This window comes from Mus musculus, chromosome 7, assembly GCF_000001635.26.
Source record: "Mus musculus strain C57BL/6J chromosome 7, GRCm38.p6 C57BL/6J".
NCBI lineage: Eukaryota > Metazoa > Chordata > Mammalia > Rodentia > Muridae > Mus > Mus musculus.
The window spans coordinates 26,061,060-26,133,148 of NC_000073.6; the positions used below are offsets into that span (position 1 = coordinate 26,061,060).

General features: G+C 41.3%; 1 protein-coding gene and 2 pseudogenes across 5 annotated transcripts; 2 read left to right on the top strand and 1 right to left on the bottom strand.

Annotated features, from left to right (window-relative positions):
* Positions 1–328: 328 nt before the first annotated feature.
* Positions 329–35,138, top strand: Cyp2b13 (cytochrome P450, family 2, subfamily b, polypeptide 13). 5 transcript variants are annotated; one of them, XM_006539509.4, is made up of 12 exons: positions 329–631; positions 9,998–10,094; positions 10,186–10,233; positions 19,539–19,701; positions 19,831–19,980; positions 20,590–20,750; positions 24,794–24,970; positions 25,423–25,564; positions 27,186–27,373; positions 27,542–27,683; positions 34,581–34,780; positions 34,893–35,138. In XM_006539509.4, the coding sequence occupies exons 1-11, from the start codon at positions 528–530 to the stop codon at positions 34,760–34,762; spliced, it is 1,554 nt and encodes a 517-aa protein (XP_006539572.1). In that variant the 5' UTR covers positions 329–527; the 3' UTR covers positions 34,763–34,780; positions 34,893–35,138. The 5 variants fall into 5 exon arrangements, with proteins under 5 accessions (XP_006539572.1, XP_006539571.1, XP_006539573.1 ...); XM_006539508.4 differs by having other exon boundaries at positions 34,581–35,138; XM_006539510.4 differs by lacking the exon at positions 24,794–24,970 and having other exon boundaries at positions 330–631; positions 34,581–35,138.
* Positions 10,738–14,697, top strand: Rnf170-ps (ring finger protein 170, pseudogene; annotated as a pseudogene).
* Positions 35,139–38,501: 3,363 nt separating the features above from the next.
* On the bottom strand, positions 38,502–50,010 carry Gm29920 (annotated as a pseudogene).
* Positions 50,011–72,089: the final 22,079 nt, after the last annotated feature.

Consider the following 72,089-nt stretch of genomic DNA (forward strand, 5'->3'; position numbering starts at 1 on the left):
ACACACACACACAGACACACAGACACACACACACACAGACACACACACTCACATATACCTACATTTAGCAGAACACAGAGGAACACACAATCTTATTCATATAAGAAATGTCCTTCACAAAGGCAGCATACACACACAGATCCATGCTTCAGTAAATAAATAGATAAAATTGACCTGAAAAGTGCACCCCCACCTCCCAGATATCAACAGGCTTCTCTTCAAATGCCCTATTCTCGCATGTATCTGCCCATGTCCTTGCCAAAGTCTAGGGTGGTTGTAATGGAATAGTGAATGAGCAGGTCACCAGCAGCCCAGGTAGGAACTATGGTGCTCACATTCCTGGACAGTGTGAGACAGGAGGTGGGAACAGTTGGAGTTGTATAACCTAGTGGGGAGGTGGCTTAAGCATCAAAAGTCCTGCTGGACTGTGCACTGAAGCAGACTCTTGTTAGACCGGACCATGGATCCTAGTGTCCTGCTCCTCCTTGCTGTCCTTCTGAGCTTATTTCTACTCCTGGTCAGGGGCCATGCAAAGATCCATGGTCATCTTCCACCAGGACCCCGTCCTCTACCCCTCTTGGGGAACCTCTTGCAGATGGATAGAGGAGGCCTTCTTAAGTGTTTCATTCATGTAAGAACTATACGGAGTCTTAGTATGGGTTTTCCCCTGCTTTTGTTTTGGAGGTCAATCATTGGAAGGAGCTGTTGGTTCAGGTGGGAAGATTGCTAAAGGGAGGGTGAAATACTGACTAGTAATGGATGCTGACTCCTTTTTGAGTTGACAGGTGAGTTTTGTTTTATTGGAATTCTGTGGGGGTACTTTGTTTGGAGGTATAGAAGTACTGAGATGTAGACATGCAGAGATTTAAGCATGTAGAATTTTATTCCTTGGGGCTTTTTTTTCTTTTTTGTCCATTCCAGACAAAGACAAATATCAGAGGCATCACCATTAAGGTTTGCTTTTGCTCACAAAAGAGATTAGCCTGAAGTGTTCCAGAACAAAGAGGACAAGAGGCAGGGCAGTAGGTAAGGTCTGTGGTTAGGTAGGTGGTTAAGGATAATCAGTTATAAACACCATGCAACAGCCAAGCATTTGATTGTGGTACAATCTTTACCAGCCTTTACAAGTGGGATTCCATATTTAATTGCAACTTTTCATTAAAAATCAGTTAACATTCATGGTTCTAGTTCCTGTTAAGATAGCTAATAGAGTGTCAATTATCCCAACTTGGGATTTAAATTTTTTTTGCAGTTACTTTTCTTCTATTTATTTATTTATTTATTTATTTATTTATTTATATATATATATTTATATATTTATTTATTTATTTATTTATTTATTTATTTATTTATTTATTTTACATTCCAATATCATCCCCAGTCTACTCCTAGTATCCCCTCACATAGACCCTCCCTTATCCCTCCCTTCTCTTATCCTTGAGAGGAAGAATCCTCCTCTAGGTATCACCTACCTCCTGTAGCCACCCCTTACGCATCTTGTCACCGCATCATGAGGCATATTCTCTCCAAGTAAGGGCAGAAAAGGCATCTCAGTTAGGGGACCAGGATCTACAGGCAGGCAATAAACTCAGGGTGATCCCTTGCTTGTGTTGTTAGAGACCAAACTGCTCATTTGGTAAGTATGTGCCAGGGGGCCTAAGTCCAGCCCATGCTTGCTCTTTGTTTGATGATTCAGTCACTCAGAGCTCCCATGGGTCCAGTTTAGTTAAATGTGTTCGTCTTCCTGTGGACTACCTGTCCTCTTCTGGTCCCTAAATCATTCTCCCAACTCTTTGATAAGACTCCCAGATTTTCATCTAATGTTTAGCTTTGGATCTCTGCATATGTTTCCATGAGACTTGGGCTCTCAGTGGTAGGTTATGCTAGGTTTTTGTCTGCAGTCATAACATTGTATTATTAGTAGTGTTGGGAACTGGTTCTTCCCCATGGGATACGTCTCAATTTGGGGCAGTCATTCTACGTATTTCCTCCTGTGAGTATTTTGTTCCCTTCCTAAGAAGCTCTGAAGAATTCACACTTTGGTCTTTGTTCTTTTCAGGCTTCATGTGGTCTGTCAATTGAATCTTGGGCATTCCGAACTTTTGGACTAATATCCACTTATCGATGTGTGCACTCCATGTGTATTTTTTTTTTTTTTTGTGACTGGGTTACCTCAGTCAGTATGATATTTTCAAGTTCCATCCATTTGCCTATGAATTTCATGAAGTCATTGTTTTTAATAGCTGAGTATTACTCCATTGTGTAAATGTACCACATTTTCTGTATCCATTCTTCTGTTGAGGGACATCTGGGTCCTTTCTAGCTTCTGGCTACTATAAATAAGGCTGCTATAAACATAGTGGTGCATGTGTTCTTATAACATGTTGGAGCATCTTCTGGGTGTATGCCCAGGAGTTGTATAGCTGGGTCTTCAGGTAGTACTATGTCCAAATTTCTGAGGAACCACCAGACTGATTTCCAGAATAACCATCAGCAATGGTGGAGTGTTCTTCTTTTTCCACATCCTCGCCAGTATCTGTTGTTATCTGAATTTTTGATCTTAGCCTTTCTGACTGGTGTGAGGTGGAATCTCAGGGTTGTTTTGACTTTTGTTTCCTTCATGACTAAGCATGTTGAACATTTCTTTAGGTGCTTCTTGGCCATTTGAGTTCCCTCAGTTGAGAATTTTCTGTTCAGCTCTGTTCTCCTTTTTAAATAGGGATACTTGGTTCTCTGGAGTCAACCTTCTTGAGTTGTTTGTATATATTGGAAATTAACCCTCTATAGGATATAGAGTTGGTAAACATCTTTTCCCAATCTCTTAGTTTCCATTTTGTCCTATTGACAGTGTCCTTTGTCTTACATAAGCTTGCAATTCTTTTCTTTTTATTATTTGATATTTTCTTTATTTACATTTCAAATGCTATCCCCTTTCCTAATTTTCCCTCTGAGAATCCCCTATCCCTCCCCCCTGCCCCTGCTCCAAAACCCATCCACTCCCATTCCTGGTTCTGGCACTCCCCTATACTGGGGCATAGAACCTTCACAAGACCAAGGGCCTCTCCTTCCATTGATGACTGACTAAACCATCCTCTGCTACATATATAGCTAGAGTCACAAGTTCCACCATCTGTTTTCTTTGATTTGTGGTATAGTTCCAAGAAGCTCTTGGGTACTGGTTAGTTTATATTGATGTTCCTCCTATGAGGCTTCAGTCCCCATCAACTCCCTGGGTATTTCTCTGGCTCCTTCATTGGTGACCTTGTGCTCTGTCTAATGGATGATGGTGAGCATCTACTTCTGTATTTACAAGCACTGGCAGAGCCTTTGCAGGAGACATCTATATCAGGTTCCTGTCAGCAGGGTCTGGATGGCATTTGCCTAGTGACTGGGTTTGGTGGTTGCTTATGGTTGTGGATCTCCAAGTGGGGCAGTCTCTGTATGGTCGATCCTTAAGGCTCTGCTTCAAACTTTGTCTCTGTAACTCCTTCCATGGGTATTTTGTTCCCCATTTTAAGAAGGAATGAAGTATCCACACGTTGGTCTTCCTTCTTCTTGAGTTTCAAGTGTTTTGAAAATTGTATCTTGGATATTCTAAGTTTCTGGCCTAATGCTACTTATCTGTGAGTTGCATATCATGTGTTTTTTTTTTTTTTTTGTGATGGGGTTACCTCACTCAGGAAGATATCCTCCAGATCCATCCTTTTGCCTAAGAATTTCATAAATTCATTGTTTTTAATTGCTGAGTAGTATTCCATTGTGTAAATGTATCAGATTATCTGTATCCATTCCTTTGTTGAGGGACATCTGGTTTCTTTCCAGCTTCTGGCTATTATAAATAAGGCTGTGATGTGCATTGTGGAGTATGTGTCCTTATTGCAAGTTAGAACATATTCTGGGCATATGCCCAGGAGAGGTATTGCCAGATCTTCTGGTAGTACTATATCCAGTGTTCTGAGGAACCACCAAACTGATTTCCAGAGTGGTTTTACAAACTTGCAATTCCAACAGCAATGGAGGAGTGTTCCTCTTTCTCCACATCCTTGCCAGCATCTGCTGTCACCTGAATTTTTGATTTTAGCCATTCTGATGTTTGTGAGGTAGAATCTCAGGATTGTTTTAATTTGAATCTCACTGATGATTAACGTCATTGAATAGTTTTTCAGGTGCTTCTCAGCCAATTGGGTTTCCTCAGTTGAGAATTCTTTGTTTAGCTCTGTACCCCATTTTAAAAATAGGGTTATTTCATTGTAAAAATGGCTATCTTGCCAAAAGCAATCTACAGATTCAATGCAATCCCCATCAAAATTCCAACTCAATTCTTCAACGAATTAGAAAGAGCAATCGGCAGATTCATCTGGAATAACAAAAAACCTAGGATAGCAAAAACTCTTCTCAAGAATAAAAGAACCTCTGGTGGAATCACCATGCCTGACCTAAAGCTTTACTACAGAGCAATTGTGATAAAAACTGCATGGTACTGGTATAGAGACAGACAAGTAGACCAATGGAATAGAATTGAAGACCCAGAAATGAACCCACACACCTATGGTCACTTGATCTTCCACAAGGGAGCTAAAACCATCCAGTGGAAGAAAGACAGCATTTTCAACAATTGGTGCCGGCACAACTGGTTGTTATCATGTAGAAGAATGCGAATTGATCCATACTTATCTCCTTGTACTAAGGTCAAATCTAAGTGGATCAAGGAACTTCACATAAAACCAGAGACACTGAAACTTATAGAGGAGAAAGTGGGAAAAGCCTTGAAGATATGGGCACAGGGGAAAAATTCCTGAACAGAACAGTAATGGCTTGTGCTGTAAGATCGAGAATTGATAAATGGGACCTAATGAAACTCCAAAGTTTCTGCAAGGCAAAAGACACCGTCAATAAGACAAAAAGACCACCAACAGATTGGGAAAGGATCTTTACCTATCCTAAATCAGATAGGGGACTAATATCCAACATATATAAAGAACTCAAGAAGGTGGACTTCAGAAAATCAAATAACCCCATTAAAAAATGGGGCTCAGAACTGAACAAAGAATTCTCACCTGAGGAATACCGAATGGCAGAGAAGCACCTGAAAAAATGTTCAACATCCTTAATCATCAGGGAAATGCAAATCAAAACAACCCTGAGATTCCACCTCACACCAGTCAGAATGGCTAAGATCAAAAATTCAGATGACAGAAGATGCTGGCGTGGATGTGGAGAAAGAGGAACACTCCTCCATTGTTGGTGGGATTGCAGGCTTGTACAACCACTCTGGAAATCAGTCTGGCGGTTCCTCAGAAAATTGGACATAGTACTACCGGAGGATCCAGCAATACCTCTCCTGGGCATATATCCAGAAGATGCCCCAACTGGTAGGAAGGACACATGCTCCACTATGTTCATAGCAGCCTTATTTATAATAGCCAGAAGCTGGAAAGAACCGAGATGCCCCTCAACAGAAGAATGGATACAGAAAATGTGGTACATCTACACAATGGAGTACTACTCAGCTATTAAAAAGAATGAGTTTATGAAATTCCTAGCCGAATGGATGGACCTGGAGGGCATCATCCTGAGTGAGGTAACACATTCACAAAGGAACTCACACAATATGTACTCACTGATAAGTGGATATTAGCCCAAAACCTAGGATACCCAAGATATAAGATACAATTTCCTGAACACATGAAACTCAAGAAAAATGAAGACTGAAGTGTGGACACCATGCCCCTCCTAGAAGTGGGAACAAAACACCCTTGGAAGGAGTTACAGAGACAAAGTTTGGAGCTGAGATGAAAGGATGGACCATGTAGAGACTGCCTTATCCAGGGATCCACCCCATAATCAGCATCCAAACGCTGACTCCATTGCATACACTAGCAATATTTTATGGAAAGGACCCAGATGTAGCTGTCTCTTGTGAGACTATGCCAGGGCCTAGCAAACAGAGAAGTGGATGCTCACAGTCAGCTAATGGATGGATCACAGGGCTCCCAATGGAGGAGCTAGAGAAAGTACCCAAGGAGCTAAAGGGATCTGCAACCCTATAGGTGGAACAACATTATGAACTAACCAGTACCCCGGAGCTCTTGACTCTAGCTGCATATGTATCAAAAGATGGCCTAGTCGGCCATCACTGGAAAGAGAGGCCCATTGGACCCGCAAACTTTATATGCCCCAGTACAGGGGAACGCCAGGGCCAAAAAGGGGGAGTGGGTGGGTAGTGGAGTGGGGGGTGGGTGGCTATGGGGGACTTTTGGTATAGCATTGGAAATGTAAATGAGCTAAATACCTAATAAAAAATGGAAAAGAAAAGAAAAAAAATAGGGTTATTTGATTTTCTGAAATCCAGCTTCTTGAGTTCTTTGTTTTTATTGGAAAGAAATACAAAGTCCCCTATCAGGTTTAGGATTGATAAAGATTCTTTCCCAATCTGTTGGTGGCCTTTTTGTCTTATTGACAGTGTCTTTTGCATTACAGAAGCTTTGCAATTTTATGAAGTCTCATTTGTGGATTCATGATCTTACAGCACAAGCCATTGCTATTATGTTCAGGATTTTTTTTTCCCCTGTGCCTATACCTTTGAGGCTTTTCCTAACTTTCTCCTCTATAAGTTGCAGTGCCTCTGGTTTTATGTGGAGTTCCTTGATCCACTTACACTTGAGGTTTGTACAAGGAGATGCAAATGGATCAATTCACATTCTTCTACATGATAACTGCCACTTGTACCACCACCATTTGTTGAAAATGCTGTCTTTTTTCCACTGGATGGTTTTAGCTCCTTTGTCAAAGATTAAGTGACCATAAGTGTGTTGGTTCATTTCTGGGTCTTCAAATCTATTCCATTGATCTACCTGTCTTTCGCTGCCCATTATTATGCAGTTTTTATCACAATTACTCTGTAGTATAGCTTGAGATAAGGCATGGTGATTTCACCGGAGGTTCTTTCATTGTTGAGAATGGTTTTTGCTATTCTAGGATTTTTGTTATTCCAGGTGAATTTGTAAATTGCTTTTTTTTTAAAAACTCTTTGAAGAATTGAGTTGAAATTTTGATGTATTGAATCTGTAGTTTGCTTTCAGCAGCATAGCCCCTTTTCAATAATAATCATGCCAATTCTTGAGCACGGGATATCTTTCCACCTTCTGAGATCTTCAATTTCTTACTTCAGAGACTTGAAGTTCTTATCATACAGATCTTTCACTTCCTTAGTTAGAGTCACATCAAGGTATTTTACATTATTTGTGAGTATTGTGAAGGATGTTATTTCCCTAACTACTTTCTCAACAAGCTTGCCATTCTCTCAGGTCCCATTTGTTTATTCTTGATCTTAGTGCAATAGCTATTGGTGTTCTGTTTAGGAACTTCTCTGTGCCCATGTATTTGAGGCTTTCCCCTACTTTCTCTTCTATTAGATTCAGTGTATCTGCTTTTAAGTGGAGGTCCATAATCCACTTGAACTTGAGCTTTGTACAGGGAGAGAATAATGGATAAATTTGTATTCTTCTACATGTTGACTTCCAGTTGCACCAGCATCATTTTTTGAAAATGCTCTCTTTTTTTCCCACAGGATGATTTTAGCTCCTTTGTCAAAGATCCAGTTACCATAGCCTTGCAGGTTCATTTCTGGGTCTTCAATTCTACTCCATTGACCTACCTGATTGTCATTGTACCAATACTATGCAGTTTTTAAAATCACTATTGCTGTGTAGTACTACTTGAGTTCAGGGATGGTGATTCTCTCAGAGTGCTTTTATTGTTGAAAATAGTTTTGGCTAACCTGTTTTTTTTTTCTTCTTCCAAATGAATTTGAGCATTGCTCTTTCTAGCTCAATGAAGAATTGAAGTGGAATTTTGATGGGGGATTGCATTGAACATCTAGATTGCTTTCAGGAACATGGCCATTTTTATTATATTAATCCTGCCAATCCACTCATCAGATATCTTTCCACCTTATGTCTTCTTCAATTTCTTTCTTCAGAGCCTTGAGCTTCTTGTCACAGAGATCTTTCACTTGCTTAGTTAGAGTCACACCAAGACATTTGTGACTATTATGAAGGATGTTGTTTCCCTATTCTCTTTCTCTGCCCACTTCTCCTTTGAGTAGAGGAAGAATACTGATTTGCTAGAGTTAATTTTATATCCAGCCACTTTGCTGAAGTTGTTTATTAGTTGTAGGAGCTTTCTGGTAGAATTTTTTGGGTGGCTTATGTATACTATCATATTATCTTCAAATAGTGATATTTTTACTTCCTCCTTCCCATTTTGTATCCCTTCAATACCTTTTGTCTCTCAAGTTGCTCTGGCTAGATCTTTGAGTACTATATTGAATAGATAGGAAGGAATGGACAGCCTTTTCTTGTCCTTGATTTTAATGGGATTGCTTTGAGTTGCTTTCCATTTAGTTTGATGTTGACTATTGGTTTGCTGTCTCTTGCTTTTATTATATTTAGGTACAAACATTGAGTTCCCGATCTCTCCAATACTTGTAACATAAATGAGTGTTGTGATTTGTCAAAGCCTTTACAGCATCCAATGAGATTATCATGTGTTTTTTCTGTTTTGAGTTTGTTTAGATAGTGTATTAAACCGATCGATTTCCATATATTGAAATATCCCTGCATTTCTGGGTTGAAGCCTATTTGATCATGGTCAATGATCATTTTGATGAGTTCTTGGATTCAGTTTGACAGAATTTAATTGAGTATTTTTCACTGATCTTCATGATAGAAATTGGTCTGAAGTTCTCATTCTTTGTTGGGTCTTTTTATGGGTTAGGTATCAGTGTAACTATGGCTTCATAGAAAGAATTTGATAGCATCTCTTTTTTTCTAATAGTTTGAGAAGTATTGGCATTAGGACTTCTTTGAAGGTCTGATAGAATTTTGTACTAAAACCATCGGGCCCTGACCTTTTTTGGTTGGGAGACTTCTAATGACTGCTTCTATAGCCTTAGAGGTTATGGTGTTGTTTAGATGATTTATCTGATCCTGATTTATTTTTAGTACCTGGCATCTGTCTAGAAAGTAATATATTTCATCTAGACTTTCCAGTTTTGTTGAATGTAGACTTTTGTAGTAGGATCTGATTTTTTTTTAAAATTTTTCTCCATTTCTGTTATGTCTCCCTTTTCATTTTGATTTTGTTTGGTTTTATACTGTCTCTGTGCCCTCTAGAAATGTTAGCTAAGAGGTTTTACAATCTTGTTGATTTTCACAAAGAACCAAGTCTTAGTTTTGTGGCAGAACTTTCCCCTAATGAATAAAATTTTCAGGGTACCAATAACTGGGCAAGGAGTAGGTGAAACTTCTGGGTCAGGGACAAGAATAGTGGAGGCAGGAGAGAGATACAGGCTTTTTGGTCAGGGACAGCTTGGAGGACAATATGTAGGTAAAAAGTAGCCCCTGGTTTATATGGCAAATCTGCCAGGATTTGCCATTGGAGGATTTACATTTAATGTGGCTTACAAGATTAGGATGCTTGTTGTTGTGTCTTGAGATTGAGTTACCCGTTGATTCCGAACTACGTTTGTGTGGTGTTTTCCTTCATTCAGCAACTCAACTGGGTTCTAGAGAGAAAAGGTATGTTGGCAAGGCACACTAGCCAGCTGCAGGAATTTGGAAGTGAAAGGCTGGCGTGGCAGCCACCTGAACTGCCAATGGGAACTTAGTGACCCAGGTGGGGAGATTTCAGAGGTCCAAATCAGAAACTCTCCACAGGATGAGAACATGCCAGTGCCTTGCCTGTGATAGCACTGGCTGCAGAGTTTTTGCCCAAGGCAAACCAGCAAAGACTGGAAGGAACCCAAGTTACTGTTTAGGTGGGGTTCCTGTGTTCCTGGATACTGATGGTCCCAGTTTCTCCTGGTTGTGTTGGAACAGATGTTGTGTCCTACTCACCCCGATCCTAAGATCCTCAGTGTGCTAGAGTACTTGGGAGTGTAGCCTCCTCTGGGCACTGTCTGATTTATTGATTGTGTTCTTATGCTGTCATTTAGGCATCTGGTTTTCCCTGGTGTTGGTTGGATTATCCTGATGATAGCAGGACTTCTCAGAAAGGTGTACGGAGCTGTGGAGCAGACAATGGATGTCAGGGTACCTGACTCTGATGTTTGTCCCTACTGGCAAGGATTGTTGGGGCCATATTCCCAGGTGGTAGTTCTTGTGTTCTTTGTATGCCTCACAGGGGAAGCAGAATGCTCTTGTGATCCAGCATGCCCCTCTGGACCAAAGGGTAAGCACACACCTGCACAATGGCATACAGGGCACCATGCACAAATCAGCTCTCTTCTGACTTCTAGGAAGACCTCTGTGGTTAGTCTTGTGGCCCAGAAGACTTCCACAGGGAAGTAGGACTCTCTTGGGGGTCTCACATGGCTCCTCTGGCCTGATGAGTGAGCCCAGAGCCAGAGAATGGAGTTCAGGTGACCATAAACAACTTGCTCTGCGTAATGTGTCCTGGTAAGACCCAACTGGCAATAATCTCAACTACCTGCTACCCCTTGGTTTGTATAGGACCACCTGTATCAATGTTGTATTCACTTTTATGTTTTTAAAATTAGGTTTTGGAACAATGTCACCCTATATACAGGCTAATGATCCACCTGACAAAATGTTTCATGGGCTGGAATGACAGTATGTGTGGTACAGTTGTCCCTAAGTGTTTTAAAAAATGTGCTTCCCACATTTTGTAAATGTCAAGTTGACATCTTTTTTAATTTGTTATTTTAAAAAATTCTCGAAGGCCCGCGGGCGCGCGCCCCGGCCGGGCCCTGCGGTGGCGGCCGGTCTGTGTGTCTCTCCAGTCCGCTCACCCTCGCTGGGGCTCCGCACTGCGCGTGCGCTGACGCCGGCTCTCTGGCTTAAGAAGCCGCCTGTAGTTTGCACTGGAGGAGTAGCTAGGTAGTCCCAGGAAATGAGCTCTATGCCGACCCGCCGACTGGCCCGGTAGTTCCTGGGCCGCGACGAGCTTAGGGCGTCTAAGAATAATGCTATAATAAACATTCGACCTTAATGCAAAGATATTGGCGTTTCCAAGACAACAAGATACAAGATATATGCTTTGGAGTCCTAGGAGAATCTTGGATTCAAAGACCTGTAATGGCCAGGTACTACAGTGAAGGTCAGAGTTTGCAGCAGGATGACTCATTTATAGAAGGAGTGAGCGACCAAGTCCTTGTGGCTGTGGTGGTCAGCTTCGCGTTGATCGCTACTCTCCTGTATGCACTTCTCAGAAATGTACAGCAGAACATCCATCCAGAAAACCAGGAGCTAGTCAGAGTGCTTCGAGAACAATTCCAAACAGAACAGGATGTCCCTGCTCCTGCCCGACAGCAGTTCTACACTGAAATGTACTGTCCAATCTGCTTACATCAAGCCTCCTTTCCTGTTGAAACAAACTGTGGACATCTCTTTTGTGGTTCCTGCATAATTGCATACTGGCGATACGGGTCCTGGCTTGGTGCAATCAGTTGTCCTATCTGTAGACAAACGGTAACTCTCCTCCTAACAGTATTTGGTGAAGATGATCAATCTCAGGATGTTATAAGATTGCGTCAAGATGTTAATGATTATAACCGGAGATTCTCAGGGCAGCCTAGATCTATTATGGAAAGGATCATGGACCTCCCCACCTTGCTGAGACATGCGTTCAGGGAAGTGTTTTCAGTTGGGGGCCTCTTCTGGATGTTCCGCATTAGGATAATGCTTTGTTTGATGGGAGCTTTTTTCTATTTAATATCACCTCTAGATTTTGTACCTGAAGCCTTGTTTGGAATTCTGGGCTTTCTAGATGATTTCTTTGTTATCTTTTTGTTGCTTATTTACATCTCCATTATGTATCGAGAAGTGATAACCCAAAGACTAACTAGGTGAAAAAAAATTAGTTTACTAGAATATCCGAGCTTATATATAAAATTAAACAAAAGGATCCATGGCAGTATCATTCACCCAAATATTATTTTACACGCTTAAAACATTTGGTTATCATTTGACAAATGCCTAAGAATATACAACTGGAACATTTACATACTACAGCTTCTAATGTTAACATCAGATGTATAGTGATCTACAGGTTTATCTCAATTCTGTGTTGTCTGTAAAAAAGTATGAAGCCAATTGAAAAGGGATACTTTGTTGTTTTCTTCTTCTGCAGATTACTTACTTAGATATGCAGTTCAATATTGACGCATTACAATTCATCATCCTCAGTGGGTACTCATACAAGAATAGAGAACTTTGAAACTTGCCTAAATATTTTTGTTAAAGTAAAATATTTTATGATAGTAGGGAAAGGTCAGAGTCTCGGTGTGTGCTAAGCTCTATGGACTTGGAGCAACTCTGCTTTTTCATTTTTGTATAATTCTTTGTGATCAACTGAAAATGAAAGAAACTTGAACTTCCTGATTTGACCTCATTTTCAGTCTCTAGACCACTTTAATCAATAGGAGGATTAACAAGTGAAAACTACGCATCTCCTGGAGGCACTTTTGATATTCAGTTATGACATTCAACTAAGAGTTTGGACTTTTTATAGAAACATATACAAAAGTAACTTGTAGCCAGCTGTGGCAGCTTTACACTTGTACTTTCTGCATTCAAGAAGCTGAGGTAGAAGATTGTTGCAAGTTCAGGGTCTGCCTAGACTATGTAATGAGTTCCCAGAAGCTTGAGCTAAAGAGTGAGATCCTACCCAAACCAAAAGCAGGGCAGTGGGGAAAGGTGCTTGCTCCCAAGCCTGACAACCTGGGTCTCACATCATGGAAGTATAGAACGGATTCTGTGAGCTGTCCTCTGACCTTCACATGAGTGTACACACACACACACACACACACACACACACACACACACACACACCCCACAATCACACACCACAAACACAAAGTAAATAAAATGCAATGGAAAGGAAAATAGAGTAGCTTGTAAAGGGAAATGATTTTGTCCCAGGAACATAAGTAACCTTGGAAACAAGTAGTAATGGGTACGATTTTGAGGAAACAGGCTGTTCATTTCTATTGGCATGGGTCAGGGCCTTTAGGAAGGTACTAAGGACAGTATTTAGATTTTACAAATAATGAGTTAACCCTTGCAGCAAAATGAAGATATTTGATTAGTTGTCTATTGTTCTGAAAATGTAAAACTATTATCTTGTAGATGGCATTATTTGGCTCAGATTCATCGTGCCTTGGGCAGAATGAGGAAATGTGTATAAGACGCCTAACTACTGAGGTTCATACTGCTTTGGTTGTCTTTGATGGCTGTGACATGGGGATGTGAGGTCTGTAGTTCTGTTTGAATGGACTGAGTACTGTAACTGAGCCCCTAACTGGAGAGCAGCTGGATGGGGTGTGAGGTGATGCCCAGGCCCTGCCTTCTCATTGCTAGTACCATTGACTTCTTAGCCTCAGTGTGTGTGTTTAGGGACAGAAAGCTAAAATCTGTCACATTCCAAAAAAAAAAAAAAACCAATCAGATTAGCTGCCAAGTAATGAGATTCTGAACGAAACGTCAATTTCTTTCCTAATCTAGGCTTAAAATGAAGGTGTTGTCTGCCATTAAAAAAAACAACATAAAACAAAACCAGTCCTTATATATAGAACATGATCAATGCAATCTCTCATAATTTTTCTTTTATCCTTAGAAAATGTTGTAAGGAAGGAAGAGCAGCATCAGCTTCCTGTTGCAGAGGTGAAACCTTCATCCTATGGATGAAAGACTTTGTTTTCCTAACATAATGGAACTAGTGATATTTAGGTAGGCATGAAAGCTAGTCTGAGGAGAAGCGGGAGGAGTGGAATTCTCTGGAGTCAGGTTTTCATAACACAGTTTTCCTTCCCTGGAACAGTTTCGGTGCTTCTAAGCTAAAGCTCCAGGAAGAACACTCGTCACAGCCTTTATCAATCTCGAGGGTATACTTGCAAATGAAGTAAGAGTGACATGCACCATAGAAAACTGTGGCCACTCATCACCAACTTGGGAAGCTATTGAGTAGGGGAGCTCGTTGCCAGCCTGGGAAAACATTTTCCACCTTTTAAAAATGCAATGTGGACTATAGCTATGGTTTACTGAAATGATTTTATTTTCTGTGCATGTGTTCTGCTGCAAATGTCATACTTCTGTAATATTTGGACTTACTCTAATATCTGAGAAGAGGTGTACTGTACAAAATTTTGTAACATACAAAACCACTGTATGGTTAAAGTCTTACTGAGCCAAAAAGGGAACACAGCGGTGTCTCCGAATTTTACACCTGCTGTTCCCTCATCTTTACGGATCATTAATGACGAATGCAGCAGCAATTTGAGAAAGTCTTCAAAGCAAGTAGAGTCTATCAGTGCTTTAAACATCATAGAAAGACTTTGTATTCCGAGGTCATATAAATCAAAGCAACAAGCTTTTTAAACAAAACAGAGTAACTGTCACAAAAGCAATGGTACAAGCCCAGGAACAAACAATACTTTGAGTGGCTCTGTGGGGAATGAGAAGGGAACTGTTCCATTAACCACTCACTAGAGTAGGGTTTCTCCAGCTCCATTCTCAGTTGTGAAGGGCAGCAGAGTTCCTGGGCCCCATGGCTGTACAGACGCCTACCTCACAGAGTCTGTGCACAGGAGAGAGCAGAGGCGTCTCACAAGCTTTGTGATCTGGAGAGTTTGTTCAGCATTTATTCTTTGGAATAAAAATAGTTTATCTAAAAGTTAAAAAAAATTCTCTGATAATCTAATTTCTTCCTTTCTCATTCTCATGTCTATGTTTTCCTCTGAAGCTCCTTACTACTTGGAAGAAATTATGGCTGCTTTAATCAGTATGGATGCATGTACTGTTCATTGGAACACGAGCAACTTATAAGTGCCTGCACCACTGAAGAAAGTTGAACCCTCCCCAAGTACTTTAACTGTGCACAGACTCACAGAGAGGGCTGATAATACTCTGTTACTATAGTGTGACTTGTTGCATCTTTTCCCTGTAGGGAGTTTGACATTCTAAGTTCAGACAGTACATTTTTTCCAGACTCTGGTGAGGGTCCCTCTATATGTCACAAAACATAAGAGAAAATTAAAATCTGTCACATACAGAAGATGCTAATTGTTGTACCTCTGTTGGGATGTCTGGATGCAGCTTGCATGCTGGCCCAGAGTACACATAGAAAAGGATGGAACAGAGAGTCCACTGTCTGTTGCTTTTTGAGTCCTAGGATATCTCTATACACCAGACCAGAACGGGAACAGTGGGCTCTCAGACAAATGTTGTGGTTCCTAATCTCCTCTCTGGTTATCCAGGTGCCACCAGTAAAGTTCCTGGAGAAAACCAGGAACAGGGGCCCATGGTCTATGTTTATCCTTGGTGCATCTGCATGGCAGCAGGAAAGTAGAATCTGAGACTAAGTTGAACAGGTTGTGGTCTAAATGGGAGTGATTGCTGAGCATCCAAGGGCTGGGAAAAGAGAAATTTCTTCTTTAGTAGTCTTACTCATGGCTCTTTAGGTAATATTTAATGAAGTAGCTGTCTGAGATGATCATTGCTTGTTGATATTGCTTTATTGGGGGCAGAATGTGAATACATACACTCTACTGGGATGAAACGGAATTTATATATCTGTTGGGGGAATGGCATGACAATAACCAAGAAGTATTGGCTTCAAGTATTTGCTGAATTTGAGGCTATCTAGATCCCTTCTTACCATGGAGAAGAGCTCCAGATTTTATTCTTATAGGACTGAGTGCCTGTGGTTCTTTTGGATGTGTGTCCTAGTTACCTTTTCCAGAGCAGGTACAGAGACAAGTAGGAAGCAACTTTACTTCTGTTTTTCTCATATGTCTGAGATTCCTGGGGTTTGAACTCACTGAACCTTACAAGTTCTAATGCCTGTCAGGTAGCATGGTCCTGCATGCCCTGCAGATCATCATGTTGGATGACTTTCATTTATAATAAAGTATCCCACAAATCCAGGCTTCTCCTCTTGACCTATATAGATCTATTCTGTGGATCTGCCTTGGGGAACCAATTCCTCTCATTAGGCTCTAGTACTTGAGAGCTGGACCACCTCGAAATACAACCATTTGCAGACCAAGCTTCTAGCATGTGAACCCATGGAGGACACCATGTTGAAGGCATAGTACATAGACCAGGCAAGAAAAAAAGGGCAGCTGGTCCAGACAGAATTTTCAGGATGCTAAGTTTCCAGGTTGCTGACAGCCATGAAGAATAACAGGATCTGTGAGCAACATGGGGCTTGTACAAATGAGAAACAATGAGAAATGGAGCAGCAGGAGAATTGATTGTCTCAAGTCAAGTCAGGTACTGTGGCAACTAAACGGTGCTTGAGAAAGAGCAGAAAGGGAGGATAGCTCACGTCCAGCCAGAGTTCCTCCTATGCTTTGGGCAGGAAGATGTGGGAGGGCTGCTAGATGCTTTCTACTCGGCCCCAGGTGGGCATATAAGCCACTGATCCCACTTGACAGGGGATGGACAAGGGACAGCCCCTGACCAGGGGCCCTGGGCAAAATCCTATTGCCCTTTGGTTATGAGAGAGAGGGCAGAGGGGTGTGGGGAAAGAGGGGGAGGGAAGTTGCCCAGGTCCAGCCAGAGCTCCTGTGCTCTGGGCAGGCAGATATGGGAGGGCTGCTGGATGCTTTACTCTTGGCCTCAGATGGGCATCTAAGCCACTGACCACACCCCATGGGGGATGGACAAGAGGTAGTCCCCAAATCCAGGGGCCCCATGGTGGCACCCTGTGCTGCAGGGTTATGGGAGTGAGATCCGAGGGAGAGAGGTTCCCACGCAGGTGAGAGTAAGCGCAGTGGGCCTTTATGAACATAGACAGTCTATGGTTTTAGAGCTTTATTGTAGAAAGGCAGGGGAAAAGAGAGAAGGGAGAGAGAGAGGGAGAGAGAGAAAGAGAGGGAGAGAAGGAGAGAGAGAAGGAAAGAGAGAGGGACAGAGAGAGAGAGAGAGAGAGAGGAGAAAGGAGGAGAGGAGAGAGGAGAGTAAGGGGAGTAAGAGGAGTAAGACAGTGAGGTGGGGCCAAGCAGCCCCTGTTATGGTATTCTGTTGTCTTTACTATGGCTAGGTAACTAGGGAGGAGTCTAGCCTGAAGGTCAGAAGCTTGGGACATTGCCTATGTGACTACTAGCCATGCTTCTCCGGTAGGGGCTGTCTGTGGGGGTAACTTTGACAGGAGCCTTGAGTCCAGGAGATATGAGAGAACTCCTTCTGTCCCATGTAGGTGAATTATCACCACCTGTTCCCAGGGTTCACCTCTCAACTCGAATGGAGACTAGGCTCTCTGTGCATAGCCCGATGCCTCACAAGGTACTGCTGTGCAGACCATGGTATTCTTTGATCTTAGTTTTGTAAACATGCATATACCACAGAGCTTGAGGAAGGGAATCAGTATAAATAATATGGGTTTCAGTGAATAATCTGACTTGGTTCATGGTAAAACTGTTCTTACAGATGTTAGAAGAGAAGTAGGGAAAACAGCAAGGGGCTTGGAGAGGAAGTGTATACCATTTTAAGGTAACCTTAACTATAACTTCTAAAACATGCTTATTCATGAGTATTATGTATGTATGTGTATATGTATGTGTGCATATATGTGTGAATATATTTCAAATTGTGTGCACACACCTATTCATGTGACAGAGGATAGAGGAGGGACTCATGTGTTCTTTTCTGTCACTCTACCTAGTCCTTGGAAGCAGGGTTCCTCCATGAATCTGGGTCATGAACTCAGCAAGTCTCAGAAATCTTCTATGTTCACCCTCCAATACTATATCTGTGGTCAGAGGAGCATATGAACCCCATGACTTGTTATATAGGTGCTGAGATCCAAAATCTGGTCATCATGACCGTGCAGCAAGTGCTCTTAGCTGCTAGCCCCAAGCATTCTCTCTCTCTCTCTCTCTCTCTCTCTCTCTCTCTCTCTCTCTCTCTCTCTGTCTGTCTCTCTCTCTCTCATATTGCTAAACTGCCTATGTGTCAATAACATATCTATCATCTATCTACCTTCTATCATCTATTATCTCTCCATTTTTGTCATCTATTTATTTATCCATTCATTAATCTGTCATTTATCTATTTATTTATGTATGTATCTACATCTCTGTCAAGTATTTTAATTTCTCTGTCTATCATCTATGTATTTATCCACTCATCTATCTGTCATCTCTCCCTTTCTCCCACTTCTCTCATCTCACATCATAATTGTGTGTTTGTGTATAAGTACACACATTCACACCTGGTTTCTGCAAAAGCCAAAAGAGAACCTTAAATCCCATGAAGCTGGCATTACAGGCATTCATTTGCAATGTGACATTGGAGAAAGTCTAAGTTCAGGAGTTCTGCAATGCCACAAGTACCCCTAGCCAGAGAGCCATCTCTCCAGCTCCAGTTATAATTTTGAGGGAAGACATTGTTGCAGTGGGTCATCATCTAAAAAGAACAGCTCCGTGAATCTTCAGAATAAACACAAGCTTATCATTCAGGGGCATATCAGTTAACATGAAGACCAGTTCCTGTTTTATACTTTTGTATTCACTACCTTCCCACCATTTCGACAAGTGCAGTGACTGTACCTGTGTATGAACATCACTGAGATGCAGCAGATGTAAACAAAATTGACTTCCATGTTAACATTTAGTCAGCAAGTTTCATTCTTATCATTATTCTAAGGTAGGACTGTTAGTTCATTGTTGCATAAGATTCGATGGGGTGACCCCATCTGAAACCATAAGTACAGCTAATCCAAACATGTATAGAGGTTGTTTTGTTTTTTTCAGAGAATTAATCCCTAAACAACACAGGTGCTGACTATTTCCACAGTTTCTAATTTTTCTTAGCTGCATGGAAATCTAAACTGAGCTACAGGTCACAAGAGGACGAGGGTGGGTTATTTGCAAACATGCACCATTCTATTCAACAGCTTTCTGCACTGGATGGTTTTGATATTCCAGGCAACAATTCCCTGGAAATGCCCAGAGATGGTTGTATTGCCATAGAGTTTCCCAATGATCTGTACTACAGATATGACTGACATTCAGGAGACCCCAGGGGTCATTCATTTCCTGTCCCAAGTACTCAGCAAATGGATCAGGTTTGTTTTTTGTATATATTGTAAGGGGTATTGATAAGGTTGTAGCTGGGTCACAGGAAGAATGGTTCTTAGATGAGATGCCAGTAAGTATCTGGTCAGATGGAGGAGCATAGGCATGGAGAGGCGTGCATGTGTTTTGAGAGGGCCTTAGGTAGCCAGGCTGGCCTCCAGCTGGATATGTTGCCAAGGATGTTTACTGGTTCTCTGGTCTCTCCTTCCCAAGTGCCAGGATTATAAGAATGTGCTGCCCTTGCTCCCCTACTCTACAGCACTGGTACACTGGTTAGGACATCTTATCAATCATTACAGAGTCAGTGATACAAGAACTCTTTAATTTTTATGTCCTCTGATGTGTAAGAGTGGCCAGGGTAGGAGGGGGCAATTTGCCAATCTGTTACTAAGTATTTTAACAGTTTAACAAGAACTTTTACACTTATGCTTGGCAGCTTCAAGAAAAACATGGAGATGTGTTCACAGTGCACTTGGGACCGAGGCCCGTGGTTGTGTTGTGTGGGACACAGACGATAAGGGAGGCTCTGGTGAACAACGCTGAGGCTTTTTCTGGCCGGGGGACCATTGCTGCAGCTCAGCTAGTTATGCAGGACTATGGTGAGATATTGGAGAGGGTAGAGTGGATGATGTGAGCTTGAAAGGTGAGGCCCAAGCTCTGGGGAATGACTGAGGATTCCCTGAACTTCCAATGTAACCTACCCACCTATGCTCCTCCTTCCTTCTTAGGCATATTTTTTTCTAGTGGGGAACGCTGGAAGACCCTTCGGCGATTCTCTCTGGCCACCATGAAAGAGTTTGGAATGGGAAAGCGGAGTGTGGAGGAGAGGATAAAGGAGGAGGCCCAATGTTTGGTGGAGGAACTGAAGAAATACCAGGGTGAGTTCCAGAGCAAGGGTCCAATTCTGTTTGAGCAATGGCAGCCCTCCAACTACCAGGGTCTATTACTCTATCTGGAATAGAAAGGCAGCCAGAAGCAGGTCCTGATGGCTTCTGGAACACCAGAGCCTAGAAGTCTGAGAAGTGATGGAGGAAGATTGGCAGATAGGAGTGGACTGTGAAGGGCTTGTGAATCCACACAGGCAATCCCTGAACCTTCCTCTGTCCTTTCCTGACACTAGGAGTTAACTTTAAGCTCAGACTCAGAATGGTGACCAGGGAGAAGGTGCAGTATGGAGACTACACACACTCTACCTCTGAGTCCCAGAATTCTCATCCCAGTTGTGATTAGTTTAATTCCACTATTGAAGTTAGCCTCCCAGCTTGTGTGTATAAATATCATCACATCTATTTTATACCACCAAGGGAAATGAAATAAAATGGTACATGCATCACTTAGCTTAGGGGCTGGCCCATCATAGGTGCCCATGTGGTAGCAAGTGTTTCTATTCTTTGAGTAGTGAAAGGGGTAGCCTTTCAGGTGAGGCTGATGCCAAATCTTCTCCATGTCTTTGACCCCATGTCTTCTTCTGCCTCCTCATCTTCTAGGAGCCCCCCTGGATCCAACCTTTTTCTTCCAGTGTGTTACAGCCAATATCATCTGCTCCATTGTCTTTGGAGAGCGCTTTGACTACACAGATGAACAGTTCCTGCGTTTGCTGAATCTGATGTATCAGATATATTCACTCTTAAGGTCATTCTCCTGCCAGGTCAGTGCTTGGGAAGAGAGGAGCATCCAGGGCAGAGTTAAGAAGAAGCTGATTTGTGGGTGAAAGAGGGAGTGTTTTAGGCTTGGAACAAAGGCATAGACATCATGGAGCGACAAGGAGGCTGCAACCTGAGGCAGGGTGGGAGTGATGGTGAGCAAGATGGAGAGACCTGAATGTGGAAATACAGAGTCATACACATACATATGCAGTCAGTGATAAAGTGGGTGGTGTGGGTATAGCCAGACAGTGGAAGACTTGGTTTTCATGCATGAATCCTGCCTCCTTATATCCTGGGTAAGGTAGTATATGACATGGGCAATTCCAGCACATGGAGGTAGGGAGATGAGAAATTCAGAGTGATCCTTGGCAAGTCTTGCTTACATGAGACCCTGTGCACATAAACCAAAAAACCAGAAATTAGAACAAACAAAGACAATTAAGTAAAGCAAAATGTGAGAGATAGCAGAGGAATGGAAATGGGAGATACAGAGAATGAAAGACAAAGGTTAGAGATAGATTAAGAAGTTCAAAAGCATACATGTGTATAATGTACATATATGATGTATGTGTGTGTGTGTGACAGAGAGAGAGAGAGAGAGAGAGAGAGAGAGAGAGAGAGAGAGAGAGAGAGAGAGAGAAGGAGAGAGAGAGCTTTGTGTGTTTTTTATCAAATTTGTGGGCCTAGTGTTAGGGATGGTGGTTCCTTGGAGTTAATAGAGGACACACTCGGACCCCAAGCTCTTGGCACAAATGAGATTTATCCCCCTGGAGAAACAAGTAGGAGGTGAGGCTTCCAAGGCAAAAAAGCAGTAGCAAAGAGGCGTTTTTGCAGGTTGGTTTTCTTAAGAGAAAAGTTGGAGTCTGTCTAGAGTGAGTTCTGAAATCCTGACTGAATGTTACTCAAATAATGAATATTGATTGTTGGACCTTGGTGTTTTGGGTCAGGAATGAGTCAGTGGCCAAATGAGGGCATGGACCTTGTAAACTGGTTGTACAAATACAATCTAATGGTTTAGCAAGCGGAGAAGGGTCAAAGACAAATCTTACTGATACAATGTCTGCTATGTTTGCCATCCTCAGGCCTGACAGAGCCCATCATTCTCATCTCTTTCCTTCCTTCCTTCCTTCCTTTCTTCCTTCCTTCCTTCCTTCCTTCCTTCCTTCCTTCCTTCCTTCCTCTCTCCCTTCCTCCCTCCCTCCCTCCCCCTCTCTCTTTCTTTCCTTTCTTCCTTTCTTTTTTCCTTCCTTTCCTTTTTATTTTTAAATTTTATTTTACTTTTTTTATTAGATATTTTCTTCATTTACATTCAAATGCTATCTCCTTTCCTAGTTTTCCCTTTGAAAATCCCCTATCTCCTCCCCCTCCCCATGCCCCCCATCCCACCCACTCCTATCCCTGGTCCTGGCATTACCCTATAGTGGGGCATAGAGCCTTCACAGGACTAAGGGCCTCTCCTCCCATTGATGACCAACTAGGCCATCCTCTGCTACATATATAGCTAGAGCCACGAGTTCCACCATGTGTTTTCTTTGATTGGTGGTATAGTTCCAAGGAGCTCTGGGGGTACTGGTTAGTTCATATTGATGCTCCTCCTGTGGGGCTTTGTTACTTTGTTACTTATTCACTTTACATCCCATTCACTGTATGCCCTTCCTGGTTATCCCCTTCCATGATCCTTCTTCCATCCACCTCTCCCCTTCTTTTCTGAGTGGTGGGCCTCCTGGGTTTCTCTCCACCTTGGCATTTCAAGTCTCTGTGAGGTTAGGCACATCCTCTCCCACTGAGGTTGGAGAAGGGTTCCCAGCTAGAGCAACATATCTCACATACAGGCTGCAGGTTATAGGATAGCCCTGTACAAGTGGCTTAGGAACCACATGAACACCAACCTGCAAATCTGTTACATGTGAGCATGGAGGCCTAGATCCAACCTGTGTAAGTTCTTTGTCTGGTGATTCAGTCTCTGAGAGTCCTAAGGACTCTGTTAGCCTTCCTGTGGCATTCCTAGCCCCCCTTTGGTCCCTGTAATCCTTCCTTCTGTTGTTCCATAAAATCTTCAAGCTCCATCCACTGTTAGGCTGTGGGTGTCTGTATCTGTCTGAGTCAGCTGCTGGGTAGAACCTCTCAGAGGGCAACCTGTCTGCAAGCATAGCAAAATACCGTTAATAGTGTTAGGAATTGGTGCTTGCCCACTGGGTGGGTCTCAATTTGGGCTGGTTATTGGTTGGCCATTCCCTTTCATTCTCCTCCATCCCCAATGTGTGTTTGCACTACTTGTAGACAGGATAAATTTTGGGTCTAAAGTTTTGTGGGTGGGTTGTTGTATCTCTTGTTCCACTGGGGTTTCTGTCTGGCTACAGGGGTTGGGTCCTTCAGGTTCCATATCTCCAGTGTAGTGAGTAACAGCTAAGTTCACCCCCATTGATTTTTGGGTGCCTCCCTTATCCCAGGTCTCATCCTGGAGATTCCTCCCTCCACCACCTCCTCACTTCCATCATTTAGATTTCCATTCATTTTCATCTAGCCATCTCCTGTCCTTTCCCACATCTGATCCTGAATCCCTCACTCCCTTCTCCATCCTCCCTCCCTCCCAGTTCCCCCCTCCATCTGCCTCTTATGACTATTTTTATTCTCCCTTTTAAGTGAGATTCAAGCTTCCTCACTTGGGCCTTCCTTCTTTTTAGTTTCTTTGAGTCTGTGGACTGTAATACCTAGGGTACCTGTATTTTATGACTAATATCCACTTATAAGTGAGCACATATTACCCATATTCTTTTGAGAATGTGTTACCCCAACCATGATTATATTCTGAGGTTCTATCCACTTGCCTGCAAAATCCATGATGTCTTGATTTTTCATAGTTGAATAAGTATTCCACTGTGTAGATGTCCTGCATTTTCTTTATCCATTCTTCAGTTGTGGACATCTAGGTTGATTTCAGTTTCTGGCTATCATGAATAAAGCTTCATGAACATGGTTGAGCAAGTGCCTTTGTGGGATGTTTATACATATTTTGGATGTATACCCAGAAGTGGTATAGCTGGTTCTTGAGGTAGAATTACTCCAAGTCTTCTAAGAAATCACCAAATTTGTTTTTCAAAGTGGTTGTACAAATTTACATTCCTACCAGCAATGAAGTAGTATTGGCTCCACAACATCCCCAGCATGTGCTATCACTTGAGTTTTTTTATTTTAGTCATTCTGACAGGTGTGAGATGGAAACTCAGATTTGTTTTGATTTGCATTTCCCTGATGACTAAGAACTTTGAACATTTTTCTAATTGCTTCTCAGACATTCAAATTCCTATGCATGTTAGGTAAGTGGGTGTCGTTCTCTCTGGGTACTTCCTGCTGACACTGGTTCATCGTTGTTAGGGACCCAAAGAAAAGAGAATGTTGGTCAATATTAGGAAGAACAGTCTGTTTATTTATTATTAAGGTTCTGCTAGAATATCTGGGGTTATGGAAGTACTGTCTGTGAGGCTGGACCAGGAAGAAGATTCCAAGGAAAATCCTGGATTGGTCTGTGAATGGGTTTCAAGTTGTTGGGACAGCTAGACTAGGAATAGAAGTAAAGTTGAGGAGGTTTGGGATTGAAGAAAGAATTTTGGATGTACATTCGAATCTTTTAAGTCTTTTAAGTCCTGTGCTTAAGAAATGGGAGTCCTGATTTAAGGAAAAAGGGAGAGGAGATTTTACTCTGAGGAATAGACAGGTGTGTCCTTGTTGGAGGAAGTGTGTTGTTGGGGTGTTTTTTGAGGTTTCGGAAGCCCATGTAAGGCCCAGTGTTCTCCATTGTTCTTCCTGCCTGCCTGTGTATCAGGATGTAAGCCTTAAGCTCCATGTCTACATGGGTGATTCCTACTATAATGTTAATGAAATAACGTGAAACCATAGGTAAACTCTCAATTAAATCTCTCTTTTGTAAGAGTTGCCTTGGTCATGGTGTCTCCCAACATATTAAATCAGTGACTAAGATAGAACACTGTCGACTTTTTGGAACCTGATAGCTCCAGGTGACCTCCTGGGCCCTTCTTTCTTGTAGATGTTTGAGCTCTTCTCTGGTCTCTTGAAGTACTTTCCTGGTGTACACAGACAAATTGCTAAAAACCAGCAGGAAATCCTCAACTTCATTACCCATCGTGTGGAAAAGCACAGGGCAACCTTGGACCCCAGTGAGCCACGAGACTTCATCGATACCTATCTGCTGAGGATGGAGAAGGTTAATCCTGCATGGATGAGAGAGGCGATGGATGAGAGTGAAGAATGAGGATGTGGTCATAGAAAAAGATGGGAGGGGACAGAGGATGGTGAGGAGAGGAAGAAACAGTGGAGGAGATGCAGAATATCTGGAAAATAAAGAACAGAGAAAAGGAGATAAATGACATAGGGAGGAGAGAAGGCACATGAGTGGGAAAGAAACACAAGACAAAGGGCAAAGAACAGAAAGACCACAGAAGAATGAGTCTGGGAGATAAAAAGACAATAAATCACAAAAGAGCAAAGTAGAGAGAAAGAGAAGAGAGAAGAAATCAATGGAGAGTGTTCAAGCTGAGAAATAACAAGCTGTGAAAATAGTGTGAGAATAACAAACAGAAAGACAGTGCTCATAAATGTGTTCATCTCCTTGCAAGCCAATCTTGACCATCTCTTCTCTTTCCCATCTGGAACCAGGAGAAGTCAAACCACAACACGGAGTTCCATCACCAGAACCTCATGATGTCTGTGCTCTCTCTCTTCTTTGCTGGAACTGAGACTACCAGCACCACTCTCTGCTGTGGTTTCCTGCTCATGCTCATGTACCCCCATGTTGCAGGTGTGCCACATGTGGACCATTGGGGGATTTTCTAGTTCCCCTTTGCCTGCAGGGATTTTGTGTGGATGAATGAGACATGAACCACTTACATCTGGAATTCTGAAGGCTTTGCTATACTTCTATACTAAGGCAGTGGCTGGTGGTGTGTGAATGAACACTCAGCTGACCAGTTTTCTGTTATTTTCCCCTATCACTAAAAGTTTTATCCAATCATCTATCCATCCATCCACCTACTCCTCCATTTATCCATTTTCTGTCCATCTATCAATCTATTCATTCATCTATCCCCCATGCACCTGTATGCCATCCATCCATCCATCCATCCTTCCATTCATCAATGTATCATTCCTTTCTTCCCTCCATCTCTTCCTTCCACCTTCCTTCAATCTTTACATTCATATATTATTCATATTTCTATACATCCACTTCTCCATCAATCTACTTATACTGTTCATCCACCCACCTATTTGTACACCCATCAATGAACCTGTCATTGGCCTCTCTCTTCAGTCATTCTCACACAACTAAGCACCAACCTACCTAAAGGCCTATTTACTCACTCATCCTTCTATCTTCTTGCTAAACATTTATTCACAAATACACACATGAATGGACAGATGTATGTATGCACTTGTGTGCATGTGCCCATGTATGCACACACACAGAGACACGGGCACATGTATGTGTGCGAACACACACACACACACACACACACACACACACACACACACACACACACATACAAATCTTCCCAGTCAACCATCCAATTCTAAATCAACTGATTATTTGTGTGCTTATTGATTTTTTAATCACCAAAGTAGGCATTTATTTATTTATTTGAATGAATCAACTTAAGTGTTTTCCTTTGATCAGCAGAGTTGAATAAAATATTGGCCATCGATTCATTCATACACTCATCTCTCATTCTATCAACAGGTTTCATTTCATAATCCTTTCACTAAGTGGCCTTTGATTCCCTTTTCTGTTTGTCTATCCAATTCCTCACTCATCCACTAATTGAATCATTTGTTGACTTACAAGTTGAATACACAATCCAGTACTTAGTGTGTTCATTAACTCAGGAATCTGTCCATATATTCATTTATCCATTGATTTTCTTATATATTCATTTCTACATGTGTCTATTGATTGATTAATTTACTAATTTACCAACTTCTCTGTTACATTTCTGTTGACATAGCTTCAAGTTCTTAATATAAAGTTCCATGTCAAGATGTGGTGTGTGTGTGCGTGTGTGTGAGTGTTTGTTTGTGTATTTTATTCATTGCCAAGGTGATAATTTCTCCTGCTTCTCTCTCCCTAACCCCACTCTTGCCTCATCATGACTGGTCTGAAGTCTCCCTGTGCAGTAGTCCTTTTCTGTCTATTTTTCTTTTTTTAGTAAAACCCTGCTGAAATGAGGTTGAAGCTCATGGAGGAGAGATTTAATATAGTTTTAAACATGGGCATGGAGAGGCAGGCACTTAAGAATGGGGCAGTTTCTCAGTTTCTCAGCAGGGTCTCCTTACTGCACACTTTTCCTGGGTTGTTGGCTGTTAGAATACAATACCATTGCTACAAAGTCAGTAACACAGGTATACGTTCCCCCTTTATTGTGCAGAGAAAGTCCAAAAGGAGATTGATCAGGTGATCGGCTCACACCGGCTACCAACCCTTGATGATCGCACCAAAATGCCATACACTGATGCAGTCATTCACGAAATTCAGAGATTTTCAGATATTGTCCCTACTGGAGCACCACACAGAGTGACCAAAGATACCATGTTCCGAGGGTACCTGCTCCCCAAGGTGAGACCAGCTTTGATTCCTCATCAATACTCCCTGAGTGTCCTCCACTCTGCTAATCACAAACCTCACCCTGTGTTTTCCCTGCATTCTGTTTTACTTAGGTACTGACTGTTTTCCATATGAGAGTCAGGGTAGAATAATATCTTTGTATCTTGTAATGTCTCCTAGAACACTGAGGTGTACCCCATCCTGAGTTCAGCTCTCCATGACCCACAGTACTTTGAACAACCAGACAGTTTCAATCCTGACCACTTCCTGGATGCCAATGGGGCACTGAAGAAAAGTGAAGCTTTTCTACCCTTCTCCACAGGTGAGACAGACCTGTTATTCCTTTCCCAGACACTAGAGGGCAGGCCCACCCTCTGGGATACAAATGGCAATAGGTCCCTGTTTACTGAGTGTATCCCAGCTGCCTTGCCTGATCAATCCCATTTAACCTGGCTACAGCCCCCTGAGGGGATTCCTCAACTAAAGGAGCATCCAGGTCAGGATGCATTTTTGGAAGTTGTTTAAAGGCAATGCTAAGAAATATAATGCAGTGTCAGGTGGGGTAAAGGGTACATGTCAGGCATGATACCCCCTGGTAAACCATATCATGTGACAGGTCTGTTATAATGTTTATTTGTGGAAGAAGGGAAAGTGAGAACTTAGAGAAGGGGGACAGAGGTGGGCAGAAAGAAGGACAGAAAGAGAAGCTGGCCAGGAACACGATATATGTGTGTGTGTGTGTGTGCATGCGAGAGAGAGAGAGAGAGAGAGAGAGAGAGAGAGAGAGAGAGAGAGAGAGAGAGAGAGAGAGAGAGAGAAGGAGAGGGAGAGGGAGAGGGAGAGGGAGAGGGAGAGAGAGAGAGAGAGAGAGAGAGATGGGGGAATAGAGTAGAGGGAGAGAGAGAAAGGGGTAGAGAGTCATTTTTATATGCTGTTGATGCTGCATCTGGCTTGCACCTGGCAGGCAGTGGTGGCAGATGATGATGTAAGCTATTGCTAGGTCTTTAGGAGAAGTCTAGTGGAATTGTTTGTAAACCAACATTTCTCCCTTCTTGTTTAAATAAAAATGAGAAACTAGAAGGGGTCGTGGTGGAGCAGGAGTGCAGCTGTCCTGTTCTTTAACCTACTTCTTGTTAACTTTAGGGTAATGGTCTGTCTTTGGGACCCAAGGAAAATTGGGATGCTGGACAAGTCCTGGGAAAGTTGGATGTTTCACTGATTTCCAGGATCCGTGGGACCATCTGCAGCTAGGAAAGTGCAGGCCCAGGAGAAGGGCCCTTGAGAGTAGACAGGAGCACGTGTGGGTGGCTTCTCTTAAAGTGTTCTGGATGCAGATTTTGAGTGAACATGTGAATTAGGCAGGATGCTGAAAAACTTCTACCTACCTAGTAGAGGAAGAAAATAAAGTTATGTTAGGGAGAAAACTTTTTTTCTTGGGTGTACCTTTAAAACCCCTTGGCCCATGTTCTTGATATTTGGGGAAGGGGAGTCCCAGAACCAGGGGAGGGGTGGATCCCACCCTCTGGAATAGGCAGCAGGTGGGGAAGTTAGGCTGTTGATTGACAGAGGTATTTATCCAGATGGAGTCCATTTGACCCATAAGAGGTGAATCTGAGTATGTTTTCTTTCTTTTTTTAAAAGAAGATTTATTTTATTTATTTTATGTATGTGAGTACAGTGTAGCTGTACAGATGGTTGTGAGCCTCCATGTGGTTGTTGGGAATTGAATTTTAGGATCTCTGTTTGCTCCAGTTGGCCCTGCTTGCACTGGTCAACTTGTGCTCGGTCAGTCCCTGCTTGCTCTGCTTTGTTTACTAGTATACATAAGTACCCTGTAACTGACTTCAGATGCACCAGAAGAGGGCGTCAGATCTCATTACGTGTGGTTGTGAATCACCATGTGGTTGCTGGGATTTGAAATCAGGACCTTTGGGAGAGGAGTCAGTGCTCTTACCCATTGAGCCATCTTGCCAGCCCCCTGCCCCCTCGAGTCTCTTTCCTGAAGCTTAGAAGAATCTTTTTAAGCTTACAAAATAGATACATTTTAGAAATGTTAATTGTAGTCTGTTTTGAAATGCACATTGTAGAAAAAGGATAGCAAACACCATATTGTGTTATAGTAGAGGCCTGGTAAACAGTATTTGTGAAAAACATGAGCAGTCTTGAAGGCGAGCTCAGGGAATACAGAAACCTTCCATGGAGCAGAAGGAGCAAGAGGGACTTTTCCCCTCTATTCAGAACACTGAATGTATATTCATTTAGCACAATGAGAAACACCTCTAAGTCTATAGTTAAAAGACAACCAAAGGAAATTTAACATCTTGAATGAAAGTATAATACGGGATTATATAGCGGTGAGTATTTACCAGATTTAGGCTAATAATATATTAGCACTTCATTGATTAATGTTAGAACTCTGAAGTTTTGAAGTCCAAATGTAATAGGAAGAAATCTGAAGAATTTTTGTTCCTTTTATGTATGTTCAACGACTTTCCTATTACCACCCAAGTTTTTCACATCCTCCAAACTTCACAACTTGCATTTACCAAGCTCAAAACATTTTCTTAGACCCTAAAACAGTTTCTTAGATCCCAATAACTAAGCCTTTCATATCCTCAGACATTGCAGGAAGTTTACTTCTTTTTCCTATCCACTTATATACCATGAGATACAGATGTTTGATCAATGGGAGCAGTCAGTGTAAAGTGAGTTACTTTAGATGAGGGAAGAGCAAAAATCTACACCTGAAACCTGTTTTTCTTTTATCATGAAGCCTGTGAGCAAGCCAAACCTGTTTGTCTTTCTATGAACAGATATGGTAGTTTTAACTAGCTAATGAATTGTCTAAGGAGATAACATGTTGGTTGATTACCTTGGGCTAAAGTGTCAGTTGCTGGTTGTCCTCTAGCTGTCAAGTTACAGTTAGCTTAGCTGTCAATGTGATGATCAGGACCTGAGAAAGATAAATTATAATCTAGATGCCTTATGTTAATTAAAATGGCAGATTAGTTCATAGTCCACTACCTAGATAATTCTCTCAGATTTCTGTGGTCTCTATTGCAACATGGCAAAGGCAGTCACTCTGTTAGGGCCAGAAGATGACAGGCCTTTTCATTTCCCCTGTGGAGGAGGAACATGGGAGAGAAAAATTAACTTTCTAGGTGTTCTCTGTCCACAGTTCAGGCCAGGCCCTGACAGTGGGCAAGACATTGGGGCAGTCTTACTTAATGGTTTGGGTATTACAATCCAGGTTAGTTTTTCATTTTTGTGTCCATATCCTTTAGGAGACCTAGAGTAGGTCACTATTAGAATTTGGGAGTCTCTGTTTGTCATAATAAACATTTAATGCCATATTCAGCAGATCTCTGAGAGCTTTTAAGGCTAGTACCTATAAAGTATATCTGGGTTAAAAAACTTGTCTGTTTCTAGTTATCTGCTCTAAACTGTACTTAGCAAACATAAAACAGGAGGCTAAAAAACCTTAATATTGAAATTAATTGCATCAGTTCTTAGTATGCCTTTAAATATAATTTCGAACTAATCAAATGACATGTTCATTTATAAGGTTACTGACTATCATCTTGTATTTAATTATAGTAGTTTTTATGAGACCACAACTGCTATAGTAGCTTTTGTGTCTAGAACTTGTTAGGTTTGAGCCTTAAAAAGTGATTTTTGAATTGAAGCTCTTTTAGGATCAGTACAAAACCCTTTTATGTATAAACATATTCTATAAAGAGACTGGAAACTTTTTTGACCTTTATATAGTTTATCATTATACAAATCTATAGCTTATAAAAGTTTAAGGCTATATTATAGCTTAATAACATTAGCAAAAAAGAGGCAAACATATTTTTTTTTCCATTTTTTATTAGGTATTTAGCTCATTTACATTTCCAATGCTATACCAAAAGTCCCCCTTACCCACCCACCCCCACTCCCCTACCCACCCACTCCCCCCCTTTGGCCCTGGCGTTCCCCTGTACCGGGGCACACAAAGTCTGCGTGTCCAATGGGCCTCTCTTTCCAGTGATGGCCGACTAGGCCATCTTTTGATACATATGCAGCTAGAGTCAAGAGCTCAGGGGTACTGGTTAGTTCATAATGTTGTTCCACCTATAGGGTTGAAGATCCCTTTAGCTCCTTGGGTACTTTCTCTAGCTCCTCCATTGGGAGCCCTGTGATCCATCCATTAGCTGACTGTGAGCATCCACTTCTGTGTTTGCTAGGCCCCGGCATAGTCTCACAAGAGACAGCTACATCTGGGTCCTTTCAGTAAAATCTTGCTAGTGTATGCAATGGTGTCAGCATTTGGAAGCTGATTATGGGGTGGATCCCTGGATATGGCAGTCTCTACATGGTCCATCCTTTCATCTCAGCTCCATACTTTGTTTCTGTAACTCCTTCCATGGGTGTTTTGTTCCCACATCTAAGGAGGGGCATAGTGTCCACACTTCAGTCTTCATTTTTCTTGAGTTTCATGTGTTTAGGAAATTGTATCTTATATTGTGGGTATCCTAGGTTTTGGGCTAGTATCCACTTATCAGTGAGTACATATTGTGTGAGTTCCTTTGTGATTGTGTTACCTCACTCAGGATGATGCTCTCCAGGTCCATCCATTTGGCTAGGAATTTCATAAATTCATTCTTTTTAATAGCTGAGTAGTACTCCATTGTGTAGATGTACCACATTTTCTGTATCCATTCCTCTGTTGAGGGGCATCTGGGTTCTTTCCAGTTTCTGGCTATTATAAATAAGGCTGCTATGAACATAGTGGAGCATGTGTCCTTCTTACCAGTTGGGGCTTCTTCTGGATATATGCCCAGGAGAGGTATTGCTGGATCCTCCGGTAGTACTATGTCCAATTTTCTGAGGAACCGCCAGACTGATTTCCAGAGTGGTTGTACAAGCCTGCAATCCCACCAACAATGGAGGAGTGTTCCTCTTTCTCCACATCCTCGCCAGCATCTGCTGTCACCTGAATTTTTGATCTTAGCCATTCTCACTGGTGTGAGGTGGAATCTCAGGGTTGTTTTGATTTGCATTTCCCTGATGATTAAGGATGTTGAACATTTTTTCAGGTGCTTCTCTGCCATTCGGTATTCCTCAGGTGAGAATTCTTTGTTCAGTTCTGAGCCCCATTTTTTAAGGGGGTTATTTGATTTTCTGAGGTCCACCTTCTTGAGTTCTTTATATATGTTGGATATTAGTCCCCTATCTGATTTAGGATAGGTAAAGATCCTTTCCCAGTCTGTTGGTGGTCTTTTTGTCTTATAGACAGTGTCTTTTGCCTGAGGCAAACATATTTTAAAGGCAGTAATCTGTAACCTTTTTAATATTGTAAGACCTCCAAAATAATATTAAAATACACTACAGTTTAAAGAGTAAAAACATAGAGAAATATTGTAAACCATTCTCAAGACAGTACAGAAATCATACAAATGTCTTATTGAAATTCAAAAGTAATGTTGGAGACCTACTTCCCTGGTCTGCTGAAGGCACATGTTGCTGCTCTTAATCAAGATGACAGTGAAGCCATGACTTGCAATAAGAGAGTTGGCTGCCAGGCATGTGACTGCCCTTAGTTAAGATGGTGGTAAAGCTATGGCTCCACCTGCTCCAGCCCTTAGTAAAGATGTCAACTAGCCATGTGTTGGATATATCCCAGAATGGAATCATGTCACATGATTGAACATTATCTGAGCATAGACTTTCAATTACTAACCCCAAATTATGAGTTTTAAACACATGTAGGAATGAGTCAATAGCCCTGTGGGAACAAGGCAGACATGATGTAGGTTGGAGAACTGTTAGTTTGGGGAGGAGAGAGCTGTTTTGGGGCTCTCGAGAGGCAGAGCCAACTTTGGTGCAACAAGCTTTGGCAAAAGGAAAAAATGCAGTCTTGGCCTATGTGTTGGACTGAGAACAGACCGAGATGGCCTCTGAGAGAGTGGAGGACCCTTGTAGGTATCCCTCAACCCTGGCTCATTGAGTCTCTGCAGGTTTAGACTCATCGTCTCTCACTGAGGCCAGACAAGGTGACCCAGCTAGAAGACCATATCCTACAGAGAGGCAACAGTCTTAGGGATAGCACCTGCTATAGTTGTTCAGGACCCATATGAAGACTGAGCTGTGAATCTGCTACATATGTGTGTGTGGGATAGGTTTAGCTTGTATATACTCTTTGGTTGGTGGTTCAGTCTCTGAGAGGCCCCCAAGGGTCCAGGTTAGTTGACTCTGTTGGTCTTCTTGTTGCATTCTTATCCCCTTTGGGGCCATCAATTTCTCCATAAAAGTTCTTGAGTTCTGTCCAATGTTTATCTGTGGATATCTGCATCTGTTTCGCACAGCTGATGGATGGAGCTTTTCAGAGGACAGCTATGCTAGGATCCTGTTTGCATGCATAACAGAATATTATTCATGATGTTGGGGATTGACGTTTGCCCATTTCATGCTGCGGTTGGTTATTGCTTGTCTGTTCCCTCATTTTGGCTCTATCTTTGCCCCTGCGTTTCTTTTAGACTTTTGATCTAATGTCTGTGGGTGGGTTGGTGTCCTTATCCATCCACTGGGGTCCTGCTTGGCTACAGGAAGTGATCTCTCCAGATTCCATAGCCCCATAGCTATGAGTCTCAGCTAACATCACCCCACATAGCATCTGGGGGCCTCCCCCATCCCAGATTTCTGGGATTTCCTAGAGGTTTTCTCTCCTGCACCCCGCCCCAGCCGCTGCAAATTTCTATTCATTCTCCTGGCCTTCTCTCCTGTGTCCCTTCACACCTGATCCTGACCTCCTCATTATCCTCCCAATGACCTCTCCCACCTAGTTTCCTCCTTCTTTCTGCCTCCTATGAGTATTTTATTCCCCCTTCTAAGTTAGAACCAAGCATCCTCACTTGGGCCTTTCTCTTGTTTAGCTTCTTTGGGTGTTTGGGCTACATTGTTGGTATCCTCCTGTACTTTGTGGCTGATATCCACTAATCAGTGAGTACATATTGCACATGTGCTTTTGGGTCTGGGTTATCTCACTCAGATGGTATTTTTTAGTTCCATTTGCCTGTAAAATTCTCTTAACATTCTTACCTGAGTAGCAGGGTGATGGTCAAACTCATTGTTATTTATTCAATGAGCAGGGATGTCTAAATGGGATTATGGATGTGACATTCTAAAGTCTATACAATGGATGGCTGCTCACATGGATCATTTTCTGTGCCCACAGGAAAGCGCATTTGTCTTGGTGAAAGCATTGCCCGCAACGAATTGTTCCTTTTCTTCACGTCCATCCTCCAGAACTTCTCTGTGGCAAGCCCTGTTGCTTCTAAGGACATTGACCTCACTCCCAAGGAGAGTGGTATTGGAAAAATACCTCCAACGTACCAGATCTGCTTCTTGGCCCGCTGACTGGGCTGAGGCAGCCAGGTGGCCCCACTTTTGTTGAGAATGGCTCTATTTTTGTGCCTCTGAGAGAGCTGCTGGAAACTAGACTGTATGTTGCTGCTCACATCTTTCCTCCTATTGTGGTTCTCCACAGCTGGAAGGTGTGTTCTTCCCTGTGAATGGCACTGGAGAAAACAATCAACTATCATACTTGATTTGTGAACAGAGACTTCTGGAGTCCACATCTCATGCTGAGTCACTTCCCTCTTCCTCCCAACTTCACACTCTGTGGTCTGTGCTAATGGGCCCTGTACAAGGTCTGAATTCTATGTCTACAGACTTGCCTAGTATGTCAACATACTAGGTATGTTTCAGGTAAACAGAATCACATAGTGTGTGATGTATGGTGTATCGTGCCTTTATTTCACATAATATTATCTAGGTTTCTATATTTTACAGGACACAGTCACATACCATCATGGGTTTTTTTTTTTCATGCTCTTTCGTTTTTTATTAGATATTTTCTTCATTTACATTTCAAATGCTATCCTGAAAGTCCCCTATACACTCCCCCTGCCCCATTCGCCAACCCACCCACTCCTGCTTCCTGGCCCTGGCATATTGCTGTACTGGGGCATATAATCTTCACAAGACCAAAGGCCTTTCCTCTCAATGATGGCTGACTAGGTCAACTTCTGCTACATATGCAGCTAGAGCTATGAGCTCTGGGGGTACTGGTTAGTTCATATTTTTTTTCTCCTATAGGGTTGCAGACCCCTTCAGCTCCTTGGGTACTCTCTCTAGCTCCTCCACTGGGTACCCTATGTTCCATCCAATAGATGACTGTGAGCATCCACTTCTTTATTTGCCAGGCATTGGCATAGCCTCACAAGAGACAGCTATATCAGGGTCCTGTCTGCAAAATGTTACTGGCATATGTAATAGTGTCTGGGTTTGGTGGCTGTTTATGGGATGGATCTTCGGGTGGAGCAGTCTCTGGATGGTTCTTCCTTCTGTCTCAGCTAGGAGGTAGATTCTTCAGTTTCTATATCCTCATTGCTGTGCGTATGGTCATCCTATTGATTTTTGGGTACCTCCCCTATCCTAGGTCTCTGTCATGTTCTCAAGATACCCCTCTTCCCTTCTCTGTTGTGTTCAGACTTCCATTTATACTCCTAGTCCTCTTCCCTCTCTCCTGTCTCTCCACACATCCAATCACGAATAACCCCCATAACTCCCCCACCCAGATCCCTCCCTTGATTTACTTCCTGTGACTACTTTTTTCTCTTGTGTAAGTGTGATTAGGCCATCCTTACTTTGGCTTTCCTTCTTGTTTAGCTTCTTTGGTTCCATAGAGTATAGCATGGGTATCCTGTACTGTGTATCTAATATCCACTTTTAAGTGTTAAGTGCATGTCCTTTTGGGTCTGGGTTACCTCACTTAGAATGATATTTTCTAGTTTCATCTATTTGCTTGCAGAATTTATGATGTTCTTGTTTTTATAGTTGAATAGTATCTCATTATATAAATGAACCACATTTTCTTTGTCCATTCTTTGATTTAGAGGCATTTTGGTTATTTCCAGTTCCTGGCTGTTACACATAAAGCTGTTTTGAACTTTGCAGAGTCCATGTCCTTGAGGTATGGTGGAACATCATTTGGAGTATATACCCAGGAACCCTATAGCAATTATAGGCTTATTTCCAATATTCTGAGAAACTGCCAGATTGATTTCCAAAGTAGTTGTACAAGTTTACACTCCCACTAGTAATGGAGAAACGTTCCTTTTGTGCCACATCCTCAACAGATTGTTCTATACTTTGTTTTTTTTTAAAAAATTGATATTTTCCTCATTTACATGTCAAATGTTATCCCCTTTCCTTGTTTTCCCCTCCCAGAGACCCTCTATCCCATCCTCCCTTCCCTTGCATCTATGAGGGTGTTCCTCCACCCACCCACCCACTCACTCCCATCTCCCCACCCTCATTTCCCCTACACTGGGCCATCTATCAAGCCTTCATAGGACCAAGAACCTCTCCTCCCAATGATGCCTGACAAGGCTTTCCTCTGCTACATATGCAGTTGAAGCCATGGAGCCATGTGTACTTGTCCCTGGGAGCTCTGTGTGTGTGTGTGTGTGTGTGTGTGTGTGTGTGTGTGTGGGTCTGGTTGACTTACATTGTTGTTCTTCCTATGGGGTTTCACATCCCTTCAACTCCTTCAGTCCTTTCTCTAACTCCTCTATTGGGAACCCCATGTTCAGTCCAGTGGTTGCCTGTGAGCATCTGCCTCTGTATTTGTAAGGCTCTTTATGGGACTTTGTGTTTCCTCTTTAAGTGCTTCTACCTGTTTATCTGTGTTCTCCTGTATTCTCTAAGGGAGTTATTTATGTCTTTCTTATAGTCCTTTATCATAGTCATGAGAAGTGATTTTAGATCTGAATCTTGCTTTTCCAGTGTGATGGTTTATCCAACACTTGCTCTGGTCGGAGAATTGGTTTCTGATGATGCCAAATAATCTTGGTTTCTGTTACTCATGTTCTTACATTTGCCTCCTGCCAACTGATTCTACCTGCCTTTCTATATCTGACAGGAGCCTGTCCTTTCTGTGATCCTGATTGTGTCAGAACTCCTCAGAGTCCAGCTGTCTGTGATCCTGTGATTATGGGATCCTCTGATCTTGAGCTTCTGGGTGTGTCTGGGATTCATGCTGCCTGTGGGACCCTGAGATCCTGGTATGACCAAGCTCCTGAGATCCTGTGATCCTGTGATCTTGTGTCCTGGGTGTGTTAGGGTGCCTGGGAGTGGAATTTTCTCTGTGTGTTGTGGGACTGGCTGCAGAGATCTGTGCCCAAAGTCTGCTCAGGGCACCTGCTCAGACTGGACAGAATCTAAGCCAAAGGTTGGGTGGGGTTCCTGAATCCCTGGATCCCACTGGTTCCAGTTACTCCTGGTGGTGTTGGAACAGATGTTATGTCCGCCTCATCTCTGAGCCTATGATCCTGTCTGTGTTAGAGTGCCTGGGAGTGGAACTTCCTTTGGGTATTTTGGGACCGGCTGAAGAAATCTGTGCCCAAAGTCTGCTTAGAGCACCTGCTCAGACCAGAAGGAACACAAAGCCATTGGTTGGGCAGGGTTCCTGCATTCCTGGATCCTGCTGTTCCCAGTTACTCCCGGTGGTGTTTGAACAGATGTTGTGTCCTTCTCACCTCTGACCCTATGATTCTGGGTGTGTTAGAGTGCCTAGGAATGGAACTTCCTCTAGGTGTTTTGGGACTGGGTGCAGAGATCTTCCTATAAGTTTTTTTTTTTTTTTTTTTTTTTTTTTTGCCCTAGTCATTCTGATGAGTATAAGATGGAATCTCAGATTCATTTTGATTTGTCTTTTCTGATGACTTAGAACTTTGTACATTTTTTCAAGTACTTTAAGCTTCCTCTGTTGAGCATTCTCTGTTTAGCTCTGTAACTTTTGTTTTTCATTTTATGAAGACATTTTCCCTTAATTTATCCAAAACATTTGACTTTCATGAACTCAATTAAGGGGAAATATAAGTGTGTAATATTAAACTTACAACATTATAATATTTACAAGTTAGCTGACAGGAGATCCCCACTTGTATGAAAATACAAATAGTCTATTTTTCTTGGCTATTTGCATATGAAAATGACAGGGACAAGCTCACCCCTCTTCAGATTTTAGTGAACTATGGAGTATAACTAAGACTGCTGACATGGAAATATAGCTTATATGAATGTCCCATACCTACAACTTTAGATCTTCAATGTGTTTATTCAAGTCCAATAGCTCCTTTTCTTGCCTTCTTTTCTTATGCTGGCTTGTTACCTTCCTTTTCAACTCTTCCTGCGTTCTGCTCCTCTTTAATGGCTTGCTTTCTGTCTCTTTTATTCTCTTTGCTCTCATTTTTGGAACCGGGCTGGGCGCATACCTTGGGTAGGTCACTGCCATTGATCATCTGCATCTGTTCAACCTGCTTTGCTATGAGACCTTTCCTAGGTAAGACTTTGAGAGGTATTCCTGTCTTAGAAGACAGGTAGATTTGTTTGGGCTTTGGTTCATATTTGATGAGCCATGGGTGGTTGTATAAAGTGGTGTATGTACTGCAAATTGATTCACAGTCCCACTTCTCTTTGGCTTCCTCAAGTACTACAGTAATGGCCTCTTCCTTTTCAGACTCATCAAGCTCATTTGCTGGCAGATCTTGATCCTTAAAAGGCTCAAGAGTATTCAATTTTTCACAAGTCTCTTCCTTCTCCTTGTAGCAGTAATTCAAAGCCTCCCAAAATTGATTGCCATCGACTTGAATGGTACCTTCCAATTGCACATTATCCAGAGCTCTGATTCCAACATCATCATAGTATTCATAAAAGTTCCCAAACCTCTCACCATGTAGAATAACCTGTTCATTTCTCTTCATGACCGAGGCGGTCGTGCAGTACTCTGTGAAATGGCTTTTGGGTTCCTCTCTCCAAAACAGGGGCTTTTTCACTTGGTTTGTTGGTATCTAACTTTTTGAGTTCTTTATGTATTTTGGATATTAGTTTTCTGTTGGATGTAGGGTTGGTAATTATCTTTTCCCAATCTCTAGGCTGTCATTTTGTCCTCTTGTTAGTGTCCTTTGTCTTACAGAATCTTTTGAGTTTTATGAGGTTCCATTTTCAAATTTTGATGTTAGAGCCTGAGCCATTGCTATTCTGATTAGGAAATTGTCTCTTTTACCAAGACATTGTAGTTTATTTCCCTCTTTTTCTTCTATCGGGCTTTGTGTACCTGGTTTTATGTTGAGGTATTTGATCTACTTGGACTTGAATTTTGTGCAGGGTGATAGACATAGATCTATTTGCATTCTTCTATATGTAGACATCCAGTTAGACCAGCACCATTTATTGAAATGCTTTCTTTTTTCTTTGAATTGTTTTGCCTTTGTCAAAAAACAAGTGTCTGTAGGTGTGTGATTTCATTTCTGGGTCTTTCATTCAATTCTACTGTTCAACCTATCAGTTTCTACACCAATACCATGCAGTTTTCTTACTATTGCTCTCTAATACAGCTTGAGATCAGGAATGGTGATAACTAAAGAATTCTTTTATTGTTCAGGATTGTTTTAGCTATCCTGGATTTTTTCTCTTGGCTAAGAGTTCCTCTTTTATGAGTTGGGAAGAAATATGTTGGAATTTTGATAGTAATTGCATTGAATCTTTAGATAGCTTTTCATAAGATGGTCGTGTTTACTATGTTGATCCTATGCATCCATGAGCATGAGATCTTTCCATCTCCTGATTTATTCCTCAATTCTTTAATAGGAGACTCGAAGTCCTTGTCATATAGGTCTTTTACTTGCTTGGTTGGAGTTACATTAAGATATTTTTATATTATTTGTGGGTATTGTGAAGGGTGTTGTTTTCCTAATTTCTTTCTCAGTCCATTTACTATATGTATAAAGGTGGGAAACTGATTTTTTAAATTCAATTTTGTATTCAGCTGCTTTGCTAAAAAGTGTTTATCAGCTGTAGAAGTTCTCTAGACTTTTGGGGATCACTCATGTATACTATTATATATCTGCAATGAGTGATAACTTTCACTTTTTCCTTTCCATTTTGTATACCCTTGATCTCCTTTAGTTGTGTTATTTCTCTGGCTAGAAATTTTATATATATATATATATATATATATATATATATATATATATAGAGAGAGAGAGAGAGAGAGAGAGAGAGAGAGAGAGAGAGGAGAGAAAGAGTAAGAGAAAGAGAAAGAGAGAAAGCAGACTTGTCCCTGATTTTTGTGGAAATGCTGTAAATTTCTGTCCATTTAATTAGATGTTGGCTAGTGACTTACTGCATATTGTGTTTATTATTTTCAGATATATCCCTTGTATTCCTGATCTCTATGATAATTTTAACATGAAGGGGTGTTGGATTTTGTCAAAGGCTTTTTCAGCATCTAATGGGATGAACTTGTGATGTTTTCTTTTAGTTTGTTTTTATGGTGGATTATGTGGTTGGATGTTCTTATATTCAACTACCCCTTCATTCCTGGGATAAAGTCTAATTTATCATGCTGGTTGATGTCTTTGATGTGTTCTTGGATTCAGTTTGCAAGTACATTAGTGAGTATTTTCCCACCAATATTCATAAGAGAAATTGGTCTGAAATTCTCTTTCTTTGTTGAGTATTTGTGTGGTTTAGGTAGGAAGGTAACCATGACCCCATAGAATAAACTTGGCAGTGTTCTTCTATTTCTATTTTGTGGAATTGTTTGAGGAGTATTGGTAATAGCTCTTCTCTGAAAGTCTGGTAGAATTGTGTTCTAAAACCATTTGACCCTGGACTTTTTATTTTGATTGGAGACTTTTAATGGCTGCTTTTATTTCCTTCAGGCTTATAGGACTATTGAGGTATTTATCTGATCTTGATTCAGTTTTTGTAATTGACATCTGTCTAGAAAATCACCCATTTCACTTAAATTTTCCAATTTTGTGGACTACAGGATTTTGAAGAACTAATGATTCTTTGAGTTTCTTCAGTGTGTGTTGTAATGTCTACCTTTTTATTTCTGATTTTGTTAATTTGGGTACTTTCTCTCAGCCTTCTAGTTAGTTTGGCTAAGGGTTTGTTCATCTTCTTGATTTTCTCAAAGAATGAGCTCTTGGTTTTATTGATTCTTTGATTCTCCCCTTCCCCTCCCCCTCCCCCTTCCCCTCCCCCTCCCCCTTCCCCTCCCCCTCCCCCTTCCCCTCCCCCTCCCCCTTCCCCTCCCCTCCCCCTTCCCCTCCCCCTTCCCCTTCCCCTCCCCCTTCCCCTCCCCTCCCCCCCTCCTTCTTCTCTAGAGCATTCAGATGTAATTTTAAATTTCTGGTATGAGGACTCTCTAATTTCTTTATGAAAGCACTCAGTGCTATGTACTTTCCTCTTAGCACTGTTTTCATTTTGTCCCATAAGTTTGGGTATGTTGTGCTTACATTTAGTTGAATTCTACTAAGTCTTGTTTTATTGGATATCTTCTTTATTTATATTTCAAATGTTGTTCCATTTCCCGGTTTCCCCTTGAAAGCTCCCTAATCACATCCCTCCTCCCCCTGCTTCTGTGAGGATGTTTACCCCCTCCTGCCTCCCTGCCCTGGTATTCCCCTACAAGGGCCTCTTCTTTCATTGATTCCCAACAAGGCCATCCCCTGCTACATATGAGGCTGAAGCCTAGCCAGAGCAATTAGATAACAAAGGGAGGTCAAAGGCACATAAGTTTGAAAGGAAGAAGTCAAAATATCACTATTTGCAGATGATACGATGATATACTTAAGTGATCACAAAAATTCCACCAGAGAACTCCTAAACCTGATAAACAACTTCAGCAAAGTGGTGGATATAAAGTTAACTCAAACAAACCAGTAGCCTTCCTCTACTCTAAGAATAAACAGGCTGAGAAAGAAATTAGGGAAACAACACCCTTCACAGTAGTCACAAATATTATAAAATACCTAGGTGTGACTACTAAGTCTTTTAAAAATTATTATTATTATAATTATTATTATAATATTAATTATTTTACTTATTTACTTTACATCCTGCTCATCTAGAAAGTCTTTTATTTTTTTCTTTATATCTTCTGTGACCCAGAGATAATTGAATAGATTGACTGGTTCATTTTCCATGAGTTTGTAGGCTTTCTGTTGTTTTTGTTGCTGTTGAATTTCAGCTTTAATTCTTGGTTGTCTGATAAGATGTAAGGTGTTATTTCAATTTTCTTATATGTGTTGAGGCTTGCTTTATGTCTCACTATATGCTCAGTATTGGAGAAAGGCTCTGTGATGTGCTGAGAAGAAGAAATAATTCTTTTGTGTTTGGGTGGAGTGTTCTATAGATATCTGTTAGGTCCATTTGATCTATAACATCAGTTAATTTCATTATTTCGTTTTGGTTTTTTTGTTTTCTTTTGTTTATTCTGGATGACCTGTCAATTGGTGGGAGTTGGGTCTTACTACTAATGAGTGGGGTTCAATGAACAATATAAGCTTTAGCAATGTTTCTTTTACAAATTTGGGTAACCTTGCATTAGGGCATAAATGTTCAGAACTGAGATATCATCTTGGTGGATTTTTCCTTGATGAGTACGAAGTGTTCATGCACATATATTTTGATTATTTTTTGTTGGATGTCTATTTTATTAGACATCACAATGGCTTCTCCAGCATGCTTCTTTATTCTTTTTTTTTGTTTTTGTTGGAAAAATTTTCCAGCCCTTTACTCTGATCTATCTTCATTGCTGAAGTGTGCTTCTTGCATGAAGCAGAATTATAGATCCTATTTTCACATCAATTCTGTTAACCTATATATTTTATTAATAAAATATGTATTGTTATTTATAATGTCAGCTGATGGTAAGTGAGTACATTGATGTTAAGAGATAGTAATGACCAATGATTGTTAATATCTGTTATTTTGATGGTGGTGGTATTAATGTGTGTGTGTGTGTGTGTGTGTGTGTGTGTGTGTGTGTGTGCTTGTATGCTTTCCTTGCTGTTTTTGTTGGTATGGAATTATTCATTTCTTGGATTTTTGGGTGTAATTACCCTCCTAGTGTTGGAGTTTTCATTATAGTATTTTCTACAGGGCTCTATTTTTTGGCAGATATTGTTTAAATGTTATTGTGTTTTGAAATTTCTTGTTTTCTCCATATTCTAATTGAGAGTTTTCCTGTGTATAGTAGTCTATGTGGCTTTTGATTTTTGTTTTTTGACACTGCTAGACATCTGTCCAGGCCATTCTAGGTTTAAGAGTTTCTGTTGAGAATTTGGGTGCTACTTTTGGCCTTTTCCCCTTACAGCCTTAAATATTCTTTCTTTATTTTATAGATTTTGTGTTTTAATTTTTATGTGGTAGGAGGATTTTCTTTTCTGGTCCAAGTTAATTGGTATTCTTTAAGTTTCTTGTATGGTTATAGGCCTCTCTTTCTTTAGGTTGTAAAATTTTTGTTCTATGATTTGGTGAAAATATTTTCTGGTTATTAGATCTGGGACTATTCCCATTCTGTTCCTCTTATTTTTAGGTTTGGTCTATTCTTATTAAAATAGTATTGCAGATTTCTTGGATGTTTTGTGTCAGGAATTTATTAGATTTAACATTTTCTTTGACTGATTGTATCAAATTTTTCTATTGTATCTCCTACATCTGAGATTCTCGCTTCCATCTCTTTTGTTCAGTTGATGATGCTTCTGTCTCTTCTTCCTATTTTCTCCCTTAGAGTTTCTGTCTCTAGGATTGCCTGAGGTTTTGTTTTCTGGTTAGCTTTTATTTCCCTTTTCATGTTTTAAACATATTTTCATTTTTCTTTAACATGTTTATTTGTATTTTTCTGCATTTAATTAGAGGATTTGTTTCCTCTTTAAATGGCTCTTCCTGTTTGTATTTTCCTGTATTTCTTTAAGAATCAAGATTTCCTGTATTTTCTTAAGATTTATTCATTTTCTTTAAGGACCTCTATTATCTTTAAAAGATTGGGTTTATGGTCTTTTTTTTTTTTTTTTTTTTTTTTTTTTGGTGCTTCAGTTGTATTAGGATATCCAGGGCTTGCTGTAGTAGGATAGCTGTGCTTTGAAGGTGTCATATTGCCTTTGTTTGGGTTTTTATAGTAGCCCTTAGCCATTTGATTGTCCCTGGATGTATCTGATGTAGTAATTATTGGGAGGGGGCATAACCTCAAATTTCCTGGTATAATAGTCCTCTGGTGGGTAGCCTTGGGTTGGGAAGTAGAACTTATGAGTCAGTGCAAGTCTCCCAGCAGTTGGATATGTCCCTGGAAACAGAGCTAGTAGAGGATTGGGGTAGGGTGGGGAGGAATTTGAACAGTGGAGGTCCAGGTGGATAGCAGGCTGCTCTGTGCAGATGGACATGCCCTAGAGGACTCAGAAGGCAGGGAAATGGGTACAGGGAGGGAATTTGACCTGTATCCTTCTGGATCAGCATGTCTAATTGTGGTTGTTTAAATTTTCATAACTCAGGAAGTAGAACCATCAAGAGGTGTGGCCTTGTTGGAATAGGTGTGGCCTTGTTGGATGAAGTGCTTCACTCTGTATGTGAGCTCTGAGACCCTCCTCCTAGCTGTATGGAGCTAGATTTTTGTTTGCCTTAAGTGCAAGTTGTAGTACTCTCAGGCCCTCTAACCCCATGCATGCCTGGATGCTGCCATACTTCCTGTCATGATGTTAATTGACTGAATCTAGGGAGACAGCTGGCTGCTCCTGGCACCTGGGTATGCCCCAGCAGTCTTTGAGGATAGGGGTGTTCTTTCTATTCTTGACTCTAAAGCCATAGTCACATGGCTGAATCTGCTGAGTTCTGCTGCCTCCTGAGGCTGGACTATGGTTACTTTGTTCTATTACATCATCTCAGATTTCTGTTTTCCAAATTATTCACTGCTTAAGTTTGGCAGTCCTGAAACTTGCTCTGTAGACTGACCTTAAACTCAGAGATCAGCCTGCCTTTGTCTCCTGAGTTCTGAGTTCTGAGACCTGGCTCCTGCCTTTACTGAAGAACATGTTGTAAACAAATTCAAAGTCCCATAGTCCACATTCCAAGGACAGGATGAGGAGGCCAGAGGTGCTAGGAAAGGAAGTGATGGTCACAGGTTGCAAAGGGTTTCAAATCAATATTTGACAGGAGTCTCCAGATTAGGTTGGGATTTCTCTTCTTCCAACTGTGACTTGTTACTAGAGAAGCTTCTAGAGTTCTCATGTAAGCCAACATGGGGAGTAGATAGGGTATATAGAATCTGGTAGACATACTGTGGACTGAATTGTGGAGAGCAGCAACAATGTTGAATCTGTGACACCCATAACATCAAAAGCTGGGATGTCAGTAAGGACATTAGAGAGAAGGCCAAGTGAAGCCAAAGACCTCAAGTCTGTGTTCTTTCCTGATGAGACCCCGGTAAAACTGGTAAGTGGGATCCAAGTTTAAGAGGAAGGTGCTATCAATAGGGTCAGTGTGTAAGGTCTGGGTCTTGTTTCTGTGCCTGGGGGTGGGATATGGGGTCCTGACATATTTTACATGGGGGCTCAGCCTCTTCTAGTCCTGTGTGGGTATGAGGTGTAATGGGAGGCCCCAGTGGATCACAGTGAGGTTTTCTTGGTCTATGAGGACAAAGCCATCATTGATCCATCTTCCAAGAAATGGTGGGTGGTGTTCTTGAATGACTGCACACATGTGCACACATGTGTCTGTTTGTGTGTGTGTTTGTGCAAGAGAAAGTGTGTGTGTGTATGTGTGTGCGTGCGTGTGTGTGTGTGTGTGTGTGTGTGTGTGTGTGTGTGTGTGAGAGAGAGAGAGAGAGAGAGAGAGAGAGAGAGAGAGAGAGAGAGAGAGATTCTGTGAATCTTCTCAACCTTCCTACTAAACTCTACTCCCAGGTATGAATTTTTTTTTTTGTCAATGGAAAGCCTTGGAACATTGTCAATTGATTCCTTCTGACTACCACGAAGGACTTTGAATGGAAAAAAAGGAGCATAGATAATCAAATCAAGGTGGAGACTCTAGATCTCCTGTTAGAATGCTAGAAACCCCATGGTGACCCTAGGGGTCTGTACAAGAGTTCACTATGATGGTGACACAGTGATGGAGAATTTCTTTGCTAAAGATTTAGATAGGGTGATGCAGAGACAGGTTAACGGACAGCTTCTAGGAGGTGGGATGGAAAGCTAAAGATCTAAAGATGCATTAAAATTATTATTATTTAAACTTTTTATTGTCTTTTTTCATGAATTACACATCATGTACCCAAATCCCATTTTTCTCCTCCTCCTCCTCCTCCTCCTCTTCCTCCTCCTCCTCTTCCTCCTCTTCCTCTAATATCCACCTTCCAACATTCCAACCTTCTCTGTACAGGAGGGGGGGGATGCTTTGTCGTGCAAGCTGTACTGTATCACAGTGTGTCCTACAGTATTCCCTTTTCTCCACATATTTCTTTCAAATGTTCATTGCAATGACTGGTTGGTCTGATGTGAGACCTCTGACTTAGGCTACTCTATCAATACTGGAACCTCACTGGGACTCTTTGCAGATATCCTATTTTTTACCCTTTGTCATGGAAATCATGTAGTTTTGGATTTGTAGGGCCAGCCTCCCTCTTCAAGCATTTTAACAGTTCATTGATCGAGTTGGACAATTCAAAGCCTTAGATCTGGGCTGAGAACTATCTGAGTCTGTCAGCCTATCAGCTCTCCCACTCTTATGTGCTCAGTGCTGCCTCAGCATTAAGGCCTGTTACCAGGGCCAGCTCTACCCTGCTGCTCAGGTAAGGTGCAGGGCCTGCTCTCCCAAGTGATGCAGCTGGTGAGGGACATGGCCAGTTCTCCCAGTCTCATAACCCTGGACACAACTCTCCTGCCTGCCACAGATAGTGGCAGATGAGGGAAGGGAGGACTGTTTCTCCCTCATTGTGCCACTTCCAAGCAGGCAAAAGGTAGTACCAGCTCTACTCTGCTACCCAGGCAAGTTTCAGGGCTCTCCCGATTGATGCAGCCAATGAAGGGCAGAGACAGTTCTCTTGCTTTCATGTACCCAAATCCAGTTTTCATGCCTGTCATAGATGCCAAAGGGTGTGATTTGGTGAGGGTGTCTCTCTATCTCCCACACTGCCCCACAGAAAAGCAGCTGTGGTGCCAATTTGCCCATACTCCTGCCATCAGGATCAGCTAGAATTTGCTGCACAGGTAAGGTACTATAGCAGGGGAGGGGCAGGTCCAGCTTTCCTTCTCAGAAGACCCCATCAGGTCCATCTCCCCCTTTTGTTGATAGTAGTGAGGGAAAAATAGAGGAGATATCTTCCTCACTACCTCTCCCCTTTCATCCTTCCACATATCAGACAGGCAAAAGGGCAAGTTCTTCCATTTTTATGTCCTTGTGGTTAGCTCACCTGCCATTCCCACATCCATGATCAGCTTTACTTTGTTGCCCAGGTAAGGTGTAGGGTATACTCTCACAAGTGCTGTGGGAGGTGAGGGGCAGGATGAGCTCTCCTGCCTGTTATAGGTGGCAAGATGTGTGTGGGAGGCATCTCTCCATTGCCTATGCCATCATAAGGTAGAGAAGTAGAGGGCTCAATACTTCCATGATCATACTCCTGGTTCCAGCTTACCTGTGACCTTGCCACCAAGGTCAGCTCTACTGGGCCTCCCAGCTGAGGGGCAAGGCTGATTCTCTTGAGTGTTGCAGTTGGTAAGGGGCAGGCTTGGTTCTGCTCTAATGATTCCAGAGTTAGGCCTCTTGCCTTCCATAGATGTGAAAGGTAAGTTGGGAGTAGTGTGCCTCTCTCATTGATGCCATCTCACTGGAAGTGAGTGGTTTAGCCAACTTCCCCATGCTTGCATCCTTGGGGCCAGGTTACCTGCAAATACTACGTTTAGCAGAGAACACTTCCCTGAGTATTGTAGTTGGCTAGGTGTGGTGTCAGCTCACCTGCTCTCATGCTCCCCAGAACAGCTCTTAAAAGATGCTCCTATGAGGGTTAAGGCCCATTTTTTTACAGCACTCAAACATCTCTATGTTGCTGGGCAGAAGCATAGACCAAAATCTTCAGCCCGGCTTTTAATGGTAACAGGCCTTGCTGCATAGGGCCATAGAACCAGACATGACTCCTGGTAGAACCATAGGCCAGGAACCCACCACAGATCTAGGTGTCGTCACTGGATTCTCACATCAAACCGTGGATATGGCTTTGTGTAGGTGTGTGTGTGTGTGTGTGTGTGTGTGTGTGTGTGTGTATGTGTGTGCAAGGGCATGCATGCACTATGCACTGACATGATCTACTGTCAGCTGGAAACACATCCCCTGAGCCTGAAATGTTTTCTTGAGATAGTGTTGTGTTGTTGAGTGCACAGACATAAGGGATCCAACACAATTTTTGGGTGTTCATGACTTCCCTTGCACATGTAAACTCTTCCCTTGCATCTTGAAGTGTCTTTCTGGTCCCCCATACTTCCTTGTATAAGAACATTCAAGAACTGAATGAATTCACTACTGAGAATATGATAGATGCCAACAAAGATTGTCCCCAAGCACTCTTCAAACCTTAGCTGTCTCCTTCCTTCACATAAACTTAAAAGAAATTATCACAGATCTCAACAAATGCAAAGTCTTCTCCTTGAGTCTCACTCCATCTTAAAGCTAGACTTCGAATAAACATTGTCCTATCCAAAACCTTTGCTTTATAAATGAATATAGCATGTTCAGTGGGAGCAATTTATCCAAGATCATATGGAGATGTCATCCTGAAAAAGTGTTGGTATATCAGTTCTATTTTTAACTCTTTCTTAGTAAAATATAAGGTGTCTGGGAAGGTGTCCAAGTGTTGAGTTAATTTCTACCTGCCAATCTTCCCATAGGCAAATCTCTCTGACAATTAGAAAACAAACACCAGATGAGTTGTCTTTATAAAGAATCCTTGGGCCGTCCTTCTAGGTACTTGAGTGATGATTGACAGCCCTGCATCTTAGTGAAGACCTTTCCTTTTTCCTTTTTTTCCCTTGTTTGATATATGTGTGTCATGTACCAGCATATGTGTATGTGTTTTTGTATATATATGCCTACCTGTGTGTGGAAGTGCATGTGAGAATTCACCTTTGAGTGCAAGTCTATAATTGATATTAGGTATCTTTCTTGAGCGTGCTCCAATTTACTGAGGCAGGGTATCACTAGACCCAGAGCCTAGGCTAACCATATTTCCCCAGAGATCCCATGTCTGCCTCACACGTGTTGGGATTGCACAGAGAGCCAAAGCTTCCTAACTTTTATATGACATCTGGATTCTGAACTTCAGTCACTATTCCTGTATAGCAAGTAGTTTATTGATGGAGCCATATGCCCAGTTCCTTTGTGACGAGTTCTGAAGACTCATCCCTGTTAATAAGGTCTCTCTCTCTCTCTCTCTCTCTCTCTCTCTCTCTCTCTGTGTGTGTGTTTTGCATATGTTTGTGTTGTAGTCTAGACTGTCTTAAACCTTGGTAGCCATAGCTAGCTTCAATCTCATAACAGTTCTCCAGTCTCACCCTTTAGAATGCTAAAATCACTGGTGTGAGCCACCATGCCTGGCTTGACTGTCATTTCTGGAGACCCCTGTTCAATTATCTAATATAAAATCCAAGCAGAGCCTGACGGTGTGATGAGCAGCCACCAATCTTCCAGTCTTTGTACACTGGGCACAAAAGCCTTATACTCAAGCTTCCATCCATGAGATTTGGAGATATGGTGATTTCACCCATATTGGTGTCTCTCTGTGTCTATCAGAACCTTATTCTAGGTGCATGGAAAAATATTTAGAAGTAGTTGTTTGCTCTAATATCTAATTCAAGCACACTACTTTCCCCCATTCCAAACATGACATTCTTTCTCCAAACATGACATTCTTCCACATCTTCACATCTCACAACTTTGCTTACTTGAAAATTGTTTGACTTTTCCTGGGGATATGTGTAAAAAACGTTCATACCAGATAGGTGATGGATGACAGACAAAATAAGTGACCACACCGGAGTCTGTCTCAGTGGATCAGTGGCTTATTGAAATCACTTGTAGGAGCATGGGGAACAGCTATTATATAGGGGCTTGGATGGCTCAAAGAAAACTGAACCACCCCAAATTTCAACCGAGAACACATGAGTACTCATGAAACCTTTATCTTTGAAGCTTCCTGTCAACCTACAGGCAACATTTGCTGATTTTATAATCATGTGAATTTGGCACCTTTCTGAATTTTATAATCATATGATCTTTCATGGTTTCTCTAGGAGAGCACACTTTATTATTATTTTTTTTTGGAGTAACTTATCAAACTTTATTGATAGACACTAATAAAAATCTTAAACAAATGCACACCCTACTTATAAGAATCAAAATTACAATTACCAAATACTTCCCAACTCTATTCAGTATTCTAAGTGTGGTCATAGCTACTGTCATTATTGTTGTTACCCCTGAAATTTTCTGTGGTTTGTTTGTTTGTTTTAATATTTTTACTAGGTATTTTCCTCATTTACATTTCCAATGCTATCCCAAAAGTCCCCCATACCCTCCCCCCCCCACTCCCCTACCCACCCACTCTCACTTTTTGGCCCTGGAGTTCCCCTGTACTGGGGCATATAAAGTTTGCAAGTCCAAGGGGCCTCTCTTTCCAGTTAAGGCCGAATAGGCCATCTTTTGATACATATGAGAACACACTTTAGTTGATATGAAATAGCTTCATAACCCTTGAAAATATAGTGAACCAGAGACACCCAGAGAAATATAGAGAATCAGACCAAGAGAGAGGATGCAGCAGAGAAAGGCTCATTTGATGGGAGATTCACACACACAAACACACACACACACACACACACACACACACACACACACACACACACACACAGAGCAACACAGAAAGAGCCAGAAAAAGTAACAGAGACTTTCAAAGAGAGATAGAGACAGATAAAAGACATAGAGAGACAGTGAGGGATTCATACTGCTTATGTTGATGAGTAGGTTAGGAAATGAAATGTGTCATGTACACTTATGCAAATTATCATGCAGATACAACAGTGGGTCCCAAGATACAAAAGCTCCTTAAATATCTGGTGGTTATATTTATTAACCTTATGCCATATCCCAAAAACTTCACAGAGATACTAAGATTCACTTAAAACTGTTCCTAAATACCTCAATAGCTAAGCAGTTAAAATGATGTACCTTAAACTTGTATGCTAATCAGGCTATCTGATAGCCCCATCCCATTATTCTTGTATATTATTTTTGATCAGTCTTTTCAGACTCCTTTTTTTCATGGCTCTAGTTCTTTTCATCCTCCTGCCTCATCTGCCTCTCCCTCTCTCCTTCCTCTCAATATTGGACATCCCACACTATTCTCTATTCTGCTCAGCAATTGGTGGATGATCAGAATTTATTGACAAGGGAGATTATACATGACAACAACTGTTTACATAAAGTTGAGACAGGAGATTCTTGGTATAATCATTAAAATGCTATGTCTGGACTGAAACAAGATATGAAGCCAGAGAAATCAGCTATTGAATAACCCAAGGATATGTTTATACAACACTCAAAACATGATCCTTACATTTCCTCTGTATGTCTAATAAAACCTTTTTCTTATAACAATAAACAACATACAGTAGGAACAATTATGAAACAAATATGAAAACTACTTGGTAAGAGTTAACATTCACAATGATCAATGCATTTACATTTAGCAACTTAGATAAAGTATTCTACTATGTATCCTACCTTGGTGAGTTCAGGATTCTGTATCCAAATCAATTTCTATCTTAACTTATAGTACCATCTTAAAAACATATTTTTAGATCTAGAACATCTTCTTAAATTCTAAAGAAAATAAGCTTATAGTAAGACTATGATTATGTAGTCTTCAATCCTATCAGAGACCCAAGAAGAAATAAATATTACCTGAGTATGCTGATAGTGCAGGGACACAGCTCTAAAAATTATAGAAGTGTCAGAGACAGCTGACTCCCTGAAAGACTCCAATATTGTCTGTAAAATGTCAAAGCATCCATCTTCAGCATTTTGTCCCAGTATATCTGACAAACATTTTTGTGAAGCAGTAATTATGAAAGACTTGCTTACCCTGTATTGAGAGCTTGGTAGAAGACTCCCCTGAATCTGCTTGTTCTTTCTGGAAATATTTGACTGGAGTTGAATCATGGGCATTTTGTTTGTCCAGTAGCTAGCTTGCTACAATTGAAGCAACTCCATATGGAAGTTATTGATGCCCATCAGCTTCTTTGAATTGGAACGGGGATAATGTCAGAAGCAGACTCTTAGTCAAAAGCTCTTTAATAATGAAATAAATTATAAATAACATATTCTGTGGATTGCTGAGGTTTTTGAACTCCAACTTTCTATCTATAGTATATCTGAATTGTCTAACATTGTTTATTCTTGGCTATTTATTGTGCAAATAGCCTTGAAAACATTTTACTGTAATGAACTAAACTAGTGCCTAACATGAAAATGAGTTTTACTGTCAAATTATTAGTTTTAATTTCTGAAAAATACCTAACAGTTTGTAATAGCAGCTTTTAAATGGACGAGAACTTTATATTTCATTTTTAAGTATTACATAAGTACATTACATCAAGTAAACATTAAAATATATATACATTATGTTTATCAAAATACATTATGACAAGTCCCTTCTGGTCCACTCGAGCACCAGGGTGCCTTGCCCGAGGAGTCTCTGGACACCCATAAGGACCCACACAGGATCCCCCATGGGATCCTAAGATCTCTGGTGAGTGGAACACAGCATCTGCTCCAATGCAATCACTCGGGCCCTGAGACTGCATTAACTAGGGAAGCAGATAACCCAGCCTGATCAGGAGCACAAGTCCCTTCCGGTCCACTCCAGCACCGGGGTTCCTTGTGTGCAGAGTTTCCGGACACCCCCAAGGTCTTCACAGGACCCTCCATGGGATCTTAAGACCTCTGGTGAGTGGAACACAACTTCTGCCAGGAGGCAGGTTTGAACACCAGATATCTAGGCACGTTCCCTGCAAGAAGAGAGCTTGCCTGTAGAGAATACTCTGACCACTGTAACTAGGGAGAGAGCTAGTCTCCCAGGTCTGCTGATAGAGGCTAACAGAGTCACCTGAGGAACAAACTCTAACCAGAGACAACTATAACAGTAGCTTCAGAGATTACCAGATGGCAAAAGGCAAACATAAGAATCCTACTAACAGAAATCAAGACCACTCACCATCATCAGAACTCAGCACTCCCATCCCACCTAGTCCTGGGCACCCCAACACACCCGAAAAGCAAGACTCAGATTTCAAAGCATATCTCATGATGATGGTAGAGGACATCAGGACGGATTTTAATAACTCACTTAAAAAAATACAGGAGAACACAGCTAAACAGGTTGAAGACCTTAAAGAGGAAACACAAAAGTTCCTTAAAGAATTGCAGGAAAATACGACCAAACAGGTGATGGAATTGAATAAAACCATCCAAGACATAAAAAGGGAAGTAGACACAATAAAGAAAACCCAAAGTGAGGCAACACTGGAGATAGAAACCCTAGGAAAGAAATCTGGAACCATAGATGTGAGAATCAGGAACAGAATACAAGAGATGGAAGAGAGAATCTCAGGTGCAGAAGATTCCATAGAGAACATCGGGACAACAATCAAAGAAAATGCAAAATTCAAAAAGATCCTAACTCAAAATATCCAGGAAATCCAGAACACAGTGAGAAGACCAAACCTACGGATAATAGGAGTTGATGAGAATGAAGATTTTCAACTTAAAGGGCCAGCAAATATCTTCATGAAAATTATAGAAGAAAACTTCCTAAACCTAAAGAATGAGATGCCCATGAACATACAAGAAGCCTACAGAACTCCAAATAGACTGGACCAGAAAAGAAATTATTCCCGACACATAATAATCAGGACAACAAATGCACTAAATAAAGAGAGAATATTAAAAGCAGTAAGGGAGAAAAGTCAAGTAACATATAAAGGCAGGCCTATCAGAATTACACCAGACTTTTCACCAGAGACTATGAAAGCCAGAAGAGCCTGGACAGATGTTATAAAGACACTAAGAGAACACAAATGCCAGCCCAGGCTACTCTACCCGGCCAAACTCTCAATTAGCATAGATGGAGAAACCAAAGTATTCCATGACAAAACCAAATTAACACATTATCTTTCCACGAATCCAGGCCTTCAAAGGATAACAACAACAACAACAACAACAACAACAACAACAACAAAACCAATAAAAGGACAGAAGTCACGCCCTAGAAAAAGCAAGAAAGCAATCCCTCAACAAACCAAAAAGAAGACAGCCACAAGAACAGAATGCCAACTCTAACAACAAAAATAAAAGGAAGCAACAATTACTTTTCCTTAATATCTCTTAATATCAATGGACTCAATTCCCCAATAAAAAGACATAGACTAACAGACTGGCTACACAAACAGGACCCAACATTCTGCTGCTTACAGGAAACCCATCTCAGGGAAAAAGACAGACACTACCTCAGAGTGAAAGGCTGGAAAGAAATTTTCCAAGCAAATGGTCTGAAGAAACAAGCTGGAGTAGCCATTCTAATATCGAATAAAATTGACTTCCAACCCAAAGTTATCAAAAAAGACAAGGAGGGACACTTCATACTCATCAAAGGTAAAATCCTCCAAGAGGAACTCTCAATTCTGAATATCTATGCTCCAAATGCAAGGGCAGCCACATTCATTAAAAACACTTTAGTAAAGCTCAAAGCACACATTGCACCTCACACAATAATAGTGGGAGACTTCAACACACCACTTTCATCAATGGACAGATCGGGGAAAGAGAAACTAAACAGGGACACAGTGAAACTAAAAGAAGTTATGAAACAAATAGATTTAACAGATATCTACAGAACATTTTATCCTAAAACAAAAGGATATACCTTTTTCTCAGCACCTCATGGGAACTTCTCCATAATTGAATATATAATTGGTCACAAAACAAGCCTCAACAGATACAAAAATATTGAAATTGTCCCATGCATCCTATCAGACCACCATCGAATAAGGCTGATCTTCAATAACAATATAAATAATGGAAAGCCAACATTCACGTGGAAACTGAACAACACTCTTCTCAATGATACCTTGGTTAAGGAAGGAATAAAGAAAGAAATTAAAGACTTTTTAGAGTTTAATGAAAATGAAGCCACAACATACCGAAACCTATGGGACACAATGAAAGCATTTCTAAGAGGGAAACTCATAGATCTGAGTGCCTCCAAAAAGAAACTAGAGAGAGCACACTCTACCAGCTTGACAACACATGTAAAAGCTCTAGGAAAAAGAGGAAGAAAATTCACCCAAGAGGAGTAGACAGCAGGAAATAATCAAACTCAGGGGCGAAATCAACCAAGTGGAAACAAGAAGAACTATTCAAAGAATTAACCAAATGAGGAGTTGGTTCTTTGAGAAAATCAACAAGATATATAAACCCTTAACCAGAATCACTAGAGGGCACAGGGACAGCATCCTAATTAACAAAATCAGAATGAAAAGGGAAACATAACAACAGATCCTGAAGAAATCCAAAACACCATCAGATCCTTCTACAAACGGCTATACTGAACAAAACTGGAAAACCTGGACGAAATGGACAAATTTCTAGACAGATACCAGGTACCAAAGTTAAATCAGGATCAAGTTAACGATCTAAACAACCCAATATCCCCTAAAGAAATAGAAGCAGTCATTAATAGTCTCCCAGCCAAAAAAGCCCAGGACCAGAAGGGTTTAGTGCAGAGTTTTATCAGACCTTCAGAGAAGATCTAATTCCAGTTCGGCATGAACTATTCCACAGAATAGAAGTAGAAGGTACTCTACCCAACTCATTCTATGAAGCCCCAATTACTCTGATACCTAAACCACAGAAAGATCCAACAAAGATAGAGAACTTCAGACCAATTTCCTTTATGAATATTGATGCAAAAATACTCAATAAAATTCTCACAAACTGAATACAAGAACACATTAAAGCAATCATCCATCCTGACCAAGTAGGTTTTATTCCAGGGATGCAGGGATGGTTTAATATGCGGAAATCGATCAACGTAACCCATTATATAAACAAACTGAAAGACAAAAACCACTTGATCATCTCGTGAGATGCGGAAAAAACATTCGACAAGATCCAACACCCATTCATGATAAAAGTCTTGGAAAGATCAGGAATTCAAGGCCCATACCTAAACATGATAAAAGCAATCTACAGCAAACCAGTTAGCCAACATCAAAGTAAATGGTGAGAAGGTGGAAACTATCCCACTAAAATCAGGGACTAGACATGGCTGCCCACTTTCTCCCTACCTTTTCAACATAGTACTTGAAGTCCTAGCCAGAGCAATTTGACAACAAAAGGAGATCAAGGGGATACAAATTGGAAAAGAAGAAGTCAAAATATCACTTTTTGCAGATGATATGATAGTATATATCAGTGACCCTAAAAATTCCACCAGAGAACTCTTAAACCTGATAAACAGCTTCGGTGAAGTAGCTGGATATAAAATTATCTCAAACAAGTCAATGGCCTTTCTCTACACAAAGAATAAACAGGCTGAGAAAGAAATTAGGGAAACAACACTGTTCTCAATAGGCACAAATTATATAAAATATCTTGCCATGACTCTAACTGTAAGTGAAAGATCTGTATGATAAGGACTTCAAGTGTAAGAAGAAAGAAATTAAAGAAGATCTCAGAAGATGGAAAGATCTCCCATGCTCATGGATTGGCAGGATCAACATTATAAAAATGGCTATCTTGCCAAAAGCAATCTACAGATTCAATGCAATCCCCATCAAAATTCCAACTCAATTCTTCAACGAATTAGGAAAAGCAATCTGCAAATTCATCTGGAATAACAAAAAACCTAGGATATCAAAAACTCTTCTCAAGGATAAAAGAACCTCTGGTGGAATCACCATGCCTGACCTAAAGCTGTACTACAGAGCAATTGTGATAAAAACTGCATGGTACTCGTATAGACAGACAAGTAGACCAATGGAATAGAATTGAAGACCCAGAAATGAACCCATACACCTATGGTCACTTTATCTTTACAAGGGAGCTAAAACCATCCAGTGGAAGAAAGACAGCATTTTTACAAATAGTGCTGGCACAACTGGCTGTTATCATGTAGAAGAATGTGAATTGATCCATTCCTATCTCCTTGTACTAAGGTCTAATCTAACTGGATCAAGGAACTCCACATAAAACCAGAGACACTGAAACTTACAGAGGAGAAAGTGGGGAAAAGCCTTGAAGATATGGGCACAGGGGAAAAAATTCCTGAATACAACAGCAATGGCTTGTGCTGTAAGATTGAGAATTGACAAATGGGAGCTCATGAAACTGCAAAGCTTCTGCAAGGCAAAAGACACCATCAATAAGACAAAAAGGCCACCAACAGATTGGGAAAGGATCTTTACCTATCCTAAATCAGATAGGGGACTAATATCCAATATATATAAAGAACTCAAAAGGTGGACTCCAGAAAATCTAATAACCCCATTAAATTGGGGCTCAGAACTGAACAAAGAATTCTCACCTGAGGAATAACGAATGGCTGAGAAGCACCTGAAAAAATGTTCAGCATCCTTAATCATCAGAGAAATGCAAATCAAAACAACCCTGAGATTCCATCTCACACCAGTCAGAATGGCTAAGATCAAAAATTCAGGTGATAGAAGATGCTGGCAAGGATGTGGAGAAAGAGGAACACTCCTTCATTGTTGGTGGGATTGAAAGCTTGTATAACCACTCTGGAAATCAGTCTGGCAGTTCCTCATAAAATTGGACATAGTACTACTGGAGGATCCCGCAATACCTCTCCTTAGCATATATCCAGAAGATGTCCCAACCGGTAAGAAGGACACATGCTCCACTATGTTTGGAGAGCCACAATAACATTTACCATCATTATATGGCGCTGCCTCTGCAGTGCCTTATGCCACCTAAACAAAGATTACGCTGTTTGCGCATGTGCAAGGAGTAAAAGCTCGCCAAGTCACTAGCCCACCCCAGGGGCATGTATATGAGATCGTGGGTAAGCAACAATTCAGGCATGAACACAACACACCAGGAGGTATATAAGTAGCCCCTTTTCTGAGGCTCTTTGTCTTCCTCATCAATATGTAATAAAGATTGGCTGCAGAAGGATCCTTGTGTCCCGTGTGCATTCCTGTGGGCGAGAACAATAGCACGGAACAAATTGCGCCGAGAACCCGTGAAAAATGCCACACCATTGCCCAGCGCCAAGGGAGACCCTCTGCTCCGCGGAGGGGACCAGAACTGTAGCAGGAATGGTAAGCTCTGAGAAACATGTACAGCATGTCAGAAACAGAACGGGGTAAAAGACTAAGAGCTCAGAGAAAATAATTAAGAAATAAGGCCCTTCCAAAGACCTTGGAACCGAGGAAGTGAGAGAATTGGGGAAAGGATGCCCCTGGGAGAGAAAACGGAAAAGAAGGAGAAAGCCCCAAAAAAGAAAAACCTTTATCCAGTAAAGGAGTTAGAGGCTTTGGGGCTTAATAATTCAGAAGCAGGAGTGGGGGCGGCTGCGGGTGGCCTCTGAGACAGGACCGATGGGAGGGACCTGTAGCTGCAGAGGCTGCAGCAGGGAAGTGCCTGTCTGGCTTCCTAGAGCAGCCACAATGCCTGCCACTGTGGGGGAGGGGCCGTCTACAGCCGCCGTGCCTCATTTGGCTCCTCTCAGAGTCTGTGCATGGGTGCTTGTCTGTACTTCCCTTGTGCTCCCCTGTTTGCCGCTCCCAGGAGCCTTCATTGCAGCTTCCCTGGCTGCTTCTCATTCCCCTGCCCCTTGCATCCTGTCTGTTGTTAACTGCTTTCACTTTAAGATAAGTGCAGGTACAACCAGCTGTGAGAGCTGCACTCCTTTCTCTGCTCTGAAGTTTCCTCTTCTCAGGCGGCTCCTGCCCTGAGCTGCTTAGAGTGAGTCTGTTTCAAGCTCCAGTGAGGAAGGAGCACCAGGGAAGTATACTTTCACAATGGCTATTTCAGAGCTCTCCTAGAGACAGAAGGAAAATGGAGATGTCCTGCTTCCTTTCTAGCTCCTATGGAGATATTCTTGGCTCTGGTTAAGATATCTGTGTCTTTTTGAGATACCAAATTATATTCTTTGTCTGTCTATTATTGTTTTTGGTGCACCAAATTGTCCATATACCTGTCAATTCATGTTTGTTTTGTTTTGTTGAATGAATGATTGTTGTTCTGTGTTTCATGCTGAAAAATAAAACTTTATCTGCTGGCTGTCCGTCCTTTACACAGCAGGAAGTGAGATAAGCACTGTGGCTGGGAGTCAGCTACAGCTGAAAAAAGCCCTGCTAAGGGCCGATTGCAAATGGAGCTCTTAAAGGGGCAGGCAGCCTTTTGCTTGTAACAGAAAGTTAGCTTAAAATTGGGAACTCGGGTTGGAGTAATTCTAAACAACAAGAAAACAGGTCATGTACATAAGCAGTGTACAAAGGATGGAAAGAATAGGTTTAAAAAGAATTTACCAGGCATTTGCTCAAAATGTGGAAAAGGAAGATATTGGGTAAATAAATGCAGATCAACCAGAGTTGTAACAGGAAGGCCAATACCTCAGTTTAAATTGCAACAGCCAAAAAACTCAAATGTATGGGGCATTCCAGACCACAGTGTCCATGAGGTCACCCAAAGACCGAGGAGAGCCACTCCGGGTTCAGCAAGATTGGACATCTGTGCCAACTCCAGAGTAATTCTTACACCACAAATGGGGTGCCAACCTATTCCCTCAGATTTTAGAGGTCCCTTACCAAAGGATAAAGGATTGGTAATACATCCCAGAGTTATAGACTCAGATTATGAGGAACAAGTTAAGATTATGTGTTCTGCAACGTGTTCTGTATTGTGGCCATTTCTCCTAGAGATCGCATTGCTCAGTTGTTGATTCTTCCATGTTTGCATAACATGTTCTCTAGTAGCCAGAATCCCAGAGGGGATAGGGGACTTGGTTCTACAGGAACTAATGTGGCCTACATATCTTCAGATTTGGATGATCGTCCCACTTTACAATTACAAATAGAAAGAAAAAACCTTTCAAGGTATAATAGATACAGGAGCTGATAAAAGCATTGTATCCAGTAACTGGTGGGCCTGTTAATCAGTCATCACATAGCTTACAAGGATTAGGATATGAGGCTACCCTAACTATAAGTGCAATATCCTTACAATGGAAAGATAAAGAAGGAAGGACAGGGCTTTTTCAACTTTATACTGACTAATGATTACTCCCAGAAAAGCAAGGAAATGATGAAAGGAATGGGATATATACCTGGACTAGGACTTGGAAACAACTTACAAGGTAGAGTTTCTCCAGTTAAAGCCACAGAAAAAGCAGATAAGAATTAGTACAAGAATAATTAGACCTGGGACATGTGGAACCCACGCAATCACCCCGGAATACCCCTATTTTTGTTGTAAAAAAGAAGTCAGGTAAATAGAAATTGTTACTTGACCTAAGAGCTATTAATGCACAAATGCAAGTTATGGGTCCTGTACAAAGAGGACTCCCCCTACTCTCAGCTCTACCTAAGAATTGGAGAATTATAGTGGTGGCTGTTGAGGATTGTTTCTTTTCCATTCCATTAAGTGGAAAAGATGAACCTAGATTTGCATTTACCTTGCCTTCTATTAATCATATGGAGCCTGATAAAAGGTATCAATGGCGGGTATTGCCCCAAGGAATGGCGGGTGGCCCTGCCATATGTCAGTTATATGTGGGAAAGGCTTTGCAGCCAGTTAGAGATGGTTTCCCCTCTTTAAAGGTATGTCACTATATGAAGGATATTGTAATTTGTGGACCTAAAGAAGAAAGTATACAGCAAGCTTATGGCTTGCTTAATGAAACTTTAAAAAAATAATGGCTTGATTATTGCACCAGAAAAGGTACAGCAGTCTAATATTAGTCATTTTTAGGAGCCACTATTACTTCACGGTGTGTCACCCCACAAAAGATTAGTATAAGAAAAGATCATTTAAAGACATTGAATGATTTTCAAAAAATTATTAGAAGATATAAATTGGATTAGACCTTATTTAAGGATCCCTACTTCAAAATTAAAATCTTTATTTCAAATTTTAGAAGAATCACATATTACCTCATTGAGACAACTAACACCTGAGGCTTCTGAAACTCTAAGAAAGATAAAAACAGCTATCCAAAAGACACAGTTAAATTGTATAAATAAGCCCATATACTGCTGCACAAATGATAATATTGTGTGCTACTATAGATGAATGGGCCATTCTTAGATGTGCTTATTCTGGTTTAATTAATAATCATTATCCTAAACATCCTTTATTACATTTTATGATATTGCATCCAGTGATCTTTCCAAAGGTAACGGCTAATACCCCTATAAAGGGAGCTATTGATATTTATACAGATGGATCCAAAACAGGAATTGGAAGTTATGTGATTAATGGAAAAGCTGTGAGGTTGCAATTTACACCAGGAGCCCCTCAATTGGTGGAATGTTTGGTGGTTTTAGAAGTTTTTAAAAGGTTCCTTATGCCCATAAATATTATCTCTGATTCTGTTTATGTAGTTAATGCTGTATTAGACTTCCAGAAGTTTTAAGCAGTCTAGTTCAGTATCTGAAATTTTGATGAAAATAGAAGATTGTATTTTAATGTGTGAGCATCCCTTTTATATTCAACATATTAGAGCACATACATCTTTACCTAAACCTATGGTTAAGAGAAATGCAATTGCTGATTCAGCCTCCAGAGATATCGTTTTCATATCACAAAGTTCTATAGAAGGTGCTAAGAATTTTCATCAACTTTATCATGTCCATGCTTCTACACTGTGACAGAAGTTTAAGCTCACACAAACAGAAGCTCGCGATGAGATATTGTCCTACAGTGTGGTAAATGTGTAGAATTTATTGATGCACCTTCCGTGGGTGTTAATCCTCGCAGATTGCGACCCCTAGATGTTCGGCAGATGGATGTGACTCATATCCCAGCTTTTGGTAAATTACAGTATGTACATGTGTCCATCGATACCAGCTCTAGTGTCCTATATGCCTCTCCCTTGACAGGGGAAAAAGCAGTTCATGTCATATCCCACTGCTTAGAGGCTTGGGCCGCATGGGGCAAGCCCCTAGTGCTGAAGACAAACAATGGTCCTACATATACTTCTTCTAAATTTAGTCAATTTTGCAAATAAATGCAAGTGAAACATATTACTGGATTGCCCTATAATCCACAGTGCCAAGGCATCATTAAAAGAGCTCATCATACTTTGAAACAATATTTGAAAAAACAAAGAGGGGGAATAGAGGTTATGACACCAAAGATGGCTCTATCCCTTGCAATATTTACTCTTAATTTCTTAAAATTGGATGATGCTGGGAGATCACCAGCTGAAAGGCACGGACAATGGACTCAATCGTCCAATGAAATGGTCAAATGGAAAAATGTCCTTCATAATAAATGGTATCGCCCGGATCCTATCTTAATCAGATCCCGGGGAGCTATTTGTGTTTTTTCCACAGGGTGAAGAAAATCCACTTTGGGTCTCGGCGCGACTGACAAGGACCATAAAAGAGCAATATGAACCTTAAGATGATCCTCTTACTCCTGATGATTGAGACCGGGATAAGTATACCCTTGTGGGCCATAGTAAGATCATGGCCAATGCCTTTACCGGTACATTCCAATTCTTCTACCTTGCCTTTATTTTTTGCAAAGGAATGTTTATTTGGATGTGCCTTATGCACGACAAACTCCTCAAGAGCCACGGGTGTATAAGAGTACTAGTTTTCATTTAAATGATACACTATGCTTTGTGCATAATGTGGACAAACATTTTACACCCTGTATATTTTTAAAGAAAAGATTATCGCTAATTGGGCAGATCCCATTATCCAAAATAAAGTGAGCTCTGGAGTTTTTTTTTTTTTTTTTTGGGAAAGTTTTCTAAAATTTATTCTAAATTCCATCAAGCCTTGGCATTAAAGTTATGAACACTGATTTATTCTGTTCAATTTGTCATAATAAAATATATAAAATGCCAATCAAAACACTAAAATGGTAATGAATGATGCTGTTGCTTCTATTTTCTCTGTATACGACTAGGTACTTAATGCACGAGAATATTAATAAAGACTGTTTGTGTACTTCTTTGGTCATTTCTTTTTTTTTTTTTTTTTTTTTTTTTTTTTTCCATTTTTTATTAGGTATTTAGCTCATTTACATTTCCAATGCTATACCAAAAGTCCCCCTTACCCACCCACCCCCACTCCCCTACCCACCCACTCCCCCTCTTTGGCCCTGGCGTTCCCCTGTACCGGGGCACACAAAGTCTGCGTGTCCAATGGGCCTCTCTTTCCAGTGATGGCCGACTAGGCCATCTTTTGATACATATGCGAGCTCTGGAGTTTTATTTAATGCTTTAATGCAAATTGCTCAAGGAGCACAACCAAGATCAGGTGATGTTGAAAATTATGTAACTTCATCTATAAACATCGCCACTATCATGATAAAGGGAAATGTGACTATTCCCAAAAGATCACGATGGCCTGTTGGCGATGCTATTGCTATACGCAGCATGCCTTAGTGCCACCCAGACCTCACATTTTCTATAGTTTTTTTTTACCTTGTCAATCAAATGTTTTTCCTTGGAAAGAATTAGCAAAGGGTTTTGTTTTTTCACCACCATTAGATTATGCTGTAATGTATGATAAAGGAGATGCTACAGGGAAAGAAAAGATTTGGCCATATTACCAATGGATTTTAAGTAATGAGGCAGGTGGTAATACCAGTTTGTCAGCCTTTGCACTGCTGACTGGAATCTTTGGTGAAATATTGAATGTTTCTGCCACACTTTCCAATATCTCTACTCATTTAGATAATGTGACATCTAATAGAGTTATCAGAAATATGACTACTTCTCCAGTAGAAATCTGTGTCAATCCTCCATTTTTCTTTATATTGGCTGAATTTCAAAATAATACAGAATGATTAGATTATACAAATGTCATTTGTTTTTTGACACAATGCTGGAATGGAACTAATTTCTTAGCCTTAGTGGTACATTTACCAACCTTTGCTCCTGTGCCTGTTGAGGCAGATCCAGAGAAGTTCCCAATCATGAGTCTTGTCCGGCGGAAGAGAGATTGTAGAATCACAGCCGCCATTGTTACTGCCATTGCACTGTCTGCAGCATCCGCGGTTACCGCAGAAATTGCTATGGCCTATCAAGTCAATACTGCTGATACCATAAGTCAGATAACAGAAAAAAACGTCTGAGGCATTGCTTACCCTGCAAAGGGTGGATTCTCATATTGCCTCAGGACTAATGTTAGTGAATCAAAGAGTAGATGTTTTACAACATAACGTGGAACAGATGATGGATGTCATACAAATGAGTTGTGTGGCATCAACTCCGCATATGTGCATTACTCCTGTTAGGTATATTAATAATTCTTTTATTAAAAGTACAGATTTATCAAATTATCTGAAGGGGAACTGGTCGCAGGAGCTGGAAAGGTTGCAGACGAAGCTGCAGATATAGATCCTGAACCTTAATGGAACCAGAGTGGAACCAGTGACCCTTGGAGACTTCACCTCTTGACTTACCTCTGCATTTTTCTTACTTCAAAGAATGGGTGGGGGTGGCTCTGTTTGGTGCAGCCCTGTGTTGTGGAATAGTGTTCATGCTATGGTTGGTTTGCAAACTCAGATCTCAACAAAACATGACAAGGTCGCGATCACTCAAGCACTTGTGGCCATTGAACAAGGGGCCTCCCCTGAAATTTGGTTATCTATTCTAATTCATTTTTTGGCTGGCCTCTTTTGTAGAGTTCGCCCTAGGTCATTTAGCAGTTACTGTCACATAGTACTGCGGTATCCAGAGACGGGCAACTTTCCTCATGCACAGAGCAACCTAAGACATGGGGCCCAGTAGCGATAGGGTTACCCTATGACGGGTAAGGCTGTGACATTAGAGGAACGACCTAAAACAGGAGCCACAGCAGATGGACATAAATGCAGAGGCCTACACCAGCCTCATTTTAATAAAATATAAAGGGGGAGATGTGGAGAGCCGCAATAACATTTACCATCATAAGATGGCGCCGGCTTCCGCAGTGCCTTATGCCACCTAAACAAAGATCAAGCTGTGTGCGCATGTGCAAGGAGTAAAAGTGCGCCAAGTCTCTAGCCCACACCCGGGGAGTGTATATGAGATTGTGGGTAAGCAACCATTCAGGCATGAACACGCCACACCAGGGGGTATATAAGCAGCCCCTTTTCTGAGGCTCTTTGTCTTCCTCATCAATATGTAATAAAGATTGACTGCAGAAGGATTCTTGTGTCCCGTGTGCATTCCTGCAGGTGAGAAAAATAGCACGGGACAACTATGTTCATAGCAGCCTTATTTATAATAGCCAGAAGCTGGAAAGAACCCAGATGCCCCTCAACAGAGGAATGGATACAGAAAATGTGGTACATCTACACAATGGAGTACTACTCAGCTATTAAAAAGAATGAATTTATGAAATTCCTAGCCAAATGGATGGACCTGGAGGGCATCATCCTGAGTGAGGTAACACATTCACAAAGAAACTCACACAATATGTATTCACTGATAAGTGGATATTAGCCCCAAACCTAGGATACCCAAGATATAAGATATAATTTGCTAAACACATGAAACTCAAGGAGAATGAAGACTGAAGTGTGGACACTATGCCCCTCCTTAGATTTGGGAACAAAACACCCATGGAAGGAGTTACAGAGACGGAGTTTGGAGCTGAGATGAAAGGATGGACCATGTAGAGACTGCCATAGCCAGGGATCCACCCCATAATCAGCATCCAAACGCTGACACCATTGCATACACTAGCAAGATTTTATTGAAAGGACGCAGATGTAGCTGTCTCTTGTGAGACTATGCCGGGGCCCAGCAAACACAGAAGTGGATGCTCACAGTCAGCTAATGGATGGATCATAGGGCTCCCAATGGAGGAGCTAGAGAAAGTAGCCAAGGAGCTAAAGGGATCTGCAACCCTATAGGTGGAACAACATTATGAGCTAACCAGTACCCCGGAGCTCTTGACTCTAGCTGCATATATATCAAAAGATGGCCTAGTCGGCCATCACTGGAAAGAGAGGCCCATTGGACTTGCAAACTTTATATGCCCCAGTACAGGGGAATACCAGGGCCAAAAAGGGGGAGTGGGTGGGCAGGGGAGTGGGGGTGGGTGGATATGGGGGACTTTTGGTATAGCATTGGAAATGTAAATGAGTTAAATACCTAATAAAAAATGGAAAAAAAAAAAAAGAAATTGGACTGCAAATTTTGATGGCAAGATGAATGAGCTTCGCTTGGCGATTGTCACTGTGAATTCTACCCGAGTGGATCCTGGCTTGGCATTGGGAAAGAATGGGCTGGGATAGGTGCCCTCGCTGTGGCCCTTGTTTTGGCATGCATGTTGTGTGTATGGTGTATGTGTCGGTTTCGGAATGCCCAGGTCCGCACTGCCGCCATGGTGGTGCAAGCTTTTGCTGCAGTGAAAGCAGGACAGTCACCTCAGATTTGGCTTGCTGCCATGAAGAATGAACAATGAAGCCATCGCTCCATAGGGTTGTAAGGCTAAGCACTGCACTGAGGTTAGTCTGGAATCTGTTTGACAATCTCTGGGAGGTATGTCTGATTGCATGAGGGTTGAGTGTCCTAGTGTCCTTCCCCCAGGAAAAACGGCACGGGAGCAGGTCAGGGTTGCTCTGGGTAAAAACCTGTGAGCCTAAGAGCCAATCCTGTACATGGCCCCTATTTCTGCACACTGGGGATCAGACCTCTATCTTCACCCATGGAGCTTGCTTCAAAAGAATATAAAAGGGGGAATTGTGGGAAGCCATTCCAGACTCCCTGGCCAGCCAGATGGAAATCTGTGCCAGGCAGTAAACAAGCCCATATTTGGTGGATGGCTCGCCCTTAATCCCTGATTGGTTGAGCAAGCCTGCCTGCTGAGGTGATGTGACATGTGGTGATTGGTTGAGGCATGGTTGTGGCTTGAGTGCATAAAAACGCTTGTACCCTGAGGCTCGGGGGAGTTGAAGAGAGAAGCTGCCTGAGTAAACTGCATCAAGAAGAATCGGTGGTTGCATTTTTTTCTTGCTGGTCAAGTTGGACGCAACACTTCTCCATTCCAGAATTTAGAGGATAACTTTACAAATTTGTGAAGTACCAGAATTTAGATGACTACCTTAGATACTTGTGAAGTAGCTGTCTCAGATGGTTCTTCTAGAACTGGCGCTTACATTTTTCCAGAACAATTTAATGACTTATCTCACACTTAATACAATATCCTCATCTCTCAAGCTGATAATATGTTCACTTTTCAATGTTCTTTGCCGCCAACATTTTCTTTCCCTTCCCTCTGTGCCTTTTGTGTGTTTCTCTATGTCTCTGTCTCTCTGTCTTTCTGTCTCACTCTCCCTGTGTGTGTGCCCCTCTCTCCCTCCCTCACCCTCCCTCTCTTCACATCTTATCTTTCTAAACCCTTGACTGTACAAATCACCACTATTTCCTTTTGATCTATTCTCTCTACTGACATGTTTCTTTTTTTTTTTTTTATTTTCAATTCTTTTTTTTTTCCATTTTTTATTAGGTATTTAACTCATTTACATTTCCAATGCTATACCAAAAGTCCCCCATATCCACCCACCCCCACTCCCCTGCCCACCCACTCCCCCTTTTTGGCCCTGGTATTCCCCTGTACTGGGGCATATAAAGTTTGCAAGTCCAATGGGCCTCTCTTTCCAGTGATGGCCGACTAGGCCATCTTTTGATATATATGCAGCTAGAGTCAAGAGCTCCGGGGTACTGGTTAGCTCATAATGTTGTTCCACCTATAGGGTTGCAGATCCCTTTAGCTCCTTGGCTACTTTCTCTAGCTCCTCCATTGGGAGCCCTATGATCCATCCATTAGCTGACTGTGAGCATCCACTTCTGTGTTTGCTAGGCCCCGGCATAGTCTCACAAGAGACAGCTACATCTGCGTCCTTTCAATAAAATCTTGCTAGTGTATGCAATGGTGTCAGCGTTTGGATGCTGATTATGGGGTGGATCCCTGGCTATGGCAGTCTCTACATGGTCCATCCTTTCATCTCAGCTCCAAACTCCGTCTCTGTAACTCCTTCCATGGGTGTTTTGTTCCCAAATCTAAGGAGGGGCATAGTGTCCACACTTCAGTCTTCATTCTCCTTGAGTTTCATGTGTTTAGCAAATTATATCTTATATCTTGGGTATCCTAGGTTTGGGGCTAATATCCACTTATCAGTGAATACATATTGTGTGAGTTTCTTTGTGAATGTGTTACCTCACTCAGGATGATGCCCTCCAGGTTCATCCATTTGGCTAGGAATTTCATAAATTCATTCTTTTTAATAGCTGAGTAGTACTCCATTGTGTAGATGTACCACATTTTCTGTATCCATTCCTCTGTTGAGGGGCATCTAGGTTCTTTCCAGCTTCTGGCTATTATAAATAAGGCTGCTATGAACATAGTGGAGCATGTGTCCTTCTTACCTGTTGGGGCATCTTCTGGATATATGCTCAGGAGAGGTATTGCTGGATCCTCCGGTAGTACTATGTCCAGTTTTCTGAGGAACCGCCAGACTGATTTCCAGAGTGGTTGTACAAGCCTGCACTCCCACCAACAATGGAGGAGTGTTCCTCTTTCTCCACATCCTCGCCAGCATCTGCTGTCACCTGAATTTTTGATCTTAGCCATTCTGACTGGTGTGAGGTGGAATCTCAGGGTTGTTTTGATTTGCATTTCCCTGATGATTAAGGATGTTGAACATTTTTTCAAGTGCTTCTCTGCCATTCGGTATTCCTCAGGTGAGAATTCTTTGTTCAGTTCTGAGCCCCATTTTTTAATGGGGTTATTTGATTTTCTGAAGTCCACCTTCTTGAGTTCTTTATATATGTTGGATATTAGTCCCCTATCTGATTTAGGATAGGTAAAGATCCTTTCCCAATCTGTTGGTGGTCTTTTTGTCTTATTGACGGTGTCTTTTGCCTTGCAGAAACTTTGGAGTTTCATTAGGTCCCATTTGTCGATTCTCGATCTTACAGCACAAGCCATTGCTGTTCTGTTCAGGAATTTTTCCCCTGTGCCCATATCTTCAAGGCTTTTCCCCACTTTCTCCTCTATAAGTTTCAGTGTCTCTGGTTTTATGTGAAGTTCCTTGATCCACTTAGATTTGACCTTAGTACAAGGAGATAAGTATGGATCGATTCGCATTCTTCTACACGATAACAACCAGTTGTGCCAGCACCAATTGTTGAAAATGCTGTCTTTCTTCCACTGGATGGTTTTAGCTCCCTTGTCGAAGATCAAGTGACCATAGGTGTGTGGGTTCATTTCTGGATCTTCAATTCTATTCCATTGGTCTACTTGTCTGTCTCTATACCAGTACCATGCAGTTTTTATCACAATTGCTCTGTAGTAAAGCTTTAGGTCTGGCATGGTGATTCCGCCAGAAGTTCTTTTATCCTTGAGAAGACTTTTTGCTATCCTAGGTTTTTTGTTATTCCAGACAAATTTGCAAATTGCTCCTTCCAATTCGTTGAAGAATTGAGTTGGAATTTTGATGGGGATTGCATTGAATCTGTAGATTGCTTTTGGCAAGATAGCCATTTTTACAATGTTGATCCTGCCAATCCATGAGCATGGGAGATCTTTCCATCTTCTGAGATCTTCTTTAATTTCTTTCTTCAGAGATTTGAAGTTTTTATCATACAGATCTTTCACCTCCTTAGTTAGAGTCACGCCAAGATATTTTATATTATTTGTGACTATTGAGAAGGGTGTTGTTTCCCTAATTTCTTTCTCAGCCTGTTTATTCTTTGTATAGAGAAAGGCCATTGACTTGTTTGAGTTTATTTTATATCCAGCTACTTCACCGAAGCTGTTTATCAGGTTTAGGAGTTCTCTGGTAGAATTTTTAGGGTCACTTATATATACTATCATATCATCTGCAAAAAGTGATATTTTGACTTCCTCTTTTCCAATTTGTATCCCCTTGATCTCCTTTTGTTGTCGAATTGCTCTGGCTAATACTTCAAGTACTATGTTGAAAAGGTAGGGAGAAAGTGGGCAGCCTTGTCTAGTCCCTGATTTTAGTGGGATTGCTTCCAGCTTCTCTCCATTTACTTTGATGTTGGCTACTGGTTTGCTGTAGATTGCTTTTATCATGTTTAGGTATGGGCCTTGAATTCCTGATCTTTCCAAAACTTTTATCATGAATGGGTGTTGGATCTTGTCAAATGCTTTTTCTGCATCTAACGAGATGATCATGTGGTTTTTGTCTTTGAGTTTGTTTATATAATGGATTACATTGATGGATTTTCGTATATTAAACCATCCCTGCATCCCTGGAATAAAACCTACTTGGTCAGGATGGATGATTGCTTTAATGTGTTCTTGGATTCGGTTAGCGAGAATTTTATTGAGGATTTTTGCATCGATATTCATAAGAGAAATTGGTCTGAAGTTCTCTATCTTTGTTGGATCTTTCTGTGGTTTAGGTATCAGAGTAATAGTGGCTTCATAAAATGAGTTGGGTAGAGTACCTTCTACTTCTATTTTGTGAAATAGTTTGTGCAGAATTGGAATTAGATCTTCTTTGAAGGTCTGATAGAACTCTGCACTAAACCCATCTGGTCCTGGGCTTTTTTTGGTTGGGAGACTATTAATAACTGCTTCTATTTCTTTAGGTGATATGGGACTGTTTAGATGGTCAACTTGATCCTGATTCAACTTTGGTACCTGGTAGCTGTCCAGAAATTTGTCCATTTCGTCCAGGTTTTCCAGTTTTGCTGAGTATAGCCTCCTGTAGAAGGATCTGATGGTGTTTTGGATTTCTTCAGGATCTGTTGTTATGTCTCCCTTTTCATTTCTGATTTTGTTAATTAGGATTTTGTCCCTGTGCCCTTTAGTGAGTCTAGCTAAGGGTTTATCTATCTTGTTGATTTTCTCAAAGAACCAACTCCTCGTTTGGTTAATTCTTTGAATAGTTCTTCTTGTTTCCACTTGGTTGATTTCACCCCTGAGTTTGATTATTTCCTGCCGTCTACTCCTCTTGGGTGAATTTGCTTCCTTTTTTTCTAGGGCTTCTGACATGTTTCTAAATTCCCTAGATACCATCCTAACTTTCCCCACTTCTTTGTTTAAGAAAAACTTGTCATATATTCCTTCTGTGTTCCTCCTCTATTTCTAGTTGTGTTCTTCTCCTAGTTCCTTTTCTGTTTTTTTCCTCTGGTTCATCACTTTTCATCTGTCTCATGTTTACTTTCTGATTTTTACAAAATGTCTTCTGTTGGAGCTATCTTTTCTCTAACTCTTGTGCCTCTCTTTGTTGGGATCTGTTTTAATGTCCTTGCCCCTGGATTGTTAACTTCTTTTTGTCTTTTTTTTTCTCACATGCCTTCTATTTGGAAAGTATCCCACCTCAGAGCTCTGAGGTCACTGGTCCCCTGTGTCTCAGAATGCACTGAGATAACTTTGCTTTCAAAGCTGTGTGTTTCCTGGTTTCTGAGTTACAGGATGTCATTCCATCTAAGAAGAAACGCTTACAATGAGTATGTGTGATAATATGTGGGAAGGTAGAATTGAGGGGAATTTGGGGGTGGCAGAGAAACCTAGTGCAGTGGAAACTTCCTCAAATAAATGATGGCAATCCTAATGAA

Coding starts and splice junctions, on each gene's coding strand:
- Cyp2b13 (XM_006539508.4), top strand. CDS start 528: ATGCAAAGATCCATGGTCATCTTCCACCAGGACCCCGTCCTCTACCCC. Junction 10,095..10,185: donor AGCAGACAATGGATGTCAGG/GTACCTGACTCT, acceptor TATGCCTCACAG/GGGAAGCAGAATGCTCTTGT. Junction 19,702..19,830: donor GCTAGTTATGCAGGACTATG/GTGAGATATTGG, acceptor CTTCCTTCTTAG/GCATATTTTTTTCTAGTGGG.